Raw genomic sequence first — 72089 nt, 5'->3', positions numbered from 1 at the left:
CAGTGATGCGCTTTAAACCTTTCACCAAACGATAAATTTATATACGAAGAATTTTATTGTTATAGGAAGTGGTTCCAAAAAGCGCAAACATCAAACTAATTAGTGCATGCTTCCTAATAAATACTGGAGGAAAATACAATATTGTAATGCGTTTGGATATAGTATTTTGGTTTTTGGAAAGATAGGCGATTCCGGGTAACAATTCTGGAATCCATCTTGCCGATCAAATGCTATGCCAATGCCTAATTGGTTTTTGCAGCTTGATCGGCTTCTCTTAACGTCCGGAAATGAATCACACAATTATAGCTCAAAAGTATGAAATGGTTGGGAGTGAGTACATCTTAATCACTAGCTTGAACTGAGACGAACGCCAACGGTGAATTCACGATGGATTCAGACTCTACGTGAATCATCAACAGCGTTCCGTCGTCCGAATTCTATTACCTGGGCAGACTGTTGCGTGCCGTTTTGACACTCCGTACTTGTCGCCCCCAACTCCCTCCGAAGTGTGGAGCTGAAGGTAGCTTAAATACCCACTTAGTATGTGAATGTTTTGGCGAGATTATTGTACATGCCATCTATTTCTGCTTCTAATTTTCGGTTAGCACCCTGGAAATTCGTGCCATTTGCGATGAAAATTTTTATAGCGAAATTTTTTAATTTTAGTAAGCATCCGCAGTCGGACCAGCAATTACAAATAGAAGTTATAATGTCATATAGGTCGACATTAGACACAATTAAAAAAACGATTGCTGTAGTCTTGCAACCATGCCATCGTAACCCAAGTAGCACACTTTTGTCACTTTTGGTTGCTGCAACCTATTTATGACTGAAATTAGTTATTAATCGGTTACCACAACTAGTTTCTAACAACTGTGCTAGTAGGGAAGTTGTTCACACGTAAAATGTCCTCGATGGTTAAATTCTGAACAATGAGTGATTATATGTTTGTTTATTATAAGCAGGAGTCTTCTATAAATTTTTAAAAGATTTTTTTGGAAGGGAAGACAATTAACTATAAGCCTTTTTTCTTAAAAATCGAATAAGACACTTTGTAAGTAACTGTCACGCGATTTCAACAATTTAATGATCCAATTTACTTTCACCCTGAAGTTGAAGAAGTATTTGATCCAGCACAGCAGCAAGCTAACATCGTCTCGCGCCCGCACATATTCCTGTTGAAAACAGGTGTTTTTTGTCACTTTTGACGATTTTTACGCAACGCACCGAACAACTTATACAGTCAGTCCACAATCATGGGTCACGCACAATAGGACACCATACAAACCGTTGCTTTTCAAGAGATGGCGCTTTTCTAGTGGTAGTAAAATCAAAATTTCTCACCTATCTATGTTGACCTACATGAAAAGCAATCACTAATTATATTTTATTTGTGGGATAGTTACTCTGTTATACTTAATTTTCAACAGTGATTCAACAGTGAATCATTGATAGTTTCAAGCATACTCTCACGCATAGCGCATGATGAAACACTTGCGCCAACTTCTGTTATTTATTATCAGAAACTAGAGGCGGTGTCCTATTTAGGATCATTTTAAATTTAACTGCCGATTAATGCATGAATGTTATACTAATTGATTGACAAAATTGTTACTCATAGGTAGAACTAATAATTTGATCAATTATTAGGTGATATTTAAACGTGATATTAACACTAAACTAAAATGACCCACAATTGTGTGTGACCCATGATTGTGGACTGTCTGTACAACGTTTCATGTTTCGAGTTTCGTTTTGAAAATATGGAACTAGCAAAGCAGGCTGATTATATAAGGTCCTAAAACTAGACTAAAAAATGGGTGAAGCACTGAGAAACTGACATGACACACAGAATCCTTTAAAAATCCTTTAAAAACCATCGTTCCACACATTTTGCTTGCAAATTAGCACCCTTCGTTATGCATGTTGCGGAGTGACTTATATTTGTAGGGTTATATATTGTAGCATTTGTACAGTTTTATACTGAAAACTCGAAGCAACAGTCGAGCGCTCGGGTGTGGCATGTTGTGAAACATTCCTTTTTGACGTAGGACTACGTCTTTGTTTACTATACTGGGACTGGGTAGCACTTTGTGAAAACGAAAATAGAAGTGTAACGTTTGAATTAAAGATTTCAAATGCTAATAACTACCAAACTACTGAACGAAACTGAACAATTTATATGTCGTTGGATAGTTGACCAGCAATTTTATGGAGGGGGTGAGAGAGCAATTTTATGGAGGGCGTAAGAGAGGGGGCTCTTATACAAATGAAACACAAATAACCTTATAACTCGACAACTAATCAAGCAAATGGAACCAAATTTGGCCTGCATATGAATGTAAAATTAAGAATTTGTTTGTTTTGCACCGAAATCAAAAGAATTTCAATTTAATGAAATTATGAATTTTTCTGCATTTTCAAACAATCAATGGCATGCACCATTCTAACCCACTGGTACGTTCTAGGGATGGTTCGATCACTTTGACTCAATTTTGATTCATTTGACAGTACCGTCTCAGCCGAGAAAAATTTAACAAAGTTATATATGGGACATTAGTATAAGGTTTATACAAATTTGGAAAAAAGTTTATGTCCTGGTCTCGAAATATTGTTCAAGGGGGGGGGGGGTCAAGAAAAAAATAATAAGATCAAACCTTCAATAACTAAACAAAGGAGAAGAAACCAGTGTTTATTTTTCCAGATTAATAAAAGTTTAATACAAAAAAGTTGTACAGTATTTAAATTTTAGTTCAAACCAAAACAACTTTCAAAATTTTTTGATCCAAGTAAGTATTCTGGCAGAGATGAATCAACTAGAAAATAGTGGAGTGCTACAGGATCACCTTAGTGAGCCATAAACGTGTAACTTAGGGTGAAATTAGTCGTCATCGATTCTGCCAGTTTCAAAAGCAGTTTTTTTGTTTGAAACAAAAATTCTGTTCATGAAAATATATTTGAAGTGTTCAGATTCGCAAGAAGAATGCAGTATTTACAATTTTACGAACAAAACTCCGTTTTTGGGCTCAAAAACTGCTTCCAAAATTGGGCTTTCCGACGAAAAGTTGATGACTGCTAATTTCCCGTTAACCTTCATTTGAATATTGCTTTTTACTTGTATGTCACTCGGATTTGGATAATAGTCCAAATCTGTTTCACTTACTAGTTCAGAACTCTGTAACCACGAAATAGTATCGGAATCTAATCTTCTCGAAAAATTGGCAATTTAGGTCCCTGCAACTTTTTTACTTGAAACGCATGTGCTATGCTACCGACATTTTTTAAGAAAAAATCTCTCACACCATTCACGTTTGAAACCACTTGTTTCTTGGACAACCTTTTAGTCATATGAATATCAGCCCATTCCTCAGCTGATGCTGGTTCTCAACAATAACGTGTTTATCTTTGATATATTAAGGATGCAAACGCACCACTATCAGAAGCGATTGCCATTTTTTGGCTAATAGCATTTGTCCAGTCCGGTGCTGCACTTCGGATAAAGTGCAGTACTGCACTGGGAGTTGTTTTCCAAATATCAGGGCTTCTAACAGCCCTCTGTCGGTTCTTACCTTGAACTTTAATTGAAAAATGCCGGACATCGGCATAACAGATGTTCCTAGTCTATTTTTTTTGTGCCACAGAATCGACATATATCACCTTGCAGTTTCCCCATAAGCTTCAGATGATAGCGGTTTGGACAATGTCCTGTTATAGGATCAGACTGTTTCGACTGCCTAGCAATGAAAGTGTTATTCCAATTTAATTCCACTTTCGTACATTTCCATACTAAAACTCAATTTTTAAAGCAGAAGCAGATAAAGCTCAATAAAAAAGCAATATAACTTAACATGACTTGATTTGATGTAATGGTCGGGGCCACCATTGATCCGAATGATAATCACAACATGACAATAGTCAGAAAAGTTTCGAACAGCTCAGTGACATACTTTCTGCATGCGTTCAATGCATGGTAAAAAATGTTATCTATAAGTTTTTCGTCCCTTACTTCCAAATTTAGGCTAGGTACTTGGCCAATATGGAATAAAACGATCAATTTGGAACCCCGAAAGCACCGAAAGCTGATGTTCCGGAGTGTGTAATTTGTTGTATTTTTATTTTAATCTTATCTACTACCTATGACAGCAAAATATAATCTCACAGCAATTCGGAATATCTCCGTCAAAAGTGGTAGCAAATTTCCTCAATGCCTCAATCTAATTCGGTTCTTTTGAAGCAAGTTGAATTAAAATGGAACAAAATTCAAAGTAAATGGAGCCAAAAGTCTAATTCCAAGCACCCCAATTTTCGACGTCGGAACTTAAAGGTTAAATACGATAGTCGCCTGTGACCTATAGCAGGAATCAGAAAGCTAAGATGGTGTAGGATAGTTGATCGAGACTAACGGGATAATTACTTCAACTTTGCACGAATTGGGTAATTTAGAGATGTAAACTCGTTGAATTGTAAAAATCTGCTTACCATTAAAGAATGCAACATTATTGCAATTTATTTTTTTGCCCCTTCAAATTTCGAAAATTTTTGACTTAAACTTTTTTTCTAATTTGTATAAGCCTAATTAGTTATTATCTACAAATTTTGCTGAAAAAGTTTTTCTGTATCTTTTGTAGTTACGGTGCTACAATGCTAGTACCTCATTAGTAACTAATTGAACTAATTGTTCATTTAGTTACTAATGAGGTACTAGGATTGTAGCACTGTTAATACAAATGTAAAATGTTATTCAGAAAAAATGTAGCTAATACCTAGTTCTACAATTGTCCCATATACAACTTTGTCAAATTTTGCTCGGCTGAGACGGTACTGTCAAATGAATCAAAATTGAGTCAAAGTGATCGAACCATCCCTGGTACGTTCTGTTCAGTCCTCCCCTACGGGTAATTTGACGTAACTGATTGCGACGTTTGAATCTTACCTTTTGTTCAATGTAACGATGGCAAATAGCAACCCTATTAAATTTTGTTACGAGTTGTGTAGTGTTGTGTTGTGTTTAGTGTCAGGAAGTTTACCTGGCAAGCTAACGTTGTTCAAAAACCTAATTGCAGCTTAAAGTCGGTGTAAATATTTAGCCTCTTACGAAAACAATCACGGTGTCCGTATAATTAAATTGTTCCAGCCAGACGAATGGGTCAATATACAGAACTCATTTTCGAAGTAATAAAAGTTTTTGGCGTTTGATTCATTTCACCGACATTATTGCGTCGAATATAGAAAACGATGCACCAATGAAAGCAAAATTTCATTTTCGTCTTAACCTGCCGGGTCTAACCCTTTCTGACGCGGTCACAGTTGTACAACAACTTAATGACGTTGTCAATAATTTGTCTTCACACTGAGCCTTGTACGAAATTCAATTCTTTTGTCACAACCCTTTCCCTTTGTTAATTTCCATAGTCGGTTCATTGAAAGCAGACAATTTCTAACTCTTTCAGGTTAATAAATAGATAAAATTAGCATAAAATATTGCTTCGGTAAAACAACTCACCAAAATTGTATACAATTGAGCTTAATTCCTCGTGTCATGCTCCATAACCCTTTCATTTTCAGGTCATCTCTTCTGAAGGGTACGAAAAGACAGATGAGCCGCAGAAAGGATCAATTGTTTTACAACGGTGGGAGTGTCACACAGTGTGTTGTTCGTTCACTGAAAATTTCCTCAGATGTAAGGCATTACTATCTCTCACAAGGATGCATCACGGAACAACAGAGTAGTTAATATTTGTACGATTTATGTATACATCGTTCCAGAAGGAATTTAAGTTGTAAAATTGGAATGAAATGTTTCTGCTTCTTATTTCTAAATTTGACGACCAACATTTCAATAGGGCCCAAGTCCAACTTGTAAACAACTCGAGTGAGGGTTCTTTTCTTGTATGCTGGCCCAGCAAAAATGTACCCTCTTTCTGTTGGTTTAAAAAATGGGTTTGGGCACTATTGAAATGTTGGTCATTCTAACTAATTCTCGAGCAACGTGTCAAAAAGTCGAATGTGCAAATGAGAGATTTGCTTATCCCGCTGATGCAAATGCACTTGAATGCATCTGTTTTGTATGAAACGGTCGCTGGCTAGCTAATCCTTATAAAAAATTACCTTGAAAAGCATTTATGCCGCCGAGATAAGCATAAGAAAGGACACGCAAAGAGAATCTTTCATTTGCACATTCGACCACAAATCAACATCATTTGTTAAATTGAAAGTGACCCAATTCTTTCAAGAGCTGAGCAAATGCGTATCAACTTGTACAATGTGTTTAATGAATTTTATTAAAAATTTAATTAAAAAAACAAATGAAAAAAATCACCAAATGAAAACGAAATCAAAAACAAACGATTACATTCAATTTTTTTTACACAGGGGATATGTGGTGCGATACGTGAGCTTTCGTCAGTCAGCTTCAATGACCTTTCCTCTCAAAAATTCGAAGGCTGCGATTTCAACGTATTAAATGACCTTGTCCAATGATTTTAGTACATCAGCGCCAACTTGCTTTGCTGTAGCTCCATCATGAGCTGACATTAGTCCTGCCTTGTTTTTGACGAATTTGCCAACAGAAGTTTTGCCAACTTCATATTTATCTGTTCATGGGATATTCCTCCACTTCGCTATTTGAAGTTTCGTGTGCAGAGCCGTAGGGTGACATTCTTTGATTGTTTGCATACAACTAGAAGGCTGGGTATACCACTCAAATGGGTTGAAGAGCTCGTTGGTAGGTATCATCTAAAAGCTATGAAAATTTTTAGAAAAAAAAAGAATCTGACTGTAGACATCTTTCCCCTAACGAACAGAGTCAGTTAAATTATTTTTCTATCTACAGTAGCGGGGTGTACTGCAGGTTGAGAGTTGGTAGTTTTGTTTTTGGTCCATAAAACTTAATTTCAATGTTTTAATTATGAACGTTATACATCATTGGAAAGCTATTAGTATTGTTTATAGAGAACAAATGGCAAAATAGTTGATCTTAGTGAAAACATGACCTCAAAATTCGCGTGTTGCAGGTTAAGAAATTTTTCGTCTTTACAATAATGAAAGCAAAATTCAGTTTATTTGTACATACCGATACAGTAGAATTTCGAATTTGGCAACAAAAGCGTGTCGCCTATGTTGCCAAAATTGAGACCCTTTTTAGATATGAAAAAAAATTAATATAAATGCTTTAGAAATTGACTAAATATCTTATATCAACGATTGTAATCATTTTATGTTTAAAAAGTCCGCTAAGAGCTATCCGTCCGATGCAAATAAGTTATTGACACCCTGCGATAAGACGTAGTCCTACGGCAATAAAAACATTATTGTTCGAAACCACATTACTTTTTTTCACGAGCATACTGAGGGCATCATTTCTTAATCATTTAAAGCATGTATGCAAAAACTGATTGATATTTAAGCATATTTTTGGAAGTAAAATATCTTGTGTTGCCAAAAACGAATTCTTTTGTTGCCAAAATCGAGGCATGCCAAAATCGAAATCCAACTCTAGTTCATTTTGAAAGCCGAGCATAAATTTAAATACATTTCTTTCGATAACAATGAACAAGACAAGACGGTGATGACGGTAGTGACGTTAATGTTTATTTAACCATCAACCCAGTATAAAGCATAAAATATGGACAAAACATATCACAAACAATTTTAACTTATCTATATAGTAGTTTTTAATTTAATTTTTCGAGGACAAAAACTCTGAAAATGATTTGCAATGGCCTTATAAAAATGGATAAAAAGTAGTCATAAAATTTCGACTTGCAAAATTTTGGATTTCATAACTTGTAACACAGCCAACCCTTTTTCACATAACAATTTTTGATATCATCACAGTATTATACATGTATATGTTAATTAATAGTCGTTAATATTAGAGAGCACTTCCAAACCTATCAAATACATAAACAAACCCTAACCAGGTTGGAGAAAAACACAAAACATTGGCTCAAAAATGTTTCCAATAAATTTTTCTACCATATTTTTATGACTACTCGGTTCATAAAGAAAATATGCATCTAGTTTTTTTCGAAATCAACTTAATATAAGCGAAGGTATAGGTTTGCTGTTTAGAGTGAGATTTGATTCTTTTTAAAATAATTTAATCTTCTTCCCTGTTTTTCAACTTTACAACTTTATTTACTTAAACCAATGTTAAATAAGAATGTGTTTTTAGAGGCTGTTTTGATGTTCTAGAATGGTATAGCTTTTAAATATAAATATAGTGTTAAAACATTTGTGATTTCATTGTATAGAATAATAAGTACGACGTACATCCGCATTACGTACTACCGCTGCGTACTGGTTGTGTTCGATTGGTGCTGTAATATTTATGAAAATTTCGAAACAACATCAATATATGTTCCTTCCGCATATAGGAAACAACTGAATCCATTTCCTAGTGACCAGCCTGGGTTGATCTTACATCGTTTGCATACAAATACTTCAGCAATTCTGGACTGAGACAGATGCCAGGAAGTTAGGTTCTCAACTGCTTGAACAAAAACACACCTTCTGCCCGAAATTTGCCCCAATAGGACTGACGAATCAGAACAGAGCCCTGTTTCAAGTTTATGGAATACTACACAAAGAAATCGAATAAGAAGCAGCACAAGGAAGATCTCGTCAGCCAATCGGCAAGCTGTTGTCGGGATCAGAGATCCAGAGTAGTCAACGGTTGCGGCTGCCGTTGAGGAAAAACGACTTCCATACTCCTACTGCGTTGCACCGAAAAAGACCGGTAGCATTAGACGAACAAACTCGAAGAAAAAAAAACTCAATCTATTCGATAGCGGTAACGATTGTGTGAGTGAAAAGGAAACGGGAAGATGCGTCTCCGGTAGTGCTTGAGTTCTCTGTCTCTCGTATGCAAGTCAGCATACAAGCTGTTGGACTGCTAGCATTTCGGCTTACTTGGGTGACCACCGTTGGCGCTACGATCGATTCGAGCATGAGCCGAGCGCTGAGCTTGATTTAAGCTTCCGCACGAACATGAAATCAGCCAGAACCACGAAGTCAGTCGATCGAGCAACATCTCTCGTTTGCTATTAACTCTCTTTGCAATATCATCTCGCTGTAAAGACACAGTCGTTTGTTTTCCGTGAATGCGAATTGATTTTGCTGTTGTATTTCTCCGTTCATACGATCGTCGCGTGTTTTGTGAGAAACCATTGAGAGCGCAAGAACAAATTGTGCTCTTCGAATTGACTGCAATATTAACAAACTAGTGATCGCGCAGAAAAGCCAACATTCGTTCAACAGCAGCCGTAGACATCGGCACGTTTCCAGCTCAAATAGTCTGAGAAATATTTACTAAGTTATACCGTGTTTGCGTGTGATAAGTGAAAATGCAGATCTTAGATCCAACTGGTTACTATTGAAGAACTTATCAACGAACATTCTGAAATAACGGGGTGTCTACAGAGAACCTCACAATCAGATAAGAAACAAGTGCTGTTATACGGTATATTTCAAAAGTTTGCTCTTAGTTAATCAAAATGGAGAAAAAACTAGATCCAACTGGACATTATTAGAGTAGTTCATTTAGAACATTTAAGACACTGCCATAACGTGATTCTACACTATCGGAACTGTAAACGGAACCCAATACTCTTCAAAAATGGCTTTCAAATTAGATCCCACCGGGAACTACTGAAAGATTCACGTGCATTCAAAGCACTTATACTGCCGCTTATAGTTCTCTATGAGAATATATCGTGATCACATTTGCTGAATTTGTCGAGGAGCTTAGAAGAGATATAACCCGGATTGATTGAAAGGCGTGTCCTATTACTTCCGAAGAAATGGCTCAGGAAATTCTGGATCCCACTGGGTATTATTAACATTTTAACTGATCTGAACTGTTATTGGACAGCAGCTTTCACATTACTCGCATTACCTAAGTTATAGCTGTATCGAAGAAAAGACATCTGCGCCACAATGCCGCCCCAAAAAACTACGATTCAGACCATGAAAAACGGTAACTGCAAGTTGGACCCCACCGGAATGTATAAGAAACCTTCACATCAGCAAGTTAAGTGCCATTATTTAGATCCAACCGGACTGTACTGAGGATACTGAGCTTATATCGAGCTAATCCACGAGCCGGGAGTTGCTTGCGGTAAAAACAAATCTGGAATGTGATCTAGTTTTCGACGTTCGCCGCATAGCTGGAGCAGAAAAACGGTTTAGCTCCGAATGATTAGTATGAGAGTTCGTGGCCGCGAGGAAACGTCTAGCCGCAGGCGCAGAAAAAAGTTTCCGGCTCCGGGTACTCGTCAACAACGATGGCATCGATTAAACGGGATGTTTTAGACCGGCTCTACTGTTGTAGTCAATGGAATACGTCCGTTTCTAAGGATGGCCGAGAACGTAATTTAAATACTGTGTAAGAATTCTCATCCCCGTTCTGTTTCAATCACATATTTTGCATTTTCAACAAACTATAATTTTTTCCTTGTTGCTTTGGGAGAAAAAAAGCTGTATATTTTTGATGTTTCAAAATTCTCTGTATGCCTTATATTAAGTTTTCATAAACATTATTTAAAACTGACTATTATGTGCTTCGTGGATATTTGTATTTTTTTTTTAATTTTTTGTCGTTACATTACTCGACTACAGTTAAATGATAATTCTACTTCAACGAAAACCGCAACTGCCTTTTAGTTTATAGAGAGGTAAATCTTTCTACACTTCTTAGTGAATTTACAAAGATACACGAAATTGAATATTTAGCCCTTAAAATAAGTGTTTTAAATCGAGATAATCTATTTTACTTACGTAAAGATCGCAGCTATAGTGAACACATTAGTATCAATCGTAGTAGATGACGTTTATTAAATTTTATAATCCATTTATCCGTCGAATTGATCACCACATAAATTCAATCGAAACTCATACATGAAAAGACTAAAAGGTTTAATCACTCAGCGCAGAAATTGTATCATAAAAAGAATTCGATTTATTACTATTATTATTATTATATTATTATTATTGTTGAGCATATTATTGAAAAATTGAAATGAAATCGAAAAACTGAAACAATGTTTGCATTCGTTTAACCGAAAAAGATTCCCTGGGATAATTTCTCAATAAATTAAATTCTAAATTGTACGGAAAGTGGTTGTTTAAATTTTACAGTTATTTGTAGAACAAAGTAAAAAAATCGTAGCGTTCAGAGTCAATTGAGTCAGTTTGGTGAAAGGAGAAAAACCAAACACATGAAAATTTTGCATCGATCGTCGTCATCACCACCGTCATTATCATCGTCATTATTAAGTCATAGCGAATAAGTGACAACTTTTCTCTTCCTCTTTCTGTCTCTTTTCGTTCGCTAGAGCTTAAGAATGTAACACCATTCGTTTGCGCAGCTTTTTACTTCTTTCGCTTGTATACACACAATTTTGCTCGCTCTCTCGCTCTCGTCAGTTCCGAAGCTTCGATCGTATGTCTTCGTCGTCTCTTTACGGCGGCATTTCGCGTTTTCGGCCGCTTCGAGACTCTCTGTTTGTGTATTTGATTTATGGTTGCATTCACATAATGAGGAAGTTATTAAAGAAAGGTAAGTGGAAATATGTATACATTAGGTACCCTCTCTCGCCTCTGGTGCTCTGATCGGTTTCTTTTTATCACTGCAAGTGCTGCACGGTTTTATTCCACACGCTGAAGAGTTCGAACTGTAACATGACTTCTTTATCTAGTAAATAGTAGCAACGCGTGGGAAGCAAAGTTTGTTGAACTCTCTCATAGGAACGGCGCTCGAGGTAGTCTTGTTCGGTGCAAAATGCATAACAAACTCAGATACGGAAGCAACAAAGTGCAAGACAAATTCCGCCGGTGTGTTACGTCATTGTTCAGACTTCAGAGCGAGCGCGTCAAGCTCGCTGGTCGCAGTCGGTCGTGTGTTCGATCGTATTTTTTATTGCTCTTTGCTTTCAAATATAACTCCCATTTGCATTGGTACTCACGGCATAAAGCTGCTGCGTCATACGATCACACGAGACGTAACGCTGCTGTGGAAGGAAAGATCGTAAGTTACCGTATCGAAGACCCGTCAGCATGACAGTTGTTTCCTACTACTTAGCATGTGGTGTGTCAATCGTTTTCCGCGATCACAATTAGGCAAGAATGGCGGAAATGCAAGTTAGATGTTTGCACATGTGTGTGGGTAGATGATAGAAGATAAAATATAGATAAATAAATAAAATATCGAAACGTAGAGGTGCCCATAAACTGGTTGATAAGCTTTTGTTTCCGGTATTGCATTTATGAACTTAATTTTTAAGTTTACTACATATGATTACTTCCACGAAGTTTATCATAAATTTGGAAAATTCTCAAATGCAGGAAACTGTTGGGAAAATTCCTCAAGGTTTATCATCTAGTCTAGCGATAGAGCAGATGAGCACGATCTGAAGCGTCAACAGAGCAACAGCGCTTGCGACTGGACGGCACTCGCATGGACTGCGGTTTAACGATCTCTACTCAAATATTCTGCAGTGTCAGTAGGGATGATCCAAAATAAATTAATGGAGCTCAAATACGAAGTATCAAATGGTACAGAGTATGGTCGAATACGGAGTGTGCGATATATCTTATAATTATCAAAGCAAATCCAAATCAGGAAGCATGCAAATCTAGCAGTAGTCGACTCTGAAACAAATAAACAATTGCGAAAATAAAACATTGGACTTAGTTGTATTATTCCGATAAATCGCGCATCCCCATAGTCGCGTATCAAATATTTAGAACCGCGACACCATGTTCTACTTTATAGCTGCTAGAACGTGCTTGATTTACCCTATAAAGTGGAAGATTTTGCGCTGCCGTCGCCTGCCTGGTGCCGTGATCGGTTGCAGCGCTTCATGGTGCGCGATCCGGTTATCTATTCCGTCGTTACCACCACGCACTGCCGCTGCCGATTTTCGTCATCGGGTCGAGCGCCCATTGTAATGTGGAGTCGCGTCAAAAGTTCAAGATCGAGGATACAATCGTATTTTTACCCACACGCTGTTCCGATGTCGATCATCGACCGCCGACCGCACACATGTGAATGAACGATGTCGAAGTTGACACGCAATGGCTGGTTGCATGAATGTATGTGTAAGTATTTTTCGCGATTGGCTAACCAACAGACGATGCGATCGTTGTCTGGCGCTGCCACGGGTGAGTCAGGTTTTTGGCTTTTAAATGCGATGTTGTTTTAATTAGTCTTATCTTTTGCGTTAGCGAGAATAGGCGAAAATTATCTAGTACGACAACAGCTTCATTCTATTCCGTTTCGTATAACTTTAACGCGATTGGTTTTGCACGGAAAAATTCTGCTACGTGGATCGAGCTGATAGTTCATTACCTTTCCGTGGTGTCAATGAAACAGTCGAACTTTTGGCAGACTATTCGATATATCTGAGATTGTTATACATTGTTGAATCTAATAGATTTTGAGAGATGAACTTAATAAAATGCTGAAATAAAAAACTAAATCACGTAATATTTAGGTAAGACTTCCAAATGACTCTGACCAATGCGATACTGCCGTCAGTATGGATTTGTTTTGTGATTAAACAAATAATTGGAAAAAATACATACATATTCAATATCATGTGAAACGAATACGAAATCAAATGATTAATTTTTATGCAAAATATATATTGTATTACTGGGATCACTTAGAATCTAGATGACTAAAGAATTTGGTTTTTGTTTTGTTTCATATAGCAATATATTAAAAATCAATTGATGATTGAAAATACATTGAGAAGGTCACATAAGATTTTACTGCATGATATCATCAATTAAAAAAAATTGATAGCTTTTTTTTTCTTGTGAGTACATATAAAACTGAACGTGAGTATGTATGTATGTATGTATGTATGTATGTTTTTTTTACGAGTTGGAGAATCTGCTGAGCGCCTTAGAAGATACGGTACTATCAGACACCTGAGAAGACAACTCAGGGTGTGGGGTTTAGGTATCCCGACGCCCCTAATGGGGCGTGAGGATCCCGACCCACTAAAACCCTACTCGAGTCTCCAACCTCAATCCCCCCCCTGGCACCACCTTATCGGTATTACTTCAGGGAGGGACTATTGTGCTTAACGCACTCGCTCAGATTACTACTGGACTAGGGTAATTAGGCTGTTTATTCGCCGTTGATCGGCTCTCCAGCGGTTTTGTAGCTCAAGTACAATCTGGGTAGCAGCCGCATTGACCGCTCCCCAGACGTCCGAGCTGGAACACATCCTTTGGACTAAGTTATCCGGGGTAGTGTCCTGTCCGCTCACTGCCATCATGTTGATTCTCGCGCCCGCGAAACGAGGGCATATGAAGAAAGCATGTTCTGCAGTTTCCTCAACATCCACGCATTCGGGACTCGCGGGGGACTCCGCATGCCCAAACTTGTGCAGATACTGTCTGAAACAACCATGCCCTGACAGAATCTGTGTCAGGTGGAAGTTGACTTCGCCGTGGCGCCTGTTGACCCACCCGGATAGTTCCGGGATAAGTCGATGCATCCACCGACCTTTTGTGGAATCAGACCATGCCCGCTGCCATGTGGTCATCGAGGCCGATCTTGCGGTACTCCGTATGCCTCTAGTTCCACGTTGGTTGAAGCACTCTACGTCTTCGCTGATAATGATGCCAATAGGCATCATACCCGCTAAGACGCAGATTGCGTCATGTGAAACTGTGCGATACGCACTCGCCACTCTCAAGCACATGAGATGATAGGTGCTTTCCAGCTTGGCTAGATAGCTTCTGATACCAAACGCCGATGACCACACCGGTCCGCCATACCCAAGTATAGACTGGACCACGTTGGCTAATAGCCGTCGCTTGCTGCCATATACCGCAGAGCTATTAGACATCATACGAGACAATGCCGAAATAGCTGTGGAAGCCTTCTTGCAGGCATAGTCGACGTGGCTCCCGAACTTGAGCTTGTCGTCGACCATAACTCCCAGAAGTTTTAAGGACCGCGCTGACGAAATAGCTGATATTTGCTTGCTGTACCGACTTGCGGTTGTTCACTACGATAGCCTCCATTTTATGATGCGCTAGCTCCAGTTTCCTGGATCGCATCCAATCTTCAACAATGCTTATAGAATGGGCAGCCGTCAGCTCAACTTCTCTGATAGATTCACCGTAGACTTCCAAGGTGATATCGTCCGCAAAGCCGACAATCGCAACTCCTACCAGGAACTTTAGCTTCAACACCTCGTCACAAATGACGTTTCACAACACCGGGCCCAGTATGGAACCTTGCGGAACCCCTGCGGTGATTGGCACGCTCTTCTGACCCTCGTCCGTGTTGTAGCATAGCACACGATTCTGGAAATAATTTTCCAGAATCCTATACAGCGACACCGGCACTTGGAAATTCTGAAACGAATTGGCTATGAAGTACCAACTAGTGCTATTGAACGCATTTCTCACGTCGAGCGTGATAATTGCGCAATAGCGGATACCTGTCCTCTTGCGCTGGATTGCCACATAGACTGTTTTAGTGACAGACAGGATGGCATCTAACGTAGATTTGCCTTTTCGGAAGCCGGATTGGTTCCTTGACAGACCGTTTGTACTCTCAGTGTACTGTACGAGTTTGTTAAGGATAATCCTCTCCAGCACCTTGCCGGCAGTATCGAGCAGACAGATCGGCCTATATGACGAGAGGACTCCCAGAGGTGTTCACGGCATCGGCAATAGGACCAGGTTCTGTCGCTTCCATCTGTCCGGGAAGTGGCCATCTTCCAGGCAACTATTCATTACTGCTCAAAACAATTCGGAAGCCTCCAAAATAACAGATTTAATGGCCAAACTCGGAATTGCTTCTGGTCCCTGTGCCTTGCTCACCTTTAAGGATTTAGCGATCTCAATGAGTTCCTCGTTCGTAACCGTCACTTCCTTCCCGACCTCTAAGCCGCCGTCGCCCACGTTACTTTGGATGTTCGGCTGGGAGGCCGACCATCCAACGCTATGGTCTGAGATACTGGAACGTCGGCCGTGGGACGACTCAGCGGCCTGGGGTCAGGGCCTTGGCTCGTGGCGCGGAAAGAGGCCCTCGATGATCCGCTCCAGCATCTCTGGCGGTTGCTCAGAGGGCGCCATCACTCCCTTGGTCTTTGCCATTACGACCCTGTAGGCATCACCTCACGGGTTCGCATTGGCACTAGCACATAACCTTTCAAAGCAGGCTCGTTTACTAGCTTTTATCCCACTCTTAAGCGCTGCGCGCGCAGCAGCAAGAGCTACTCGACATTCAGCCCTACCTTCATCCGAACGAGCTCTTTGCATAATTCTCCTCGCACGAAAGCACGCTCCGCGGAGTTCCGCCATTTCATCTGTCCACCAGTAAGCCAGTGACCTGCCATACCTATGTCGACCTTTCCTAGGCATGGTAGCGTCACATGCTCGCGACAGTACCTCAACCAAATGATCAGCGTTCGGATCGGGCATACCACGATCACCGCACTCTCTTAGGATTGCTTCCACAAATACTTCGGGATCGAAGTATGATGTCTTCCATCCACGGGTGATTGGAGTGTCGGCTCTACTCGCCGCCTGCCGCCTCGTTATCTGACCGACACCATAGCGGACCGCCTGATGGTCACTGTTAGTGTAGCCATTGTCTACCCTCCAGTCTCCTATCAGACCAGGACTGCCGAATGTCATGTCGATGATAGACTCCGCACCGTTCCTACTGAAGGTACTGGTGGTGCCGACGTTGACCAGATCTACGTTGAGCTTTGCCAGAGCTTCAAGCAGAATCCGGCCCCTATGGTTCGTGCGACGACTTCCCTACTCTACCGTCCAAGCGTCAAAGTCGGCCGCCACAACCAACAGCCTTAGACCAGTCAGCACAACTGGTACTGGGTCTACCATCCGCGTAAACTGCTCGATAGACCAATTCGGCGGAGCATAACAGCTGTAGTAGAACACTCCACCCACTTTGGCAACCACAAATCCCTCGTCTGCAGTTGACACAACATCTTGAACCAGGAACCTGCTTGTCGTCCATATAGCCGCCGTCCCGGAGCTATCCGACACCCAGTTACCGTTTCCGGCAGGGATGCGGTATGGGTCTGAGATGATTGCAATTTCCGTCAACGACTCAGTAACTGCTTGGTACAACAGCTGCTGGGCCGCGTGGCAGTGGTTCAAGTTCAGTTGCGTTACCTGCACTACGCCCGTGTTTTAGTCGCCGGCGCACCTGCCGGGCACTTCGGGCCTCCTGTTGTGTGCTTAGCGTCCCGTTGGCCGGTACATATCAGGTACTTGGGTGGCGCAGTACAGTCCCTCGCTATATGGCCCGTACCGCCACATCTCCTACACAAGTGGCTTCGGTCTGGCCCCTTACAGCTCCAGGACCTGTGCCCTCTCTCAAAGCATCGGAAGCAGGCCTCCGGCTGCTGTAACACGCTCAGTGGACATACCATCCCACCTTCAGCTTAGCCACTTTCAGGGCTGCATTTCCGTCTTCCAGTGGAAGTCTTATAGTTGCTACCTGGGTTCCCGCCGGTCCCTTATGCAGACGAATTGCCTCGGTAGTCACCACCACGTTACACTGCTCCTTGAGAGCTCGTGCCAGTTCGCCCGCTTGGGTGATCTCGTCCAGGTTTTTAAGCTGGAGAGTCATCTCGGGCGTTAGTGCGCGGATATGCGCGCTATTGCCAAGGACCTTTTCTGCCAGCACTTTGTAAGCAGAACCCTTTTCAGTGGCATTCTTTTTGTGTTCAAGGATCATGTCGCCTGTGCGAGAGCGGCGGACACGCCGCACATCCGCGCCAAGACCCTTCAACTGATCATGCCCTCTCATGGCCTTTAAAACTTCCGAATATTTCGGCCCCTCAGTTTTGAGGATAAGGGCATCACCTTTGCTCCTCTTTTTGCTGGTCACTTTCGGTGGAGCTCAATCCTCCTCTTTCTTCCTGGCCTTCTTCTTTTTGACCAACTCCCACTGGCGGTCGGACGCTAACAGCGTCTTGTTACCCTCAGTGGGTTCTTCGGTTTGTTTACGACCCTCTGCTATCAGGCGCTTCTTCGGGCCCGTGGGGGTTTCTTCCCCTGGGGACTGCCTTGCGCGTTTGGCGGATGCCTTGTTGTCGTTAGACTGCTCCGTAGTCGCGAGGGCCACGGAATGGTCAGCCATTGACGGGCAGGCATCCGTTTGTGCAGACCTTGATACAAGCGTCTTCTCGGTCTCTTTCTCTGCCACTTTTACTCGCGCTTCGAGTTCGCTGTGCTCCTTCGTCGCAGCACGCATGGTGCTCCGAAGCATGAGCAGACTTTGTTTCAGGTCCTTCGCTAAGGTGCGCTTCGCTGCGACCTGCCACGAACTCGATAATGGGATCGAGTTGATGAGACGCCGCTACCACTCTTGGTAGCATGTCTCTCTTGCCTGCCACTGCTTTTATTAACGACGGGCCGTTCATTGCTGCGTCCGGCGTAGATGCAGTTGGAGCGACAGGTGTGCCGTTTCCGTTTCCACTTACGCTGGCGCTTCTACTGGTATCCATCGGCGGAGACCTCTGGATACCACTTCTTGCGAACGGATTATTAGCATGTCTGTATTTCCTTTTGAGACAGACGTTTGCATATTATATTATAGCAGCTATCTCAGCCTGGAAAACTGTTGGCCAATCTCCCATTGCTATAGATATTCTAGTTCTAGGGGCCGTACACTCCAGCACCCGTTTTGACTCCCACATTTGACCCGTCGGTCAAATCATGTATTCAGTCTTAATGTATTCATATAATACCTTTTCCATAATTTTCAACAATACTGATGATAAACTGATTAGTTTGAAGGCTTTTGGATGTGATTTGTCACGTTTTCCTGGTTTTGGTATAAATACAACTTTTACCAATCTCCATGTAGACGGAATATGATTTAGTATCAGACTTGCCTTAAAAATCTCGATTAGAGATGAAACTAGCGCTGATTCTCCATTTTGAATCTGCGCTGGGAAAATCCCATCTGCACGTGCCGATTTATAAGGTTGAAAGGATCTCACTGCGTTCTCCATCCTGGCCCTAGTGAAAGCCATCCCTGCGACTCTGGTTGCAATCTCTTTTGTTCTCTCAGATCTCGAAGAGTTTCTTTGAGAACATCCTATGTCACAATCAGAGTCCGAGCTGGCAGCAGCATGAACTGAGGAAGATCCCGGAAAGTGAGTCTCCATCATCAAGTCTAGTACTTCAGTCGGAGATCTTGTGAACGAACCGTCATCTTTCTTGAGTGTACCGAGTCCGTTCGAATGATCCTTAGCAAGAGTCTTGTTAAGTCTTGCCACAATTGGATTCAATTACTTTCAATGCTTTCATAATTGTGTACCCAAGATTTTCTTTTTGATCGTCTTAGTTCTTTACTATATTCGGTTGGAGCTCACCTATATTGAGTCCAGTCCGAAGTAATCTTTGCTCTATTGAATAGTTTTCGCGCCATTTTGCGAAGCCGTTCGAGCCTTCAGTTCCACCAGGGAACATTCCTAGTTGAAGTAACCCTTTTAAGTGGACAATTACTGTTACAAGCAGAGACTATCGTTTGATTTAAGACCTTTGAGGCCGACTCAAGTTGTTGAACCGACCTACTTCTTGTAGTGAGATTTTTCGATTCGAGCTCAAGTGCATACTGATCCCAGTTGGTTTTCCTCGGATCTCGATATGCGACCTGTGACACTAGGCCACCCGCCCATTCGAAAATAATGTACCTGTGATCAGACAGCGATGCTTCGTCCGACACGTGCCAGTTCTGTATTTTCTTCGAAATTACTAGACTGCACAGGGTCAGGTCCAAGACTTCCTCCCTGATAGCATTTATGAATGTTGGTTCATTGCCTCTATTAGCAATATCGATATTGTTTGACGAGAGAAATTCTAAAAGGCACTCACCTCGATTGTTGATGTCAGTACTTCCCCACAGAGTGTGATGAGCGTTGGCATCACAGCCGATGATAAAGTCTTTGTTGACTTCCCTGCAGTATTTTACAAACGTCGCAACCTCTTGAGTGGGAGCCTCAGGACAATCACCAAGAAAATAGGCCGGCGCTATGATAATGTCTCGTTTAATGAACTCTGTAATGGGAAAACAATTAATGTTTGCATTAACCAGGACAGCAGCTCTCGGAGAGTCATGCTTGTCATCATAGTATAACTTACATGTTCTTGTTTGAATACCTTGTATTCTTCCTTTGTAGACCCAGGGCTCTTGAATCAAGGCCAGGTCCACAGCATCTTTGATAATCCTCCTGGAAAGTATGCCCGATGCAGCTTTCGCATGATGGAGGTTTATCTGCAGAACCCTAGTGTTCTGCATTTTTGTGAATTTTCCGCTCATTAGCATTTGGGAGAGACGGATTCCCTGGAGTTTTAGACCTCATGGTGGCAGTTTTCTTACTGCCAGTACCCGAACCCGAACTTTGAATCGAGGGGGGGCTGGCTTCGAGTGGTTTCGCTTTTTCCACGGATCTTACAGGAGTTTCCTGGGCCACTTGTGGAGACCACTGTTTTGGTTCCACTCGGCCCTGGCACCGCCATACTGCCAAGATCCATGGGTATGGGAGACTCACCTCGATGAGTCTTCTCTTTACCAGATTCACTGTTGGGAGCCATTTGAGCGTTCTGTGGAACCTCCTGTTTGGTTCCACTAGCTTCATGGATCCCCTGGTTGTCAGGATTCATGGAGTTTTGAGACTCAGCGCCAGCGGACCCTTGTTTCACTTTGACTTCGCTAGTACTGGCCTCAGAGATTTTTACCTCATGAGGCTGACTTGTGATTTGACGTTGCCTCGGAGTTGTTTTCCTCAGCTGGGTTTCGCCGAACCGAAAATTTATGATAAAGTTCCTATTCACGAGTTGACGCATAGAAGCTTCATCAATTGTTAGCGACCAATCCGCATGTTTCCCATTCGGATTAGTTCGCCGCAGAATTCGGCATTCGCCATTCGCCATCGGTCACTAGATTCTCATTCTGACTCTCTGTGAGTCTTCTGATTCTCTCGTTATCGAATGACGCGCTTTGTGGGAAGAAAGCATGATAGATTTCTGAACGCGGAATGTTCTTTGCATCTAGAGCAACGAGTCTTGATCCTTCCCATAGTGATAAACCAGGAACCACTTTCTTTAACCACTCCGAAGTTTCCTGGTCTTTTCAAGAAAGAACCAGGTACTCGGACTTGTACGAGCAGTTAAAGAATTTAGGTTTAACCTGCTCGTTACGTTGTTGCTCTATGGCTATTAGTAGAGCATCTTGTATTTTTTTTTTTTTTTTTTTTTCCTGTATGGACTCATCACTGCGACCAGTAAGTTAGATCTATTGTGATATCGCCCGGGTGTTTGTTGTATAACCCGCACTGCATTTATTTTAGCTATAGTCGCTATTGAGTGAGCGATATGCTTATTGAATTTCTTTTTTTTATGCGTGCTTGTGTGTAATTGGGTACCCTTCTTTCAATGCTTTACTCTACTTTATCCACCTCGTTCCACATGACAGCGCACAGTCCCCAATTATAGTCATCCCTGGCGTAGCAAACCAGTGCATTTTTACTACAAGGGTCTCATTTTTGCACTGTCAATAGGCCATATCGGGATAATATAGAACTCAGCATGAAGGAAGGGCGATGAGGGGCCTGAGAATAAACCCATGCTAAAGTCACTTTGACATCGAATGGCCTGATTCTACTAAGATTCGAACCCATGACCATTCGCTTGTCAAAGCAGACTCGGTAACCTTGCGGCTACAGAGCCCCCCTAGCATCTTGTATCGAATCCAGTTGTGATGTACTCAGTTCAGTGCTGGGATAGTCCTCAGAGAGGATCCCAACTCTGATCTGACCTGCGGCCTCCCTGTAGGAGACCAGTAGAGGAGTCCGAGGGAAGCTTGGGGGCTTCTCTCGGAGACCTTTCTCTTGTTCCTCCCCTTCGAGCGGGATGGGTGGTTTGCTTTCGCACGACCTGTCCCACTTGCTCTCTAGGGTATAGAATTCGCTTCTGTTTTTTGGGGATCGGCTTTTCTCCGCGGCTAGGCAGCTCCGATCCTCGTTGCCTTTTACCTGACACAGAAGCAGATTGTGTTAACACTTGCTCCCGTGCCTCCTTTGCAGGAAGCCCAGAGGCAAGCAAACTCTTTAACTTCTTTTTCTGAGCTTTAGTCAGGTTCGGTTTCCACGGAATGTCGCTCTCAGCTGGACCTTCCACTTTAGGTCCAGATCTGATTATGACGGTTATTCCGTCGCTTTCGCCGTCCGTCGACTCACAACGAGTCGGCGTGTTGAGAATAGACGAGGAACAAGACGGAACCTCTGCAGACGCATCGTTCAATTCCTGATCCTCCCCTATGCTCATCTCCTCTTCCTTCGTTTCCGGCAGAGAGAGGCTGCCGGAGCCCTGTGTTTTATTTATATTAAGACTCTCCATATGAATCCCACGAGTAGCTCGGTAAAAGATGGTCCGCTGCATCAGTGACCGGCTTAATGCAGTAAGGGCAAAAATACTGTGGAGCATGCCCTGGTACTCCACAGGCTCCGTTAGCGGCTCAGTATTTCTAGAAACCCCTCTACCATTCATCTCTCGGCACAGGTCGCATGACACCTTGGATTAGGGGTTTATCCATTTAGATTTTTACGTGATAGCCATGGATAACAACTATTAAAACCATCCTTCTAAGGGCCTTTGGACCCTCTGCTCAGGTTCTTAGTATTTCCAGGTTCATTGTACATGTTCCTACCAAGATCCGTCATTTGCAGGCGAAGAATTGGTACTCCGCCTTCGTATGAGTGCCCCCTTCTCTGTTCGCATACGACCCTAGTTTCCACCGGTTGTCCGATTTCCACTAAGGACCGTATCCCGGATGGTACCACGAGGAGGTAGAGATAGGAGTTGCCGACTAAGAGGCTGTGGAACTTCGTGGAAGTTCTGGAGCGCATTATACGACCATTTACCATTTACCATTCCTTGACATAAGACATCCCCAAAACGAGGGAAAGTTGAAATCAATAAAAGGGGTTGCGTCTCTCTTGCATTTAGACCAATAATTTTTTTTGCAAAAATGCTACACAAAATATGTTTTGACGTAGGACTACGTCTTTATTTATTATACTGGGCAGCAAAGGTTTCAAACACGACGATTTCGATATCTTTTGTTATTTTGATTACAAAAACAAGTTTCCAAGCCATCCCGTCCTGGTTATTTATTTTTACTAAACCTAGACGAAATTAACGTCCTGAAGGTTAAGCGTATCGAGCAAGTACACAGCCACCTCTCCTTTTCGACCAATTATATCGATTGGTTACTGCTCCCTTAACATAGTACTATTTCAATTCCAAAAAATCGATTTTTTTTATTAATGAACTCGAAAGATTAACATTTTCAGCATATGTGGTTGAAGTCGTTTGGGTGAATTTCGAAAATTGACAAAGTTATTTCGATTTCGATTTGTACCGGGCATGTCTGGAACGATTGCACAGCAAATAAAAACTTCAATGCCGTTTTTCTCGAAACCAAAGTCTTCAAAGTCGGCACCATTAATTTCTCAAGAACGGCCCGAGCAATTCTCGTGCTTCTTTTTTTGTTTCAAAGCTAACAAAATTATCGGTGTGTTTGACTCATCCTTTTTTCGATATTGAAATTTATGTAATTTTTGGAAATGTTTAAAGTCAATTTTTTCGACTGAAAACCTGACGTTTATGTTGGAATGTCCGCCATTTTGTTATGCGTTCGAATTAAAAAAAAAAGGATGGATCAAACACGAGATAATTTAATATACGTTCATGTTGTGTTGGAATTTTTCATTTCGGATAAGCCCTCGAGCGCCAATCCATGGTACCGCAATTCATGATATTTTTGAATGACGTTTTTCAAGGAGCCGTAGGGGAGGGAGGAAGAGGTTTCCATATAAAAACAAAATTGTTAATAATTGTCTAAAGTGCAATGTTTAGAATGCAAAACACTCGAATCGAATCGTCTAGCGCGTTATCGAGAAAAAAAATATTTGAAATGAGGCAAAATATATGATGCAAAAGGTACTATGCCCCCTTAAACGTAATCGAAACTGAACTCTGGTACGAAACTGTATAGGTTACCGAATATTAGAGTATAACTACCAGTAGTAGACACTGGAAAGACTTCATCATAAATTTTCGGTTCGGCGAAACCCGGCTGAAAAAAACAACTCCGAGGCAACGTCAAATCACAAGTCAGCCTATGGAGGCACAAATCTCTGAGGCCAGTACTAGCGAAGTCAAAGTGAATCAAGGTCCGCTGGCGCTGAGTCTCAAAACTCCAAGAATCCTAACAACCAGGGGATCCATGGAGCTACTGGAACCAAACAGGAGGCTCCACAGAATGCTCAAATGGCTCCCAACAGTGATTCTGGTAAAGAGAAGACTCATCGAGGTGAGTCTCCCATGCCCATGGATCTTGACAGTATGGCGGTGCCAGGGCCGACTGGAACCAAAACAGTGGTCTCCACAAGTGGCCCAGGAAACTCCTGTAAGATCCGTGGAAAAAGCGAAACCACTCGAAGCCAGCCCCCCCCCCTCGATTCAAACCGAGTTCGGGTACTGGCAGTAAGAAAACTGCCACCATGAGGTCTAAACCACCAGGGAATCCGTCTCTCCCAAATGCTAGTGAACGGAAAATTCAAAAAAATGCAGAACACTAAGGTTCTGCAGATAAACCTCCATCATGCGAAAGCTGCATCGGGCGTACTTTCCAGGAGGTTTATCAAAGATGCTGCGGACCTGGCCTTGATTCAAGAGCCCTGGGTCTACAAAGGAAGAATACAAGGTATTCAAACAAGAACATGTAAGTTATACTATGATGACAAGCATGACTCTCCGAGAGCTGTTGTCCTGGTTAATGCAAATATTAATTGTTTTCCCATTACAGAGTTCATTAAACGAGACATCGTCGCGATCAGAGTTGAGGTACCAACCGCCAGGGGAAAATCCGATATTATCATAGCATCGGCCTATTTTCCTGGTGATTGTCCTGAGGCTCCCACTCAAGAGGTTGCGGCGTTTGTAAAATATTGCAGAGAAGTCAACAAAGACTTTATCATCGGCTGTGATGCCAACGCTCATCACACTCTGTGGGGAAGTACTGACATCAACAATCGAGGTGAGTGCCTTTTAGAATTTCTCTCGTCAAACAATATCGATATTGCTAATAGAGGCAATGAACCAACATTCATTAATGCTATCAGGGAGGAAGTCTTGGACCTGACCCTGTGCAGTCCAGTAATTTCAGAGAAAATACAGAACTGGCACGTGTCGGATGAAGCATCGCTGTCTGATCATAGGCACATTATTTTTGAATGGGCGGGTGGCCTAGTGTCACAGGTCGCATATCGAGATCCTAGGAAAACCAACTGGGATCAGTATGCGCTTGAGCTCGAAACGAAAAACCTCACTACAAGAATTAGGTCGGTTCAACAACTTGAGTCGGCCTCAAAGGTCTTAAACCAAACGATAGTCTCTGCTTATAACAGTAATTGTCCACTTAAAAGGGTTACTTCAACTAGGAATGTTCCCTGGTGGAACTGAAGGCTCGAACGGCTTCGCAAAATGGCGCGAAAACTGTTCAATAGAGCAAAGATTACTTCGGACTGGACTCAATATAGGAGAGCTCTAACCGAATATAGCAAAGAACTAAGACGATCAAAAAGGAAATCTTGGGTACACAATTGTGAAAGCATTGAAAGTACTCCAATTGTGGCAAGACTTAACAAGACTCTTGCTAAGGATCATTCGAACGGACTCGGTACTCTCAAGATAGATGACGGTTCGCTCACAAAATCTCCGACTGAAGTACTAGACTTAATGATGGGGACTCACTTTCCGGGATCTTCCTCAGCTCATGCTGCTGCCAGCTCGGACTCTGATTGTGACATAGGATGTTCTCAAAGAAACTCTTCGGGATCTGAGAGAACAAAAGAGATTGCAACCAGAGTCGCAGGGATGGCTTTCACTAGGGCTAGGATGGAAAACGCAGTGAGATCCTTTCAACCTTTTAAATCGGCAGGTGCAGATGGGATTTTCCCAGCGCAGATTCAAAATGGAGAATCAGCGCTAATTCCATCTCTAATCGAGATTTTTAAGGCAAGTCTGATACTAAATCATATTCCGTCTACATGGAGATTGGTAAAAGTTGTATTTATACCAAAACCAGGAAAACGTGACAAATCACATCCAAAAGCCTTCAGACCAATTAGTTTATCATCAATATTGTTGAAAATTATGGAGAAGGTATTATATGAATACATTAAGTCTGAATACATGATCAGATATCCATTATCGAAACACCAGTTTGCTTACCAAGCTGGGAAATCTACAATCACAGCACTACACACGCTCGTGACAAAAATTGAAAAGTCTCTTTCAACGAAAGAAACAGCATTAGGCGCGTTTCTCGACATCGAAGGGGCGTTTGATAATGCTTCTCATTTATCAATGGTAAATGCGATGAAGAAAAGACAGTTTGATAACTGTATAGTCGAATGGATCCACAGTATGCTCACACATAGGCAAATCACCTCGGAGCTAGGAGGGCTCTCAACAACGGTGACTGCAACCAAAGGTTGCCCACAAGGAGGGGTTCTTTCACCCCTTCTTTGGTCATTAGTAGTTGATGATCTTCTGAGAAGCTTAGAGGCAAAAGGTTTCGAAGTTGTGGGCTTTGCTGATGATTTAGTCATCATGGTTCGTGGAAAATTCGACGACGTGATATCGGATAGAATGCAAAGGGCCTTAAACCTTACACTATCTTGGTGTAGTAAAGAAGGCCTGGGCATTAATCTTTCAAAAACAACCATTGTTCCTTTCACTAGGAAGAGAAAACTGGAGTTACAGTCTCTGCACCTTGGGAAAGAAGAAATTAAATGCAGCGTCTCAGTTAAATATCTGGGAGTAATCCTAGACGCTAAATTATCTTGGAACGCACACTTAGATTCAATAATCAGCAAGGCAAACACTGCCCTATGGGTATGTTCAAAAATGGTGGGAAAAACATGGGGCCTCAAACCAAAAATGGTGTTGTGGGTCTACACCGCCATTGTGAGACCTAGGATAGCTTATGCTTCGTTGGTATGGTGGCCAAAAACTTCAGAAGCCACGGCTATTAAAAAGTTAAACAAACTTCAACGATTAGCATGTATGGCCATAACCGGAGCAATGAAAAGCACACCTTCGAAGGCTCTAGAAGCTATTCTCCACCTGCTACCTCTGAATCAACACGTTCAGTTAGAGGCTAAGAAAAGCGCCCTAACACTTAAACGATGGAAAACAATACTCGACGGGGATAAAATCGGACACTTGAGTATCCTGAAACTTCTACCTGTTGGCCCAGTTGCGGAAATGAACAGTGATTGGATGGAAGCTAGAACCAACTACGACATCCCATACACGGTGAACGAACCATCACGTTCGGTCTGGGACGAGGGGGGACCTAGCGCCCGCAGTGGTTCAATCAAGTTCTATACCGACGGATCAAAGGTGGGAGTCAAAACGGGTGCTGGAGTGTACGGCCCCAGAACTAGAATATCTATAGCAATGGGAGATTGGCCAACAGTTTTCCAGGCTGAGATAGCAGCTATAATAGAATGTGCAAACGTCTGTCTCAAAAGGAAATACAGACATGCCAATATCTGCATTTTCTCTGACAGTCAAGCGGCACTAAAAGCGCTTAAAGCTTTTAAGTGTTTCTCAAAACTTGTCTGGGATTGCATTTGTCTCTTACGGCAACTGAGCCAGGTAAACTCGGTAAACCTGTACTGGGTCCCTGGTCATTGCGGAATAGACGGAAATGAAGTCGCAGACGAACTAGCCAAATGTGGTTCTAACTCTCCATTCACAGGTCCGGATCCATTCTGCGGTATCTCGGACTGTGTGATGAAAAGTGGGTTGAAACAATGGGAGAGCCGAATGATTATGGCCAATTGGATGGCTGTACAGTCGCTCAAACAATCAAAGAAATTTATAATGCCTAGTATTAAGGTTACTCAGAAGCTGCTGAGTCTCAATAAGAGAGACCTCAGCACGTTTACCGGTCTGGTGACAGGACATTGCCCGAGTAAATATCATCTTCGGAATCTCGGTTTCGTGCAAGATGATATTTGTCGCCTGTGCAATACCGAGAGCGAAACCTCGGAACACTTACTCTGCAATTGTGGAGCACTAATAGGACGCAGACTGCAGTATCTCAAAAAGGCCCTACTAGAGCCTAGGGAGATCTGGTTTGCGTCGCCGATCAGGACTATAAGGTTTATAAACCAAGTCATCCCTGATTGGCACCTGTCTCGCTCCAGCTTCCAGCCTACCACTTCTTCAATAAGTGATAGGTAAGCCTGAAGCGTACAGCAAAAGAGACAATGGGGCATACCACAATAGTTCAAAATAATGGACGCAGTGGTGAGAGTACCCAACAGAAGAAGAGAAGAGACACTGGATATGAAATGGTGTAGGCAAACGAGAAAGCGTCTAACATAGCTTTCGCCAGCCCAAGTTCCTCCCTAGCGCCTCCACGCGACGATACCCGGTAATACTCTACTGAGTAGCTAAGCTAGGAGGTGCGATGCTGCGTGGTTCCCGGATACCTGATCTTAAAGCTGAGATTATGGGCAGACGTTTGAGCCGCACAGCCTAGTTATCGGGTAAACCTAATATGTTAATTTTATTATTTGTTTCGTTTTAGCTCATCAAGCACCTATACAGTAGAAATTTGTCCTTAATAAGTTTAAATAATGCACATGGATATCAGATGGAAAAATTAATTTAATTTTTGGATATTAGACGCACTGATGAAAAGTCAAATGACGCGATAAGTAAGAAAATATAATAAGAAAATATAAATCAGCAATTTGGTAAGATCGTTTCAAGTCGAATTTTTTTGCATGCCACTATATACGGGTCGACTCTTTTGGTAATAACATGCCAAACGAGTTGAAAGTCCGAATGTAATAGTATAATCCATATGATTCTAGTACAGTAATGACCCGATTTTGTCACCCCCATGATGAATTTAGGGGTGACAAAAACGGGACAGTGACAAAATCGGGTATTTTTTCAATTTTATATTTTTTTGCAGATAATTTAGAACGAACTACATATATATCATTCTGATCACTTTTAGGACCTTTCGCACTTCCTTCTACCTCTCTGTGGACATTTGTCACCTGTGCTGTGAGGTCCCACAGGTATGAAAACACGCGTTTATTAATTGCGCCGAAATGGTTGATTATACTGGTTGACTATGTTCAGAGAAATGTCACAGCGTAAAAAGCTCTTTCTTATGGTATGAACGATTCTTTGATTAACCCCCCTAAAAGTAAGATAGAAAATTTATTTTTCTAGTAGTAAGAGGTAGAGCAAAACAATGTTCTACAAAACTTTTGAGAAGATTATTATAAAGAACTTTGCCAAAGAAAGTGACCTTCTAGCTATTATAGTTGTGGAGATAAGAAACAACTTTGGTAGAAACTCCTCGAAAATCAACACAGTTCTTTTCACAGTGTTTTAACACATTTGACATGTTTGAAAATGATTTTCAAACTAAGCTTTTGATAAATCAAAAGCGTGACAAAATCGGGTAAAAAACGTGACAAAATCGGGGGTGACAAAATCGGGTCAAAAACGTGACAAAATCGGGGGTGACAAAATCGGGGAGTGACAAAATCGGGTTACCACTGTATTACCTTCTGGCGGGGCTTGCTGACTAGAAAATGATTCCGGAATGCGCTGCAAGTACTCAGTCATTCTTCATGGGTCTTTGGATAGTCAGTAGAGCTAAAACCATCTAGAGTAGGGCGGGGCATAAGTGCGATGTTTGAAGTTGTCATCAATTTTCGCGAGATATAAAGAAGAACAACAACAAAATATATTTTATAGTGATGCAGCTACTCAATGTCTTTACATTCAACTATAAATCATCTGGAATAATAGTGTTATTGAAAATAAATTCTTCATTCTTTTGATCAAGTGCCGATTCGCACTTTTACCCCACTAGCGGGGCAAAAGTTTGATTACCGCGGGGCAAAAGTCCAATCCATGAAATTAGCACAACAGTAGTTAGCAAAACCATATTATCGTCAATCTGCGGTATGTTTCGGTCAGGAATATTCTCAATTTACACCTTTCCTATTTTGCGCTGGTGTATTGCAGCCTCCGACAGATCGAAACTTTCCCTAACGTTTGTTTTTTGTTTCATCAGCAGAAAAACATTGTTTTCCATCGACCAACATCTGTAGAGCACAGTTTTCTGCAGATCTTCCATTTCTAGTATCTGTAATATAGTGCCAAAAGCTCTATATAAGCTATACATTTTTGCCTCGTCCGTGAATCGCCACATTTATGGTTGTTTTACGCACAAACAGAAATTTCATTTCGTTTCAAACTGATATGTATGATTGAAATGAAAATATTTACATCGAAAACTCAATTTGACAATACTTTACTTTTAATTCAAAACTATTATTTTCTTGATTCAAAGCGTGTAGGGCGCTATATCTCTGCATATTAGCGTTGGTAAGAGGAAATGCTTATCAACTTAGGGACTATATTGACTCGTCTCATTATCCCTGATTTCCCTGATCGCGGATAAGTTCAAGTTGTTACGTGGTTTTTGAACCGTAAATCTCGCATGTGCGTAGTATTTTTCGATATAAATTAAATTATGGTTGTATATGAGCACCATTGGCATTATATTGAATTTGTTAAAAAGGTATTTTTTATATCTTAATTTTCGTAGTTACTGGCTTTACAAGAAAATTTTCGAATATCCAGGTTAGTCTCATATGACTGATGCTTACATACTTACATTATCCATCTAGCTCCGCCCATCTACTAACAACAATTCCTTTCCCGAAATACTTGTGAAGATGCAGAGGATTCCCTGGTCTTTAGTAGCAACAAGTAGCAACAAGTCTTTAGTAGTACAAGTAACTTCCAGAGTTTCCCTGGTGGTAACAGTGAGACTCCCATCCTCTTTTTTCAATTGCCCTAGACCATTGCAATGGTCCTTGGACATCGCTTTCTGCAGACGCGTAGCCTCTGGCAGAGTTTGAATGCTTTCGCAAAATTTGACTCGTGATTTCCTTTTGGCTTTGCGTAGCTCAGCGTTGTATTTGGTGAGGGAAGCTCTGTAGTCTTCCCAGTTAGACGTGATTTTGGCCCTGTTGAACAGACGCCTTGCCTTCCCACGGAGATTGCTAAGCGTCTCATTCCACCAGGGCACATCACGGCAAACTGTTCGCGTGTTTACGGGACAGTTTGTGTTATACGCGTCTGTGATCCTACATTGCAGGTCACTAGCGGCGATATCCAGCTCAACTGGAGTTCGTATATTATTGTGACAGGAATTACGTGAGGCAATCAGATGATCCCTAAAGGAACTCCAATTAGTTTTCCTCGGATTCCTGAATTGTTCACTCTTTAGAGGATTAGCCTCGATGTCGAAAATGATATGTCTGTGGTCTGATAAACTTGGTTCATCAGAGACATGCCAATTTTTGACTTTCTCAGCTATAGAGGCGCTACATAGAGTAAGGTCTAGGACCTCTTGTCTGATAGCGTTTATAAAGGTGGGGTCATTCCCTACATTGATTACATTGACATCGTTAGAAGTAAGATATTCAAGTAGGTACTCACCCCTGTTGTTTGTGTCCGAGCTGCCCCATATCGTGTGGTGCGCATTTGCGTCGCAGCCTATCACGTACGGCTTGTTGACTGCTCTGCAGTACCGCACAAGTTCAGCAACCTCGGGCGGTGGTATTTCGTCCTTGTCCCCTGGAAAGTAGGCGGACGCAACGACTATCTCCTGCTTCCCTCTAGTTGTCGGTACTACCACCGTAATGGCAACGACGTCGCGTTGGATGAATTCTGTAATTGGAGAAAATGTTATTCTCTTATTTAACAGAATGGCAGTCCTAGGCTTGGACTGTGTATTACAATAGATCAACTTACCATTAGCGCCGGATAGACCGAGGATCGTGGTATCGTTGATCCATGGCTCCTGGATCAGAGCAGCACTCAACTGCTCTTTGGTGAACCTCCGGCATAGGACACTAGACGCGCCCTTGGCATGGTGGAGGTTCACCTGGATGCAGCGAAAGCTGCTCATTTGGAGGCATGATTGCCGTTTTCAGCTTGATCCAGTACTGGATCGAGCCTTGGCGAACGGGTACCAGCAGCGTTTTCGCTGAGTTGAGCGGCTGGGTCGCTCACACCGGCAGGCTTCGGTTGCCGCAGGCGACAGGCCACAGATGTCCGACCCGCACTTAACGGCGGATTGAGCCTCTGAGGTCTGCTATCGACTGGTGATTGCTGCGTACGCCTCTTGCGAGGTTTTCGCGGCGCTCGCCTAGTCTTCGCAGGATTGCATTGTTTAGGTGGCGGCGGGGCACTTCCAGTGGGAAGTTCCGCACTTTCCACCCTCAACGTTGCAGGATTGCATTGTCTTGGTGGTGGCGGGGCGCTCCCAGAAGGGAGTTCCGCTCGTACCTTCCTCGACTTTGCAGCAGAGACTGTTGCGCCTGTGTTGATCAGACCTCTGCCAACCTGTCGCATGCGTGCTTTGCCAAACATAAAATTTAGCGTAAAGCGCTGCTCAGTGATCTGACTTGCCGACTTTTGGTCAACCTCCATTAACAGTTCCACGGTATTTCCACGCACAATGCGACGGCGTATCTGCCACGCTTGCGTTGAAAAGCCGTCGTTCTGATTCTGGAGGAATCTCAGGATTTTCTCGTCCGTGGTACCGACACTGTCCTGGAAGTACCCTATGAAGGTGTGAGCCTTCGGCAGGTCCTTCGTGTCGTAGGCCCGTAGTTGTGCTCCTTCCCACGGGACGAGAGTAGATGCCGTTTGCTCCAGCCATTTGACCGTGTTCTGGTCAGAGCAAGCCAGTATCAAGTAGCCGTTCTTGAACTGGCAGCTCCTGAACTTGGGTCTAATGGCTGGAGTCTCCTGGTCAGCTATTTGATCCAGAAGAACGGCGCGGACAGTCTGGAGCTGATCCGTAGTGAGCAGGGAAATGAGATAATCAGCCGTAGTTATGGCTACACTGAAAGCATCCACCATTTTCCTGTAGGTGCACCCCGAGGATGGTTTTGGTGCCGAAGGACCCGCGCAGGCTCGACTGCGTGGTCTCTTTTTAGTGGGACCTTTGCTGCTGATGTTCGGCGACGCCGTATCAGCGGATCGTTGCCTTTTGGTAACGACAAGGTCCCGCTGGCTAGGCTGGCCGGCCGGCAGAAGGGCAAGTTCCTCCGCTTCGTCCTTTGAGTAGCCCTTGCTCCGATACCACTTCTGCCGTCGCCGTTGCGCATTGGAGAGACGCTTGGCTACAACTCCGGAAGTCCCAGGTTGCCCCTTGACTTCAGGTAGCGTCACCGACGATAATCCAACCAACTTTACAGTAGCAGGGCAAACAGGCTAAGCAGGTGGAAGTCTTTCAATACCTTGGTAACCAGTCAACGCCAGATGGTGGTACCAAGGCTGATATAGCTATACGGATCAGAAAGGCTAGAAGCAGATCTGCGAAACATATAGCGCTCACACCAAATCACTCTACATGCGAAAACTCGAATTTTCGAGTTGTGCGTTAAATCCATATTACTGTTTACCTGCGTATATGTGGTACGTCACAGCGGACTAAGTCTATGGTAGTGAACACTGACAATCCCACAAACTTCACAGTAGCGGGACAACAAGTTGAACATCTACCTGTTCAATATTTTGGTAGTCAGACAACGCCCGATGGTGATTCCAAGACTGATATAGCCACACGGATCAGGAAGGCCCGGGGGTGCCTTTACAGGCCTGAGAAACATTTGGCGCACAAACCAGATCACTCTACATACGAAAACCCGAATTTTCAATTCAAACATTAAATCCGTACTGCTGTATGCACTGCGAAACGTGGCGCGTCTCAATATTTATTATTCGCTGCCTACAATATATCATTCGTGCCTGCTGGTCTGACAAATGGATATCTAAGGGGGAACTACATCGTCGATGCCATCAACGGCCGATTTCATTAGAAATTCGAGAACTTAGGTGGAAGTGAATCGGATAGACCTTGAGCAATGGAGCGAACGAGATCTGCAGAGAAGCACTCGATTGTAATCCGCAAGGACAACAAAGAAGAAGCATCAGCATCAGCACGTTCCTCACAATCATATGGAAGATTTGTGCCTTTTGAAGAAGCATACCCAGAGGTTCAAGGAGACGCAGTTTATCCATCGACATCCGGGCTGTTGACGAGAACCTGTCCTGACGACAGGTGAAATCCATGGCGGTTAACCATCGGTAGTAGAGATCTGTACCAAGTTCTCTCCGGTATCCTGTTTCATAGACTGAGGCCATTGCAGGAAACCTTTGTTGGCTAATACCAGTACGGTTTTTGAGAGGGAGGCTCCAAGACGGACCAAATGTTCATCTTGCGACAAATCCTCAATAAATTCCGAGAATTCAACCCACCATTTGTTTATAAACTTTTCAAGGCGGCGTACGATTCAGTTAAACGGAAAGAGCAGAGGCGGATTATGTTTGAACATGGTTATCCAACAAAACTGACTAAGCTTATACGTGATACCCTTAATGGATCAATATCAAGCGTCGGAACAGCGGGCGAGACATCGGACTCGTTTGTGACGTTAGATGATTTGAAACAGGGTCACGGGCTTTAGGATTTGCTGTTCAACATTGCATTGGAAGGTGCTATTCTAAGGACAGGCGTGCAGAGAAGTGGTACCATCATCATGACATCTCACATGCGCATAGGGTTCGCGGATGACATCGATATCATCGGTGTTAACCGTAGAGCTATGGAAGATGCATACATACATCTTAAAGAGGATGCAGCGAGGCTAGGGTTTGTCATAAACTCTGCCAAAACGAAGTATATGGTGGCTGGTATAAAGTGTTCTTGGGGTATTGGAACTAGAGGTGGGCAAAATGGCTATTTTGTGTGAGCGGCTCTGCACCGTTCATTTGCTGTTGCGAACCTTTTCAATTGAGCGGATTCGAGTTCACGGTTCATTTGTTCGCCAGGTTGACAGTTCGGTAAATTACGCTTCACGAATCAGCTTCGGGTGCGTTTAAAGAACCGCAGTTCTTTTTCAACAGCCGTTCGTTTGAAAGCTCTTGTGAACCAGTTTATTTAAACGGTTCGTGAGCCGTTCGCCCATCACTTCCAACTAGTGGTGTTGATAGATGGTGATACTTTTGACATATGACAACGATGTGAGCAATGTTTTAAAAACGCGGATAGTGAATGCCAACAGGGGCTTCTATGGATGACGTAGCCAGCTGAGGTCCCATAGCTTGCTACCCCGTACGATACTCGCGCTCTATAAGATGCTAATTCTCCTGGTACTCTATGAGTACTCTAAGGCCACGAAGCCTGGACGTCGAAAGAGAGCGACCGACGAGCTCTTGGTGTCTTTCTTTGATTTTAGGTCACCGCAAAATCACTATCTTCAGGTTTAGATGAAAATTTTCGGTGAATTATTTCACCGAAAATTTTCAACTAAACCTGAAGATAGAGCTCTTGGTGTTTCTGAGCGTAAGAACCTGCAATTAATTCCTGGTGGCATATTGGAAGATGGAGTGTTGCGTAGGGGCAATAGCCACGAAATTTACCAAGTATACAAAGATGCAGATATTGTGACGCAAATAGAATATGGCAGGCTACAGTGGTCTGGCCACGTAGCAAGGATGCCGGATGAGAGACGAGCGAAAATAATATTCAGCAGAGAACCCGACAGAGGCTGTCGACTTCGAGGTAAACCCCATACTCGTTGGATGAGCGCTGTTGACGAGGATGCGAGAACAGCGGGTGTTAGGGGCGACTGGAGAGTGTTAGCTGAAGACGAAGAAGCGTGAAGAGGACACCTGAATTCAGCCCAGATTTGATAAGCGGATTGTCGGCGAAAAAATAAGCAAATATGAAAAAAATTTTTATTGCCAAATAACTTTAAGTAGGGTCTTTTTCTAATTCTCGTCGTAATAAGGAAAGCCATTCTAATTTTCATCATTTGCTGGATGGATTTAGTGAATACTCCAAAAGTTCTTGTACTGATTTGACTAAAACACACTTACCTTCCGATCCGTGAACTTTGAAATCACTGAAAAGCGACTATTAAAGCATAATATTGAAATTACGCAACTGACTTTATTGCTAAAATTCGTCGTACCGTTTTAAAATCCGTCCAACAAAATTTTTCATCGTCCAAACTAAAAATCACAACAATGTTTACGAAGCTAACGCGCATGTATTTGTGTAGGACGGCATGACAAATGTTATTCTACAAAATTTCTGCAGGTCAGGCAAGTTTTTCTGGCTGTAGAATAACGACAATGCCTTGCGTGAGTTATTTTCATTTATGAATGACGGAAATTAGCACGATTAGTCGACATTGTCTTCTTCGTCGCACGAAAAAACGTAGGAAATTTGGCTGGTAGGACTTCTTTAATGATAAAAAGCATTTAAATAGATCTCAGCTCACTTTGATTGATTGCGTATGATAGACAACTAACTAAAATATTAGGGAATACCTAGTTTTGCATTGTGTGTCATAAAAATGCTGATATTTTTAATAATTTGTGTTGGATAGGACGGGAATAGGCAATTACGACGATGTAGCAACATACCCTACTCACGAACATGCATTTATCGAAACTGAATCAAATTGTTTATAAAGCGTTGTTTTGGTTTATGTGTTATAAATTGGTGAAAATAGGGAGATATATTGCAAACTTTTAACAATTTTAGCTGATTTTCAGTTCATTACGAGATCGATGAAGTTAACGTTTAAGGATCAGGACATAGCCAATAATCAAAACACAAGAAAAACACTAAAACGAAACCATTCTCGATACCATTGACCTAATAGATCGACTGTTACAATTTAACAATGACGAAAAATTTTCAAATTATCTGTAAGCATAATACATAAATATCGTAATATTTGTATAAAAATTGTGTATAAATGATATTCTTTCTGAACGGTTAAGTTAAAACTGTACACAAAAATATGCCTAATTATATAATGACTGATAATAAGTTACATATATAACTAGAAAGCTAATGCTTAGTAAATGACACCAATTTTTGAGATTCTAATTTATAACAATATTGATACAATTTTAAATGGACCTTACTCAACACAGAAAGCTTTGAAGGAGAAGAAAATCGCGAATGTCGAGATGCATTCATTGGCCTTACTCAATTAGATTTCCCATTTTGCCAACGCCTTCGGTCAACGAACATTTGAGCACATTCTCTTGAAGCTAGTGTAGAACGCAAGAAAAAGTGGTGAGGTAAGACATGAAGTGTGGTTCCGAAAGGAGAAATTAAGCTGCGCGTCGTGTTAGAAGTCCTCCTATGCCTCCCACTTTTGGGTGTTTCTTATTTTCATTTTGAAAAGACAAGAAACCGTTCCTAAAACTTTCACGAGCGTTCACAATAGTGAACGTAACTTGCACAACAGAAAGATTTGCAGCTCCTGGTAGATAAGTTTAAAGAATTTATATTCGGGTGCAGTTCCCCACACAGCCAGACCAATGGTAGCAGTAGGTTTTGCGATTATCGACGAGTTTTTGTTTAACAGAGCAGCGCGTGTAAACCGAAAATAGACAAAAAGAGTTCATTCGAGTTTATGCTTTGAAGCTTGATGGTCCTACAGGAAATTGGAAACAACTAATGGCAGTCTGATTTGAGAATATTTCTCATTTTAATTTTTCATTTCGAATAACGTGAGCAGAATATATTTATCTTTGCTATGAATATGTGCCGCTTTTTTTAGCTTCGAACAATTGTATCTTTTATTTACAATATCTGTAACAAAAACTAATTGTAAGGTAAGAGACTATTGCAACCATTACGACCCTGCTGACTCTGGCATACTCTTCCAACCAAGATTCTAACCTGCGATGCACTGTGGGCTGGCGAGGGGTAATGAGTGGAACTGACCAAAATAACTATACTTTGCACAGTTCGATGAAAAGGATTTTATTTCGAAATTCAAGCATCACTCAAGGATGTCAGGAATCAAATTGCACCATTATCAAATGTCTTTAACTTTTTATCCTTTGGGTATTTTGTGTTGAAATTTTGAGTAAAATTAGTTCAACGTGTATTGTTTACATTTTGTATATAACACTAGCAGCTGTGCAATTGTTGCGAAGATGGAGTCGGAAGAACAGCAGCGAAGTACACTCAAGTCTTTTTTTACACGGTTTGTTTTTTTCGATTACTCAAGGACGGAGCAACTTAGGGACCATTTACAAAATACGTAACGAATGTCGGGCCACTCCCAAATGTATTAATAAATAAATGAATGGTCCTTAAGTTGCCCCGTTCTTAATATTCGAAAAAACAAACCGTGTAAAAAAAGTAATTGAGTGTAAACAAATTTCACACATGTACCTACCTCGAAAATCTAAATCTCTCTCCGGATCTCATGCCCGCAGTAGGAAGCCAAGAATGGTGCTATCTATGATAAGTCGTGTTATTAATCGGTACAAGGAGCATTTGACTTTCGATCGAGCGATCAAAATGGTATAGGGTATACAATCACAAACGGGCAGTTTAAAATTTCAAATGGAATCCTGATAGGGTTGCGGTTGCGGCTTCAGTTTATCGGTCTGTTTATATTTTGTGCCTAGCCTCTGTTCTCCGTATCCTAGGGGGAAACCCATCACTAATTCTTACCAATATACACTACGCTGCACATTTGTTTCGGGGTGATAAATTGGTTCTTCACTTCAGGAACAGGTTACACGAAAAAAGAGTAAGCCCAATAATTAGATGAATGCCGAATATACCATGCAATGCCCTATAGTTCACCTAGAGATGCGGTGAATAAATTTAATGCAAATCTTTCGCGAAAGATGCAAAGAAACGTGAAGGCGCATAATGTCCAAAAGGGGCTGGATCGCGATGAATGGTAGAATATAGCGGGGAAATCACGTGCACGGAAGCTCTACACCGAGTTGTTAATCCCAAGTAACAATTTGAGTTTTATTACAATCTTATGATGACATTTAAGACCAAAATTGGCCATGAAAACCGCCATAAGAGTACAATAAAACTCACAATGTTGCTTGGGATGAAACCTTATTGCTTCGTTATGAATGATGAGACCTACATAAATGCATACTTCTGGCAACTCCCGGGGCTACAGTTCTAAACTGTTCACCATATCGGAATTGGTTGTACGATTCTGGAAAAAATTGTGTCACGTAGTTTTCACTTTTTTGCTTATATCGTTTAAACGCAACGTCGGACCACGAAACAATTCAATTGTCATATAGGTACTAGGCAATAATAGCTTAGCCATCTCCAAGAAACAGAAGGATAGAGCCTAATAGGGTACGTGGGGGTATTTTCGGCCTATTAAGCGGTAGCCTGAACAATATTCATGAATTACGTTGAAACTATATTTATTCGAGACAAGATTTTCATACCAACTAGTTCGATAACATTTACTGAATATCCGGGAGCATTTGGTTATTAATAAAACACTTTTAACTTTGATTTAAGGTCGCAAGAAAGGTTGAGGTTACTGCGATTTATTTCGTCATACGACACTATTGTGGTGGCTGTGTTATAACAGTTATAAAGCAATCCCCCAAATAGCACAATAGGTGGTACTGCGTGTGTACCCCCGTAATTTCTTAGTTGCGTAATTAACAAAAAAGCTGATTTTTGCCATATTGTTGGGGCTTATCAAAGGCTTATCACCTACCATAAATCAGCTATATGTATTTGAAAAAACCTGTGAAATTACGATGAGCAAACAGTACCTCCTAAAGGCCTATTCGGTCGATTGCTGTACTTCAACAGCAGGACAAAAGGAAGTCAGATGATATTTGTGTCGGTGTTTTTCAAATGTTGCCTATATACCGGCAATATAATCGATCATTGAACATAGCTGGTTTTGCAGTGAAAACAGCTTGCTTCTGATGCCAGTGTACATTAAATCGTCCATATACAATACACTAGCTATCTTCAATGATCTGATCTAGGCTGGTGAACGGCTGGGTAATGCGCAGCCTAGTGGAGAGGCCTGCTCTCAGATCGACCACGTTCTGGTTGATGGCCGGCACCTTTCTGATGTCGCAGATGTGCGATCCTTCCGGGGACCAAACGTCGACTCGGAGCACTATCTCGTAAAAAGCCAGATCCGCGGGAGGCTCCGTAGCCACAAGGTTATCGAGTCTGCTTTGACAAGCGAGTGGTCGTGGGTTAGAATCTTAGTAGAATCAAGCCATTCCTTGTCAAGTGACTTTAGCATGGGTTCATTCTCAGGCCCCTCATTTGCCCTTCCTTCGTGCTGAATTCTATATTTACCCTCTGAAGCCTCTTGACAGTGAAATGTGTGTACTGTGTAGTGTACTGGTCAGAGGTACGAATAAGTCCTCGCCAGGGACGGCTATAATATGGGACAGTACTGGCAGCGAGGAATAAGCGAGTAAAGTAGATCAAGCTTTGAAGGAAGGGTAAACCCCAATACACACAAGCACGCATAAAAATTTAATAAGCATATCGCTCATTCAATAGCTATTATAGCAAAAAGAAATGCAGTGCAGGTCATACAGCAAACACCCGGGCGATATCACAATAGATCAACTATACTGGTCCACACATGGAAAAAAGCAAGATCCGCGCCCGGTTTTCCAACGTATTAAAATCGAAACCAAGGAGTTTGCTCCAGAGTGCATCTAGAGAGCAGATCGGTGAATAACTTGGAGAAAACCTGTACGAACAGTGGAGGCACATCCACGATGCGATCAGTACTACAGCGCGCGAAGTGTTGGGTACTACTGCTGCAGCCACTTCCAGTGAGTTGTTTCAAGCAGTGCCAACGAGTGACTGATAAGAAGAATCGAGTCAGAAGTCACATATTGACTGCAACTGCATACCGCGATGCTAGAGCTGTCGAAAAGAGACTTCACCGTCGTAAGAAACGTCAGCACTGGGATCGCGATCTTGTTGAAGAATTGCTTCAAGTCGTGCCTCTTGAAGCCTACCCACCTTTAATTTCAACCAAATTTGGTATAATTGCTCATTCCGACCCCACATTCATTTTCCCAAAGTTTTGCAGTGACGCTACTCCATTTTTCTCATATTTTCGAAAATACTCATTTTTCACTGCATGTCACTGCAAGGGGAACTGTTCAATTCATACAAAACTTTGAGAAATTAAATGTGGGGTCGGAATAGGAAATTATACCAAATTTGGTTGAAATCGGAGATGGTCGATTACAACGGATATGATCTCTTGAGAGGGGATGACCCCTAAATAACCTTGAAAATTGAATTTTTCAAAAAAACCCGAGATAGAACATTTTAAGACCTTCTCTAAATTAATTGTTTTGATTACTACTAACATCCTGTGAAGAGAAATCTGAGGTGCATGTAAGTTAAATAATAAGTACCTTCGGACATAGGTATCGTGCCCCGCCGATCTTTTAAAAGTTGGGAGCGAACGGCTGTATTGTGCAATCCATCAGGTTATACTAAATGTATGGATTGAGGAGGAACTACCTACGGACAAATTGAAAGGTCTCATATGCCCTATTTACACAAAGGGCCATCGACTCGAATGCAGCAAATATTGAGACATTACTCTCCTCAATTCTGCATACAAAATTCTCTTCCGCATCCTGTTTCTTATTCTATTTCAGTTAAACGAAATGTGCTGTGGGCTGTGGCGGATTATGCTTGAACATGGATTTCGAGCAAAACTGATTAGGCTGATACGTGCTACCCTTGATGGTTCAAAATGAAGCGTCAGGATAGCGGATGAGACATTGAACTCGTTTGTGACGTTAGATGGTTTAAAGCAAGGTAATGGGCTATCGACTTTACTGTCCAGCATTGCATTGGTAGGTGCTTTTCGAAGGGCAGGCGTGCAGAGAAGCGGTACCAGCATCACGAAATCTCATTAATATACTCCTAGGGTTCGCGGACGACAACGATATCATTCATGACCGTAGAGCTGTGGAAGAAGCGTATACGAATCTTAAAGAGGAAGCTGCGAGGATAGGGCTTATCATAAATTCTACCAAAACAAAGTATATGGTGGCTGATAGAGAGCGTCGTCGTGGTAGCCCTACGGGTGTTGCAATTGAGGTGGTGATAGATGGAGAAACTTTTGTAGTGGTCGACGAATTTGTTTACCTTGGTACGTTAGTGACAAGTGACAACGATGTGAGCCGTGAAAAAATATCAAGGCGGGCATCGGCTGTCAACAGTAGAGTTCGTAGAGAATACGAAGCCCTGTGCTATCGATGACAAAAACTAGATTTTTACCATCTAACAGATTTTGCAAAAATGTCAGAAGTAGGTACAACGTTCCCACGCATCACATCTTTATTAATTTCAAAGCAGCATACAGTCAATCGAGACCAGCTATGGCAGATAATGAACGACCCCGGTTTTCCGGATAAACCGACGCGACTGATCAGAGTTACATGAGTTCAAGTGATATGTTTCGTATGCATCTCGGGGACACTCTGGAGTCCCTTCGAGACGCGCTGAGAGTTGAGACGAGGTGACGGCTTATCCTGCACGCTGTTCTACTTCACTCTTGAGGGGGTGATCCGACGAGTGGGCATTGAAACGAAAGGCATGGTTTTTATTAAGGGTGGCAAACTTCTAGGCTTTGCAGATTACTTTTTTTACATGTGTGGACTCATCACTGCGACCAATATCGTTGATGTAATTTGATATCGCTCGGATGTTTGCTGTGTGACCCACACTGCATTTATTTTTGCTATAATTTATAGTTTGAAAATTCGCTTTTAACTTTTTTCAAAAATTCCCGGTACTGCAGCTTCCAGCATTCCCCGGTCTCCTACGGTTTCTTCGCGAATTCTTCTTCCATCACCAAACCGGAACACCCTTGCATAGCATCGTTCTATTCATCATCTCAGTTCACAGATGCCTTCTCTTCTCTGTTATCAATCGTGCTATTCGCAAATTGCTTGGAGATTTCTTCTGCTTGTTAATAAATGTTTCACTCGAAAGACTTGAACATTGACGTTGGAATATTCCAATGTCTTTGCTGGCAGATATTTTAATGGCAAGAATGCTCAAAAGGCGCAAAGATCTTCGTATTCTGATCTTGTTTTCTAAATTCGTTTTTTGAGTGTTTCATGGCTTCAAATACCAAATTGTGGAATATCAAATCGTTCAAAAATAATTTGAAACGCGACGTCTGGCCCATATAATGTAACGTTTATTTAGCAATGATGCTCTCGTGTCCCTTAAACTACTTCAAGAGCTTCACTTATTTCACCCACAGTTACAGCCTCTCCATTGCTAGTAGTCGAACACTCTTTAAAAACTCGGCAAAATTTGCCGAAATTTGGACAGCCGAGCGTTCGGTGAAAATTTCGGTGGTGCATATCGACGTTTACGGATTTTTTCTGACGTTTGGTATTATCAAAAATTTTACCGAACGCTCGACTGTCCAAATCTTCGGTGCTTTTCTTTAGTGTGAAGAATCTCTTCAGCAGTAACACCAAGTTGTTTTTATATGAGTTGTACAATCTTCTATCAAATTCAGTTCTTCTTCGTTAGCGGAGCAGACATATTTTCGAATCAAAGTTTTAAAGGAGTTGAAAAAATTAAAGGGATTTTGTACAAGACACGACCGCATGTTCAACGTAGGACTACGTAAAGTTATTGTGAAGGTGCATTTAGAATGGGCAGTTTGGCTACATTTGAAATGCGATATGTTGCTAGTTTTTGCTCGATGTTGCTTCTGTCGCCATAGTTACTTGGAAACATTAACGACAGTTAGGAACAACTTGCATGCCACTAGTTGCCAATCTAGACGCACCTTAATAAAAACACTTACGAGAAAATTGATTGCTAGTGGAAATCATATAACTATTCATTGATGGTTATGATGGTTCTGAAAAGAACCATTTTAAAAGTTTAATATTGACTGGAACGATTGGATTGGCTACTTTGTGCTGCAGAGAAAAAGCATAGTGCTATCAGATACAGTAGGATTTCGAATGTGTATGAAAAAATTGTATGTGAGTGCATTAGAAATTGACTAAACGTTATTAATGAACGATTGCAACCTTTTTATGTTTACAAAATCCGCCAAGAGCTATCCGTGCGGTGCAAGTAAGTTTTTGGTGACCTGCGCTAAGACGTAGTCCTACGGCAATAAAAATATTATTGTTCGAAACATTCTATAACCGCAAACTTTTTTTCATGAACACTCTTTGGGCAATATTTTTTCGTAATTTAAAGTATGTATGCGGAAACTGACTGACATTTAAGCATATTTTTGGAAGTAATATATTTTCTGTTGCCAAAAACGGATACTTTTGTTGCCAAAATCGAGGCATGCCAAAATCGAACCATGCCAAATTCGAAATCTTACTTACTTACTCATGTGTCCATGTCCGCCGGTCCGGCAGAACAAAGGGATGAAATCAGAGATCTCCACTGCTGACGGTTACCCGCCATGTCTTTTACCCGTCGCCAGGACTGGTTCTCGTCTACAGCCCATTTGTCGTTGGTCAAGCTGCGTCGCCATGAGCCTCTCGGTCCGCCTCTGCTACGCTGTCTTTGTGAATTCCAGTCGAGTGCTTCTCTGCAAACCTTGTTCGCTCCTTTCCTCAAGGTGTGTCCGATCCACTTCCACCTACGTTCATGAATTTCTGTGGCTATCGGCCGTTGATGACACCGACGATAGAGTTCCTCATTGGATATCCAGTTATCAGGCCACCAGGCACGAATGATGTATCGCAGGTACCGGTTAATGAATATCTGCAGTTTTTGCGTTGTCTCCGCTGAAACGCACCACGTTTCGCAGGCATACCGCAGCATGGATTTAACGTTTGAATTAAAGATACGGGTTTTCGTACGTAGAGTGATCTGGTTTGAGCGCCAAATGTTTCGCAGACTTGCAAAGGCAACCCTGGCCTTCCTGATCCGTGTGGCTATATCAGTCTTGGTACCACCATCGGCTGGCTACCAAGATATTAAAAGGCGTCTACCTGCTCAACTTGTTGTCCAGCTACTGTGAAGTTGGTGGAATTGTCAGTGTTCATTACATTCGACTTAGTTTTCACTACATTGACTGTGAGACCTGCTGCCTGGGAGCTCTCGGAGAGGTCATCTAACTTGCTCTGCATATCGTTTCGGTGTTGTGCGAGCAAGACAATGTCGTCGGCTAGATCGAGGTCATTTAGCTGCTCCATCGTTAGAGGATTCCAAGCCAATCCTCGATTTGGACTACTGTCAATTACTCCAACTAATATCTCATCCATAACGATGAGAAACAGAAGCGGTGATAAAATGCAGCCATGTCTCACGCCAGCACTAACCCTTATGGGGTCGGACAAGACGCCGTCGTGCAAAACCTTGCACGAGAACGCCTCGTACTGAGCCTCGATGAGATGGACTAGCTTATCTGGAACTCCTCTACGCCTAATTGCGCCCCAGATGTTTTCGTGGTTGAGCCGGTCGAACGCCATTTCGAAGTCAACGAACACCAGCAGAAGAGAGTCCTGGAGTTCGTTGATCTGCTCCAATACAATGCGGAGCGTAACGCTTGTGATATGGTCTACACATGATCGGCCAGCGCGATATCCAGCTTGCTGCCGCCGGAGAGTAGCGTCGATCTTCTCCTGGATCCGGTTCAGGATTACCTTACAGAGGACTTTGAGAGTGATACAGAGCAACGTGATACCACGCCAATTACCGCATTTAGTTAGGACTCCTTTTAAGGACTTTGACCGATACGCCCTGCATCCAGTCCACCGGAAAAGTTGCGGTTTCCCGTATATTGCAGAAAAGCTGATGGGTCAAAGATGGGTCAGCTTTGAGCATTTCGGCTAAAATACAGTCTCTCCCTGGCGCTCTATTGGATTTCATACTCTTGATGGCTGCTACAATTTCATCCGGCGATGGGGCCTCCGAGTTCACGCGATTGATTCGACGAACTGTAGGCGTCATACGCTGCTGGTTTTGTTGATCTCTGACATTTGAAACTCGGAAGAGTTGTTCAAAATGTTCAGTCCATCGCTTAAGCTGTTCTGTACAGTCAATCAGTAGCTGACCAGCTCTGTCCTTTAGCGGCATCTTTGCATTCATCCTGGCACCACTAAGCCGGCGGGAAATATCGTACAACAAACGGATATCACCATTAACGGCGGCGGTTTCTCCTTGTTCGGGTAGGGAGTTAGTCCAGGCTCTCTTGTCCCGCCTACAAGCACGTTTAACAGCCCTCTCCAGTACGGCGTATCGTTTACGGGCATCTGTCTTAGTCGATCTGGTCCGCGCTCGCTCAATGCCGGCTTTCGCTTCTCTCCGCTCGTCGATCTTCCTCCAAGTTTCATCCGAAATCCACTCCCTCTGCCCGCTGCGCGTTTTGCCGATGGTTTAATCACTGGTCGTGATGAAGGCGTTCTTGATGCCGGTCCATTGCTCTTCGATGGTTCCACCAGGTGGCAGCTCCGAGGCTCGAGATTCAAGTTGTTCGACAAAGGCCTTTTTCACCTCCGGATCCTCCATTTGGCGGACGTCGTAGCGACACCAACTTTTTCCTTCCGTCGTTGGACACGTGCGACGCGCAAACTATTTCAGCGATAACAAGATGATGGTCGGATGCGATATCAGCGCTGCGTTGGTTGCGTACATCAAGAAGGCTTCTTCGCCATTTCCGGCTGATGCAGATGTGGTCGATTTGGTTTTCTGCTCGGCCGTCGCGGGAAACCCGCGGGACTTTATGTACTGGTCTATGGGAGAAGAGTGATCCACCAATGACCATGTTATTATTACCACAGAATTTTGTAAACAGCTCCCCGTTTTAGCTCATCTCTCATAGGCCATGGCGTCCCATGACGCGTTCAAGGTGCGTGTTGTTTGAGCCAATCTTCGTGTTGACGTCGCCCAGGTGGATTTGGATGGGCCCCTTCGGGATTTTCTCAACCACGCTGTTCAGCTGGCTGTAAAAACTCTCTTTCTCCTGCAGGTCGGCAGCATCTGTTGGCGCATAGCACCGGATTGCTGTAAGGTTCCTAACCCGTGTTCTGAATCTGGCAACGATCATTCGCTCATTTATCGATTCCCACTTCATCAGGACCGCATGTGCCCCTGGGCTCAGTAGGAATCCAACTCCTATTTCCCGAGTGGCATTTTCACCTCGTAAGCCAGAGGAGAGCAAGACCTGCCCGGATGATGTTGTGTTCGCCAGTACCCGGCCAGCGGACCTCGCTCAGTCCCAGGATTTCAAGCTTCAGGCGGCTAGCTTCCCTTGCAAGTTGAGCCAGCGTGCCCTGCTGGGCAAGGGTCAGTATATTCCATGTTCCGATTCGTGTCCGTATTTTCATGGCAAAGGTCGTTGCCAATAATCCAGAGAGATTTCTTCTTTCATTTTCGGTAACTTTTTTGTGTTCCGGTTCAGTAGGCTGTTAACCTAAGGTCTTTATCCTGCTGATAGGGCTGCCATCTTAATGTGGGAGCCACTGTGCTCCCTTTCCTGGTAGCATACGACAACCGAAGTTGCATACCCCAGCCGGTACCTCGTGGAGGTAGGAATAGGAGGTAATGAACAGAGTTTATGCACATGTTTACCCTTTGCCAGCCAAATCGAAATCCCACTGTATAAAATTACTAGCTGTAACCCGCGCACGTCGTCTCGCGTCTAATTGAGAGCAAATCGGAGATGCGCTATGTAACGCCAACGCTAAATAACTCAATGAGGTGCAACTACGTTACTTTTGCTCGCCTTGAATACAATCTGGTATGATTGGTTTGAGTCTTTGCTTAATGTTGGCAATTGTTACCACGAAAATATATGGCGCCCCTCGTTTTGGCTACAGACAAGGCTCTTATGTAATTTTTACATCATTCTGAAAGCTACTATCCAGTGTCTCCACTACGTAAAAGACGTTTGATCAAAATTTTTATCTTAATATTTGAAAAAAGTAACCATAACTGCGTATTACAATGGTTAACTATGGCGACAACTGAACGAATACTGTAGAGAATTTGGAAAAATTGTTCAACTTTACGTGGGGATTCCAAGAGTTACTTGCAAAATACAATCTTATAAGAAAAACTATACAAAAGGCACATGTTTTGTGATTCAAATGGTATGCGAGCCATAAAAATATATTATGAATTGGCTGAGCTATAAGCGCTCAAAATCTATCACTTTTTCGTGTCGCGGTCATCTTTTCTTTTCTAGCATGCCACTCCATTAAAGTAAGACGTAGTCCTACGTTAAAAAATAAGGATATTCGAAAATACCGGAAATACGGGTTTTTTGCCTTGCCAAAACCGGTATTACGGTATCCAAAAATTGGCTTACCTTATTGGCTGGCCCAAACATTGGTATTACCGGTTTCGGTACTACCGATACTACCGGTTAGACAGCCCTAGGCAAGACGTAGCTCTACATCAAAAGCAGCTTTGATGTTTAATGGAGGCAATGCCTCGATTAGATTAGTTATCAGTCTTCGTAGCTAGGGTCATCCGTTATATATGCGTTCAGTTTGGTCAAAAAATTAATTCTGGCTAGTAGTTTAGTTTTTGTTTTTTATTGATTAGAAAGATTTTAAATTCATTCATGTCTAGCGTAGTTTAGTGCTTTGGTGTATATAGCTACAAATCATTACTTTTGACAAAAGACAAACATATAAATAATGAAAATTCATATTATGTTGCGCAATGAATTTGCGTTGCGTTTAAATAGCCGCTTCGTTCACTCTACAGCATGCTGAAACTATCCAACTCAATATCTAATCATTTGGTTTAATCACCAAGGTGCAATGTTTCACTTTGTCATGCTTTTGGGCCATTTCCTCGCGCAATACATGTACTGCATCCACACCCATTTGGTGGTATCAAACACGGAAGGTATACTGTGTTTGAGTGGTAAAGGGAAGCAAAGATCGCGGAATCATTACTGTTGCATCACCGCCGCATAGCTCCGATGTGTATAACAACAAAACGCAACACAGCGCACATGGACATGGACTTACACCGCGCTCGATCATTCGTTGGAATCCCGCTCTCCGGCCATATCGACTGCCGGTCTGGCCAAGTCAACAACGCGTAAATAACATCAACGCACACACAACGCGCATCAACCAGAAGCGCGCAGCAGAAAGAGAGTGCCCAGCCTGCATGCCGGGATGCCGGTGCAATGCACCGATAATTGTCATTTTTATTTTCGTTTTTATTAGCTCGCACTCCAAGCCACTGCGCGTTGCCCACACTCCAAGACTCTTACGCAGCACCAAACGACTGCACATGATCAGGTTGATTTTTCTGTTTTGGTTTTGTTTTTCCGCACCGCAGTGCACACACGACGACGATGCACTTATTAGCTTCCAACACTGACGAACGGAGCATATTACGCATCATTCACAGCCACAGGAGTAGTGAGGCCCGGAGTTTGGCTGGAATTGCCCTCCTCATCCTTCCGTCAACGGGTATGAATCTTTCTCGACCATTGAACTTTGCTGAAGCAACGCAATAATGTGTGCAAATTTTTTGGCTGCACTTTTCGGTGGTGCACGGCACATATGTATTTGCATTTCGGTGGACTGCCGTAATAAAAGTATCGTTGCTCGAGAGACGTAGCGTAATGAAATGATTTTTCGGTGCCGTGTAGTCAATTTGGCATGTAAAATATTAAATCTCCCAGAACTCGTCATCGTTTATTTCATGGTACTTCATCAGTGATGATTAAAGAACAAAATACAATTTGACGATGTCATGAAGATACACTGTTAAATGTATGCAAGTGTAAATAGATTCCAAAGAGCTAATAATTGGTTAAAGCTACTCCAAATGGCCTTTAGAAAATGATTCAATTATCGGTAGCAAGCAGCAATTTTCAATTTTTCACTCAAAGTTTCAATTCAAGTTTAGAGGCAATTTGAGTAGTTTTAACCAAGTTTTAGCTAAATTCAATCTAATTACAAATGAACTCATTTAAGAGTGTAGGTCATTAAACGGAAAGTGCGTTATTTACACTACAGCTGATACATGTAATTAGTAGTGCATCGAGAGGTGGAGGAATTTGCTCTTTTACATCAACATTGCCTTTAAATTGAAAAACTAACATTACGTTCGAGCAATATATATATATGTATACACGAACGAAATTTGGTAACAAAATGACTGTTTTATTACTACTTATTATCCGTTGCAAACACTACCAAAATTATTGGTCTTCAACAGTAGCCACAAGCTGGCAAAGGGTAAATCATCGATCATCGAACTGCGGATGAGGATCGTCACCCGGACACGAATCGCATGTGGAAAAGAAATGTTGCTAGAACGAATTCAACGGCGTCCATAGTGACGGGTCGGCCGACGATTTGATGATAGCGGTCGGGGAGTCGACTAAATTCTTCCAATCGGTCGTTCATCGAAAAGTGCGAGTGGCAAAGGCTCGCCGCCTCTTTCCTCACATTCGCTGGTTCATTGCACCGAAGCATATACACTTCGCATAATTACTTCTCCACACACACTGCCTAGAAGCCTACTCCAGCGTCCAACCAGCCTACATAAGTAGGTAAAACACATGAATAAGCTCTGCAATCTGGACTGGATAGACGATGTTGTGATATGCGAATAGGATCACTATGCGCCGTCAGATTGCTGCCATCCACTCTACTTCAGCAACCGATGGTTTGTATATACTTCAGTGAGAATCCTGCAAATAAACCCTTTTGTTACGGCAGCGTGTTTGAGGTACAGGAACGGAGTGGTGACGCACCAGTGATGGTCAACTTGGTGGGAAAGAACCCGATTACGACGTAAGGGAGACTTACTGCACTGTCGATCGAACCTACAAGCACATGCGCCCTGGGTCCATCAGCGAAGTGTTGTGCGGCAAGATTAATCGCTTTTTGCGCCACATGTTGCATAATAGTGGACCAGAATAGACATACCACTTCCTGCATCGATCAATTTTCAACGCTTCCTGCACGATCGCTACACTGAATTGGATCACATTTGAAAGGCTTCCAATCTTTTTCTGCAAAATTTGAGCTTACTAGCTTTTTTTTAATATCCCAAAGAGTTTACTGTTCGGCAGGGGTCGAAGATAATGAAAAACTCTCTGTTTATTTGTACGAATTTGATGATGCGTTATAAGTGGCAAAAAACGATGACCATCATTTGATGGGAGAATTTAAAGCAAATAGCTAAATTTGCTATTCGCTAAGATACTGTGAAACTGCTGAAATTTAAAATAAAATTCCAATAAAATATCATATTCACAGTACTAACCAACAAAAATTTGTCTCGTAATGCAAAACATTTTTTTTAATAAATTTGAAATTGATGAAAATAAATCTTCAGAATATGTTTAGCAGGCAATACTAACATTTAACTACGCTACGCTAGTTTTATCACAGGGCAGAATTCCACAGGAGCCTGTTTGAAGTTCTCGACAAGAGCGGCGTCTTAGTCGCTACTGTTGTAAGTATTGGCCTTCCACAACTCCTTTAGCTATCATTAGCAACCATATGATTGCATCCATTAAACATATGATTCGCCCATCCGTCTCGCTAAGCGCGCCACACTTCATTTCTTCCTTTCGCGAGCAAATCGCGCTCAGCAGTGCTACACACGCATACGCATGAAATTGCGCTACTGCGGGATGTGGGATGCCGCATTGATTAGCGTGGTACAATGATCGGCTGGAGTGTACCCCAGCACAGACCAGGATAGTGCTGCATTTCCGTCGTCATTACTGTCATCATCGTATCATTTCTGGCCAAGCCGGTTGCGCTCTCTGGGAAGTCTGAGCGTTCGTCGGCTTGCTGTCGTTGACGATGCCATCGCATCGTCTGTCGGTACATCCTTTCAGAACCGGACAACTGTCAAGAGCTATAACCGGTTGCTTCTTGCAAAGTGATAATGATGTAATTTTGAAAACAAGCTTAGGCGCCTAGTAGGGTGGTCGTTTTATAGTTTTTCATGTTTCTGCCTTTCATATACAAAAGATATACAAACACTGAGCAGCCCAATTTTCCAAACGAGGCGCAGAAGACCGAATGTATCTCTTTATTCAACTCTTTTCGCTGAAAAAACGTAACTATTCTAAGTATTTTATGAGTATTATACTGTATATACGTTCAAATGTAGGTATGTATTCAAGTTTATTCGCAGAAAGGAATAAAACTGATCAAACTGCCAGCAAACAATCGCGTAAGACGATTCCATTGAATTGGTTCATTGAAAACTTGCCTCTTATCCACGTCATACTTTGATTCTGCCGGTACCACCCCAGCGACGTTGGTTTTAGATTCCCGACTGCCTTTGGGTGTGTGTACATTTTTTTGGTATGAAGGGAATCTGCAAAGAGGATATTGTGGAGCTTTTACCTTTCAGTTTAAGCATCCTTGTGCTCCGTACCTTTGCTCTACCGAGATTACGTCTAAATATAACGTTGGAAAAAGGTCATGCCACTACGCTAATCATTGTAGTTTGTTTAACCGAGTTCACTTCTGAAGTTTGTAGTACTGATGTTTCTAGAAATGGTGACCAATTGTAGGATTCTTTTTGTATTCAAGAAGGGTACAGGGTTCAAAAATGCTATTGCGACAGTCATGGAGATTGTCTTTTGTAGTTGGCCCCGATGGATGTACACAGTTTACAAATAACTCATACCACTTGAAGGAGTTGAGCTAGATTATTGTAAGACTGTGCCTCAATCAGGTACAACATGGTTAATAAAAACAATCACCTTCTTGGGATTGAGCTTCCATACAGAGTATGGAGTTAACAGGTAGCTTCCGAAGAAGCTGTAACGTATGCATTAAAAAATGAACTTTTTTCGGATGGTGATAAAAAAAACTAAGACAGGTAATTGAGTTTGATAAATTTCCCATGGAAGGTAATTATATTAGCTTACTTGCAAAAAAATTCTACGCCCTTGCGAGCGGCCTTCCGGCAGTTAACCGGAACATTCTCCATGGCGGACAAAAACATGCGTGTTGGCATGTTTTTGACTTCTATCTTCGTTTTATTTATCAATTCCTCCTCAGTTTTCGCGATAAAATTGTTGGAATAGATGTTACACTTCAGGTTTGCCCAGAAATTCTCGAAGGGAGCGCAGCTGGGGGACGTTGGGCGGCGGGTTCGCCGACTTCGAAATTCAGCCGCTCCATCTCCTCCAACGATTGCTCCGAGTAGTGGGCTGACGCCAGATCCGACGCAACTTCCGGCAGGCACTTCATACTATAAATTTCCCCGTTCACTGCCAGTCCAGAGCGAAAGAAGAGCGGCTTTGATATCATCTACTCGCTGATTGTCAGCCACAGCAGCACCTTCTTGGGGAACTTGGTGTGTGAAATGAACGTCACCTCGGTGCTCACTTCCTTTGTGGGGAAAGTAAAATACGAAGTGTCCTGCCAGTCGTTGCCATCCAGGGTGGGTTAGGTCTCGTCGTCCATCACCACGTCGCGATTCGCCGGGAAAATCATCTTGACCATCTTATTCAGCCGCAGCCGCTGCGTCATTGCTTGCAGCTCCGAGACCAGTGGACGGGACTTCCGCTTCCTAACATGTATCTCCATGTTCTCCAAGTACTTTTTCACTGTTTGGCCGGTTGCACCGACCTCCCGGTCAAGCGCACGCAGCGATATAGCCACATTTCTCTCGGTCTCTTCAGCATCCTTTGGAGCTTCTTGTTGCTCAGGGTCGTCGGCCGTCCGGAACCAGGCTTTCTTTCGATGCTCTGATTGGTGTCCAATAATGCCAAGATGCTGTAGATGCCGGAACGGGCGTATCGGCGTCAGCTTCACTGTTTTCGTCATCACGCTTAGAGCTGTAGATAAGTATAGTAGTTTTTAAACTACTGCAGGGTCTGGGTACATAAACTGCTGGCTTGTCTACAGCCCAGCGCTTGATACCAATTGGTCAGTATTTCTTGCTTTTGCCAGTCAGTAATTTTGTCAGTAATTCGCTTTTTATGCAGGTGCCCAGAAACTGGACACTGCGGAATCGGGACCAGGGAAGTATCGAGTAGATACTTGTCTCGCTAGGCTGTCAGCAAACTCATTGCCCTCGATTCCGCAGTGTCCAGGTACCCAGAATAATAAAACTTTGTTCTGGCAGGAGACTTCCCTTAAAGTGGCGCTGCACGCCCAAACTAATTTAAATGCACATTTAGTGGACTTGAAAACCAGTAGTGCAGCCTGGCTATCCGCAGAGATACCGATTATTGTATGTCTATAGTTTCGTTTTAGACATATCCTGGTGCAAATGTATATTGCATATAACGGGTGGCAACTAAAATTTTAGAATTTTTTTCTCAAGCTGTCAAAAAAGACAACGATAGCTGAAGAAGATCATCTTTACTGAAATTAAAGATACATTGGCCATTATTGAAAAAATAGTGAACATTTGAAAACGGTCCGTAATCGGCTGTTCGGTGAAGCTTCCGTTGGATGTCGGAACATGAGCGTTGTACGGCCGTCATGCCAACTCTCCGAATGCTTCTCTTGATTCTACCAATCAACTGTTTGCAATTCGTGGCTCTCCAGCTATTTTTGTACACCAAGGAACTCAAAATCCCGAAGAAATCTTCAATTGGGCGACACTGAGGCAGATTTGTTGGGTTGTGGTTTTTGGCAACAAATGGGCTCGAATGGGTATTCAGGAACATTTGTGTTTTTTAGCGTAATGCGATAATGCTTGATCCAGCCAAAACACATATTGTCCATCTGCATGATGTTTTTGTAGAAACGGGATCAAAATTTTCTTCAAATATTCGTTCTGGTACACATCTTGATTGATAACCAAACCAGAGGGCTTAAACCATGGCTTCGAAATACCTCTCTCAGAAATGGCAATGTACAGCATCACTTTCTTTTCAATCCTATTTTTAAACTTGTATTTTATGTTCGGAGATGCAGTAGAACTATCCATGGAATAGTATCGACCATTTCCGGGAATATGTGTCTTCGAAAGAGGGAAGTAACTTTCGTCGTCCAAAACAACGCATTTTCCGGAATAATTTTTTATCGACCAGCGGCATTGAGGTTTCAGCGGTTTTAGCGTTGAAATCTGTCCCTCAGTGTATACTTTCAGCACTTTATTTCGACTCTTTTTTTAATATTTTGCAGATCTTCAGGTAGGACAAGCTGAACTTTTTTGCGGCATCCTGTTGGCTCACGGAATCCTTGTTGTTGAAGGCACGAGAAAGAGAACAAAGTCCTTCTGTTTCCATAATTATGGCTGGTCTTCCTCTACTTTGCCTGCGAGTAGTTGTTGGGGATCTTAGGTAAATCTGGTAAATAGTCGCAGCAGCAACATTTTCGCTTTTAAAATCTTGTACGTTAACTTTTTGCCGAGATTTTGGACGACACTTTGAGTAAAACTTGGCAAGCAGAAGCAAAACAAAAAATACTGTCAGAAAGAGGAGACAGAGAGCTAACACATACACACTCTCATTTCGCTCTGAGCGAAACAACAATTTTGTGCATAGACGCCTCGAAAAAATTCCAAAAAATTATAGTTGCCACCCGTTACTTCATCTTACAAAATGGCTGGCCTTTGCCCAGTGAAAGAACATCTTTTTTTTCGGGTCCAATCCAGACACCAGGACCTGTGCAGGCCCCAATTTTTGATCCATCTGTAAAAAAATAGATGGTACCGAATGGAAGTACAGGCCCTCCCATGTTCCATACAGTGCGATCTGTATCAATTACGCTTAAAATATATTCCGTCCACTGCTGTCTTTTAGATCTTAATTTTTACTTTTGTCTAGCATTTCAGTCTACGGTGGAAATTAAAACAATTTTTTAATTAATTTTTTTTTTGAAACGACGGTTCTACAATTGATGAAGATACGGTAGGGGAAAGTAACCTAAATTAAATAAAAAGAAGAAACTTTGCCAATTTAATTCTACTATGTATACTACTAAGACGCTCCAAAAACTTCAGTCAGGGGAAAGTAATGAAAATTTTGGGAATGGAGGGGAAAGCGTGGAAAGGAAGGGGGGAGTAATTGGTAGCTACGCTTAACAAGTTGTCGTTGTGACTCCTACAATTTGTCCAATGCTGGAAGGTGCATGGGTCGAACCAAGCTATAATCAGATATTATAACCGGATTTGAACCCACAATACCCGCCAGGGCATGAGGCTCGCTGGTACCCATGTAGCTTTGAACCATAGAGGCGCTGGACAGAAGGAGACTGCGCAACCCCCCTTATTAATGTAGCGACGTATCTAGTTTGGGTTATTTTTAGACACACAAATTGTGCCTCTTCCTCCTTCTACTGTAGAAACCACCGACCGAGAAGTTTTAATTTAACTTGTTTTTACTTTCAGGACGACGACACTATGCAGGCCCTTACAAATTGCAAGGTACGTGCTAGCCGCCGTTCTCCGCGCCCAAATTTTTATTACTTTCCCCTACCATCCCTCCATCAATTGTAGATCCATCGTTTCAAAAAAACATTAATATTAATGCCTGACCGCATTTCAAGGTCAAAGACTAAAAAACACGAGTTTGGTCAGTTTTTTAATTCTTTTAATTATATACTAGCGCCAAACTTAGTAGGTGAAGAATAGAGTAATAAGACAATCCCCATCGGTCTTCATCAGAGAATCGGTCTTTACTGACATTTGCAACTCAACACTAAAAAGGTTAGCGCCTTTGCTCTGTGCATGGAACTCTTGCGTCTTCCAGGTACAACTAATTATGAAGCTACCTATTAGGCCATATGAATAAAAGAGTTTGTTTTACTTCTTCCGTAAGGTTTACATGGGAAAAGCTAACTGTTTTATTCATACGGGCTATGAACTCAATACTCAGTATCGAATCTCATTCCCAAGAAGGTCATTGGTTTTATTGACCATATTGCACCTAATTATGACACAGTCTTACAACAATCTAGTTCAACTAGACTTCAATGAAAATGGATTTATCACATTTCCAGTTCATTCAATGTTTTATTTTTAACGTAAACATTTACTCCTCCCATAATGAAATACTCGATCCTTGCGGATGCGAATCCGCGTTATCTTTTTAATCGTATTCAATTTCAGTGCAGTGCAATGCATAGTTGATAAGCTAAGCTAGCTAATAAAAAAACATATTAACTATTGCCATGCTACTACAAATTTGAATTGAGCTAGTTTTGTTCTTCCCCCTATAATTTTATTTTCCGAAAAATTTCAATGCATCGTGTTTTCTGTAGGGACAAATTATTTCAATTGCTTCCGTGTATGCAAATAACCAGAGTACGCAAGTGTCGTTATCGAACTTGCAAATAAAGTGAAAGGTTGGCTTCCTGGGAGAAAGCAATCATTCCTTTCGTTGCGATCGTGACATTTTCATTTGCGTTTTCGATCAACTCCATACATATGTTTTGGATACCCATTGTATACTGGAGCTGGTACGGACAGTAGCAACAGTAACAATAACAACTAAAAACATTTACTGGGAGGCCATTGATATCGATAGAACGCTCGACCTGGTAGCAGCATCAGCATCATCATCAACAGCACGTCTACGGTGAAGGCAAGACAGGCAGGAAGGTCTGTGAGCAGCCGCAGTAGCGGCGATGATGACGGCGGTGGATGTGGCGGCAGCGGCATGAGTTGGGTACGCGGTCGTTCGTTGAACCCTCCAGGGTAGATTTAGCACGTTCATGCCTCGGCTCGTTCATCGCGGTGTCTGTCCATATGAGCGAAGTATACTTATCAGACGCTAGCGAGGAATTTCCTCTCGGAGCTTATTTTGGTTGTTCGCGAGAGTCAACGCGATGATCTGAGATTATTATGCTCTCGTCGGAGCATCTCTCGCTCAGTACCTATAGTGTTATATGCCAAAATCATAGTACGATGTAATACGTAAGCTTCTCTCAGCATGTTCTGGCTCTTCGATTTCAGCCTTATCAGACATTAGTGTGTGATAATTTTCCAAGAGGTACTGTTCTCGTATATATCAATCAGGATTATGCTATGACACCTGATTATGCAATTTCGAAGCGCCGTTTCGCGCTGTAGACCACAGGTCAATGCTATGGTTTAAAACTTGATTTATGCATGGCTATAATGATGGGTCGCAATTTTCCAGTTCCGTGCTTCAAAGAAGAATACATATGGAGAAGCAACAAGAAACAAAAGTGTGGATGGTTGAAAGAGGAAAGTGCTCCCAAACAAGACGTGATAAGTGGTCATTTGCACTATCAGCAACGCATAGTGGGACTCGCAAAGGTACAACTGCGAAGCGTAGTGGCGTTTTGCCTTCCTCACCGAGGAAAAGCAGCAATTTCATTCCAATAATGTAACATCACTACTCTATGTTATTTCACCTTTTCTAGATTACTGTGGAATATTTTTTCGTATGTGCTGTAACAAGACACTTGACTTAGGCTGCGAACCATTTCACGAAATTTTTAACTTTTGACGTAGGACTACGTCTTACGGCAAGTTTTGAGATAGGGTGTCATTCCAAAAAATCGAAAAATGCGAGCGTCACGAAAAATGAAAGATTTTGAGCGCTAATAGCTCAGCGGTTTTCCGATCGATTTTCAATATTCTTACATCAATCGATCGGAAAATCTTCTAAGAATTGATCCATTGAAGAAAAGTATGGATTCTTGATGTTGAACTATTGAAAAATTGAAAATAATGAACTTATGGTTTACCAGAATTCTCGCTTCGTGATTGGTTGGAAGATTCTTTACGATGATCTAAGCCTATACCAATTTGATATCTGTGCTTGGGAAGTAAGCCAAAACAAGTGACAGTTTCCTCATTTTAACAAGATTTCTTAACACCGCGGTTGAACCTAGACCATTTTGATGTCCTTGCTTGGGAAGTACGCCAGAAAGAGTGACAAAGCCCCCTCGTGCCAACAGATTTCTTACGAACGCAAATAAACCTAGTCCAATTTGATGTCTGTGTTAGGGAAGTGTGCCAGAAAAAATGACAAAAGTTTGTCGTACCAACAGATCGCAGATTCTTTACTGCGAGACGATTAAACCTCGGCGAATTTGATATCTGTGTTGGAAAAATGTGCTACAGCTGTAGTGTTCGGTTATAACACGACTCTGTATGAATACGCATACTTGCCGATGCCGTTTCATTAGAAATGTAGTGAAAAGATGTGCTGTTGATAAAATAGGATTGAATTGGTAAAATCCCTTCAACGTGGGGAACCATGGGCAATAAAAACAATCTTTAATTTCAGTAAGGTAGCAGGAAAGCAATAGTTTGTGTTCTTGATTTTGTTAAATTGTTTTCAAATGCACAATTTTTTGAGAATTGAACGTATGAAATGTTACTACTTTGATAAATGTTACATACAACGCATGTAGCATGTATATATGTTGCATATAGCATGTATGCATGAAGAATCGAACGACTACAAGCATGAATACATGCCACTATCACTACAAAGAGACTTACGTAGTCCTGCGTCACCTGTATATGCGTCGTGTCTTGTACACAACCCCTCTGATTTTTTAGTTAAAATTTGACAGTTTGATAGTTATATCACCTCTGTCGAAAATAACCCTGCTCTGAAGTATTTCTTTTTATCGAATTAATTTAATTTAGCTAATTTAATTCGCTATGACAGAAACACATCTTCATCCTCACCTTTTATGCTCTCCTTAACCCTCAATTGTCGACCAAAATTTGAAAAGGGGGGATAAGCCAACTGTCAAACAGAACGAGTGAGAATTATTTTTTGCTGGAGCAGCATAGGAAAATGAACTCTCACTCGTTCTGTTTGACAGTCGGCTTATCCGCCCTTTTCTAATGTTGGTCGACAATTGATCAGCCGGGTACACCTGTTCCCATGCCGAGATTTTCGAGTTCCAGTTTCGGACTGTTCCTTTTGAAATATTGTCAGGCTCCAGATACTTGGTATTCTGATATTCTGAACTGATTTTAACCACTCGAGGAGAAATAACTATCGAACTGTCAACTTTTAACTAAAAAGTTAAATATTTCGCGAAATGGTTCACAGTCTTAGTAATATTGGATTATACTTAGTGTCATTTTTAAATAGATCACTGAATTCAAAAGTTATAATTTAAAATAAGCTTTATTTGATGAGCTAAAACACTTGTTTTTCTGAACTACCGCCTAACATATCTAGAAATTAGCAAACGAGTAATTTTTCCATTAAATTCTACTGTTGTGAGATTCACAAACTTTCACTTCATAAACACTTCACTAAGGTAGATGTACCAGTAATAGCGGGTATACCAGAAATTCGATATTGAGGATGATCTCTCGGCGGGATCCCAAAATAATGAAATGTTTCTAATTTCCATCATTACTGATACACCCACTATTACTGGTACATCTACCCTATATCTTTATTTTCGCAATGTTTCTTAGTGATTAGAAGAAAAAAATTCAGCAAAGCGCTGATTATGGTTATTTTTTCTGCGATCTGGGATTGTAGTGAAACCTGAACTACTGAAATGATCCTGTGAAGCACAGTGTTTGATCTGGGATCATTGTTTGACTTTCTGCTAAGACGATTGGTAATAATAATAATAATGTAAATAAAAGTGAGCGTGAGTATGTTTGTATGTTTGTATGTTCCACCATAACTCCAGAACGCCTTGACCGATCTCCACCAAACTTGGCACACATGTTCCTTGATATAAGAGAATCAGCACTAGGGGGTTGACATTAGAGGGTGGGGGGTTCATAACAGGTTGGCGAGCCCTTAATTCCGAAATGCCTTGACCGTTCTTCATCAAATTTGGCACACATGTTTCTTGAAATAAGAGAATCAGCACTGGGGGTCAGCAAAAAGGGGGGAGCTTCCCTAATAGGTGGGGGAGGGTCACTAATAGGGGGAGGCCGAGGGCATAACTCTGAAACGCCTTAACCGTTCTTCATCAAACTTGGCACACATGTTCCTTGACCTAAGAGAATCAGTACTGGTGGGTCAACAAAAAGGGGGGAGGGTACCTAATAGGGGGAGGCCATAACTCCGAAACGGCTTGACCGTTCTTCATCAAACTTCGCACATGTGTTCCTCGACATAAGAGAATCAGAACTGAAGGGGTTGACAACAGGGGGACCGAAATGTTTAGACGGTTCTCCCATAAGTGATGATAGGACAAAAGGAGGAGCTGATGACCGGAGGTTGCTGCCGCGAAGGGGGGAGTAACCCCCATATGACTGTAACAATTTATCCGTACAATAGAAAAAATCAGAATATGAAACACTAAACTGCAATGCTCGCAGCTGTAGATTTGTCAAGTGTAATTATGCGCCGAATCAAAGTGACCTGTATAAAAAGTGTTCGATCATTAGTGCTAATTGCTGTTGGCTGACTCTGTTTGAGTCACAGGGGCAATCATTCAAACAGCGTGGAGTTCATCTGAGAACACCATTTTTTCCCATGGTAAACTTTATGTGGCATGCTCCAGAGTGGGCTCAGCTAATAATTTGTGCATACTTGCTCCTGGTAGTTACATTAAAAACATTGTTTACAAACAAGTTTTGTCTTGAAGTGAGATGAAAGGAATGACAGGTGTGTTGTATCCATGGAAGAAACACTGTTGCATCTTCTACTTTTTTTTTTATTAGGATAGCATTTCCTATGGGTGGGGTGGCCATTGTTAAAAAAATATAGGGTTATAGTGTTTTATAGGGATTTCCGCAAAGAAAACAGATGTGCAGGTGGCCGGGTAGACAAAAGAGTGGGAGCTGACAAATGGGGACGAACGTCCGAAAGAGGAACAAGCGTTGTATTTTTGCATTATAAGCATTTCGGTTACAATAACCGATGTACAAGTGACTGAGACAAAGGCTCCCCGAGTAAGATCGGGTACGCAGCTAGTACTTAAAATAAAAATAATAATTTAATAATAATATAAAACATGGGCGCAGCGGCGGGGGGGGAGAGGGTTTGGGTGTTAACCCCCCCCCCCCCCCCCCCCACCCCACCAGAAGAAAAATTGTTCTACACTTTCAAACTTGAAATTTCGCGGCCTCAGCTTAGAGCAGGGCCCGACCAAAGTTAGTCAAGAAAGGTTTTCTGATGTTCAAATTTGTTTATCACCCCCGCTGGGTACCCTTGACGATCACCGAATTTTTCAAAGTGAAAACTATTGAATGTGATAAACAACGTCGATGGTTGCTAACCAAACGCTCCGCGCACTTCTGTTCGACGAACTGTGCAAACTAGATCACCTATTTTAACTCACCTTGGGCAGCCACGTAGCCAGAGGTGGGGGCCAGGAGCCCTATCTTGGCTCCTAATACATTATGTGCATATCTTACTGCTTATAAATATAATACAGTACAATACAATTAATGTATTGTAGTTCTAAACGAAAAAATATGCATATAAAATAGCTAAAATCAAAATTGGGCCCCCGGGCCCCCTACTTGGCTGACCTTGGGCCGACAACATCACTTTCAATTGCAAATTGTCACTCGACAATGAAGCAATGAAGCTTCGGTTTCAACTGAAGCAACACCGCTTCGCTTCAAAGCTGGCTTTAATCTGCGTCAGTAAAAAAGGTTTCACGTCAGCATGGCGATCGGTTTTAAAGTTTAATGTTCACTTTCCTGTCAAACATTCAGTAGAACGTCAGTAACTTTTACGTCAGTAACAGTACAACGTCAGTAACTTGTCGTAACTTGAAACAGTCACCAGCTTCAGCTGGCGCTTGCTTGAAACATTCTGTTCAACAAAGGGGGCATCCAGAAAGTACGTCACGCTTATAGGGGGGAGGGGGGGTTGATCTAATCGTGACGATTTGTGACGTAGGGGGGAGGGGGGGGGGTATGAAGTTATGTGACGTCACATGAAAAAAAATCAAATGGAAAATTTATTCGGGAAATTATAATTTAGCCTTCATTTTAAAATACAACTATTGAAGGCTTCTATAAAATTAACGTACTGATGGATTTTAAAACAAATAGTTAAATTTTTTGAATGAACACTTTTTTTAACATATATATGTGAACAGGACTCATTTATTCTATGTAGTATGAACTCTCCATTAAGGCTTTACAGAATATGCAGTACACCGCTGAAGAGCTGCTTGAGTACCGTCCTGCCTAAAAGATTTTTGCAACCGCAAATAGCAGTCACACAAACTCCTGAAGGGTTACGGGATGCTACCAGAGACCCATGACAATGTTTTCCCTTAATATTCGTGCTGAACTCAATCGATGAACAAAAACTCATACGGAAGTTCCACGGCTGCTTTTAAAGTTTTTCGGTATAATTTATACTGCCCCTCACTCAAAAGCTCTCTGAACGATAGAGTTTAAGCCACTTGCGGATTAAATTTCGCATCTAAGGTAGTCTGAAGTTTTTGGAGCGTCTTAGTAGAATACGAAACCTAAAATTAAAAAAGAAGAAAACTTAACCAATTTAATTCTACTATGTCTAAGTTTTCTTCTTTTTAAATTTTAGATCTAAGGTAGTGTTGAATGACTACACGATTGAAGAAATACAAAAAAAATCCGTCAGGAAAGTTCTTCTAAGGCGTGTTGCTGCAAGACGTCAGCAGGAAGCCCTGATTCTTTCAACTAGATCAGACGAATTTGAGTGGATGAATGTAAAGGGCGTGGATATGCGCGAAACATTAATCGATGACACATCAGCGACTTCTGAAGCGTATCCGATTGCAGCAATTGAAGATCATCTTCAAAATCCGCGAATCGATGACTTATAAGCTCGAAAATTTTCCATTTTTTATTTGCTGAAATTCATTTGATAGCTTTAAATAAAAAGGGTAGAATGAATATTTAATTTTTTTGTTGTGAAGGGGGGGGGGATTGTCGTGACGTGACGTACTTTCTCAGAGGGGGGTCACGAATGTGTGACGAAATGTGACAAGGGGGGGAGGGGGGGTAGATTTTGGTCAAAATTTGCGTGACGTACTAAATGGATGTCGCCAAATGAGACCAGTCTCTTCATGTATGATGCGAAGGTAATAGAAAGTCAGCGTCTTTTATTTGTTTCGACTATGCCGGGTCCTGGTTTAGAACACAAGAAAATTTGCGGGGCTGGTTGTGCTGTTTTAAGCTTCATTCAACTCAATCTTGGGTTATTCGTCGCCCATTTCCCAGGTGTTTCTGAAGCTGTAGTCCACAAGGATGCGTATGACCGCAGTGCGCATTGTCAAATCCCTTAAAAATATCAGTCCAGAAGGAGGTTTATACATTGTCAGCTTCGTACGGCGGCTTATGCCTCTTGATCGTGCCGTTTTACGAAGTAGGCTTGATGTCCTGCTTGAATACGTTGCTGGATCTCCTCATTTGTGTTGCTGTCCGTGGCCAACAGCGATCCCACATACACGAGCTCATCTACCACTTCTAGTTCGTCGCTGGCAACAATTGCCGTCCGCGAAAAGCGCACGTTGCTCTCGTTTGAGCCTCTACCATACATGTATTTGGTCTTCGACGCATTTATTTTAAACCCAGTCCTCCTAGCCTAGCTTGTTTCGACCCTGGCCGCGTCTCGAAGAGGCTCGACCATATGGACTTTTACAGCCTCTCCCAACCGAGATTCGAACACACAACATACCTCGACGGCAACTGAGAGGCAAAATTTTCGCATTTGTCTGATTTTAAGATTTAAGTATTAAGAGAGCTGTGGTTGTGAGTTATCGAAACTGCAGTCAATTATTTTAATTGTTTCATTTAATAACTTGAGAATTTGAAAATGGACCATTCCTGACTTACGCTTATTCGGCTTTGAATACTGTCTCCATAATAGACCGAGTTAACTCTAGCATGACCTCCCTGCCTGAGACCACGAAAGGCGACTATCTACAACGAGCGGAGATAGGGGCCGGGATGGGGGCCCAGACACATGAAGAACAATGAAATGAAACCAAACAAAGCTGAAGATAAATCAAATACCAGTCCTGACGAGGTTGGCTAGGAGCGGAAAGCTTTTGTGGTCACCGGTTTCAACCCTGGTGGCCATAAAATCCATCATTAGCGGTATATCACAACAAGAAACCTAGGCAGAAGCTGGTCCTTCGAGAGCCAGATGTTTACTCCGAAAGTCAACAGTGGTACAATTCAAGAAGTTCTGCTTGGGAGAACCGTCATGACGGAAGTTTAACGAAAGGCGAACGAATTCTATTCATCAAGGATAGGCATTTACCAATGGGCATTAATGCCGCCATAGCTACTGCTGAAGGCGGCTGGATACACTAGAAAAAGGGCCGAGACTGCTGAGCGGGAGCAGGATAAGCTAAGAAAAAGAGTCGAGAGTGCTGAGCGGGAACAGGATGAGCTAACACAAACGACCGAGATTGCTGAGAAAGCGTTGAAGGTGGCTGCGGAGAAAGGAGCGGCAGAAAAAGAGACCCCGAAGAGGCTTCTGAATCCATACTCAGAGAAGCGGAAAACAAAGACACCGGATGAAGAAGAAGAGATAAACAAACAAAAACATAACCTGAAGATCTCAGAACCGGAGCAAAATAGCAAAAGCAACGCATGGCGTGCTCTCGGAAGCCAGAAGGAGAGGAAAGAACGGAAAGTGGAAAAAGCAAAGGGAAAAGACAACAAGATGAAGGACAAACCCAAGCGCCGTAGAAAGAGGTATAAGAGGGACGCGGTGATTTTTGCAGTTACTAACAAGGTAACGCACGCTGCAATTCTCCAGAAAGTGAGGGAAGACCCTCACGGAATTTAAGGAACTAATGAAGAGCGTGGTGAGAATCAAACACTCATAACGGAGAAATATTCTACACATCAAGAGTGGAGAGAGATCGAGGAATCAATTGCGAATAACGTTCGAACCCTAGCGCAAGAAACAGTGATCGAATGCAGAGACTTTTAACTTGATCACTACAGAGTGGGAGTTATTGAACGCGCTGAAGGTTCAATATGGTGTGGTCCCGATGACAATTCAGCTACGAAGGACACACTGTGGTATGCAGATAGCGTCCATTCGGCTCTCGACGGCTGTGGCCAACAAGCTACTACCGGAGTAGGCAGAGTAAAAGCCGGATAGTCAGTGTGTTCACTGACACTGACACTGTTCCGCGAAGAACGTAGGAAATGGATTTCATTGCATGTGTTTTGGTCATCTGGCGAGAAACTGCAAAGTTTCTGAGAGATCTGATCTGTGCTGGAAATGCGGCAAAAAGGGACACATTGCAAGAGACTTCACGAAGCAATCAAGGTGTGTATTCTGCAAAAAAGAGGATGACTACGAGTATGTTACGGAAGGCTTCAAATGCCAGTCGTACAAGATTCAGAAAGCTAAAAACGCAGCAGACCGAGATGAGCGTAGGTTGGTGATCCAAGCGGCAAGAGTTGCATTGAAGAGAAAAATTAAAATGAGCAAAACAAATTGCTACAAAGCGCAGTGCCGTGGCGTTGATTCCAATCCCTGGAGCGACGCGTACTATATTGTTATAGCAAAAATCAAAGATCCATCTATAACTGTTTGGCTTGGTCCAGAAAAGATGAAGGTTATCGTAGAAGAACACGAAGCACGACGCAGCGTAGTGGTCACTTTCTCCGTACTTAAACGAAGGGGGCAAAACCAAGAGTGTATTACATCCGGAAAGTAATGCCAAATTTAAATAGATCTCAGCTTACTTTTATTGATCGCGCAACTAACTAAAATATTAGGGAATAACCAATTTTCAGTGAAAAAAATTTTCACTGCCATGTAGGATAAACGTTTTTCGCTTACCCATTATTCTCATAATTTCTATTGGCTAGAACAGGAATAGGCAATTACGACGAAACAGCACCAGACCCTACATTCACATTTCATAGCAACGCTGAATACATATGGGTCATTCCATCTCAAACGTACACAAAAATCGGAAAAATTGGATCCGACCATAAGCGATTTCAACCAAAGTTAGCATAATTGTTCATTCCGACCCCACATCCAATTTCCTAAGATATTATGCCGATTGATCAATCCCCCTAGTAGTGGCGCTATTTCCTTTTTTACAGATTTTCAAAAAAAGTCATTTTTCGGGTTCAAATATTTCTGAAACAGTTTGATGTGAAGACATGCCAATATATTTTTTCTATGGATTTTTGGCCGCGCAATCGAATGATGTTATCAGTTTTTATCTAATTTATAAACATCAATTTTTTTGCAATTTAAAACGAAAAATGCGAATATCTCAAAACACCCCCAATTTTATTTTCAAATAAATGTGGAAAATTTTACATAAGATCACTAATATTTCAGTAGTTGGGAGACCATTTCTGAATTTCGTTCGTTTTTAAACCAATTTTCCCCATAGTGCAATGAAGTATTAATAAAGCCATTTTCAAGTTTCGAAATTACTTCGAACTTTCGAATAATCTCAGGAGTGAAATACCACATTAGTCGACATAACAATGCATTATATCGCTCAAATAACTAGGACACTTAAATAATAAAACTATAAAAATTTGTACGAATCTGTTACTTTTATTTAAATATATACAATAGAATCCAGAACATCAAAATGTATTATGCTGATTCTATGTTGAAAATGCATATTTTTCATTAAAATACATTATTAAGCCTTGAAAATGTCCGGACGTTCAGGTAGACGTGTTTAAACATACTTTCGTTAACAATTCAGTTAAAATAACGCATGCCCTAGATATTCAAAACGCCATATCTCGCAAACTACCAATATTGTTTTTTCTAGTTAAGTGATTCTTATGTAGAATTTTCTGGCGAACATTTTGAGCATATTTATTTGAAAATAAAATTGGGAGTGTTTTGAGATTATCGCATTTTTCGTTTTAAATTGCAAAAAAAATGTATGATGTTGATAAATTAGATAAAAACTGATAACATCATTCGATTGCGCGGCCAAAGATCCATAGAAAAAGTATATTGGCATGTCTTCACATCAAACTGTTTCAGAGATATTTGAACCCGCAAAATGACTTTTTTTGAAAATCTGTAAAAAAGGAAATAGCGCCACTGCTAGGGGGATTGATCAATCGGCATAATATCTTGGGAAATTGGCTGTGGGGTCGGAATGAACAATTATGCCAACTTAGGTTGAAATCGCTGATGGTCGGATCCAAACCTTGTGTACGTTTGAGATGGAATGACCCATATATGAATGCGAAATAAAACTTTTTGCTGCTTCATAAGTAACTAACACTAATTAAAACCATTCTCTGCTCAACTACTTACTTACTTACTTACTTATTTAAGTGGCTTGCCGTCTTAAGACAAAGCCTGTTGAAAGAGGTTTCTCCAATGAACTCAGTTGTGACCTACCGCTCTCCTATTCCTCAGACACCGAGTAGTCACCGTCAGATCTTGCTCCACCTGGTCTTGCTCGCTGCGCTCCTGGTTGTCTTGTTCCTACCGGATTTGTTTGATCCGTTGTAGACCGACCTTCGACGAAGCCGGCTTGATAAGTTCCCACAAATCTGTTCGCAATTGGTGATAGTCGGTGGAAAATGATTTGGGACAGCACTTTATAGGCTGTGTATATTTTACAGATCCGGCAGATAACCCCCTTCTTTCCACTCCTCCGATAGCTGTTCCGTATCCCAAATTCTAACAATTAGCCGGTGCATATAAATGACCAGCTTTTCTGGTTCCGTTTTAATAAAGTCCGCTCCGATGCCATCGTTCCCAGCTGACTTGTTTTTAAGCTACACGATGGCCTCCTTAACTTCGACTATCGTTGGAGCTAACACCTCTTTCCCGTTTGTTGCACCGTCATTCAGGTGTTCGTCGAAGTGCTGCTTCCACCTATCTGTCACCTCACGATCGTCCGTCAGAATACTGCCATTCTTATTCCGACACATTTCGACTCGCGGCACAAAGCTTTTGCGGGATGCGTTCAATTTCTGGTAGAACTTTCGCATTTCCTGAGAACGATGCAGCCGCTCTAACTCTGCATATTCCTGCTCTTCCGGGTAGCGTTTTTCTCCCGGTACATTTGGTTTTGCCGCATCTTCTTCTGTTTGTGTCTTTTCACATTCTAACGTGTTGCACTGCGCATCTTGGCCGCCCACGCAGCATTCTCCTCATCCATCAGCCTCCTACATTCATCGACAAATCAATCATTCCGCTGGTTCCAGACCACATGCCCGATGGAGCTCTCTGCTACACTGCTGATGGCTGTTTTGATCAGAGCTGACGTTACAGCGCGCGAGGCAAGCAGCGAGGCTTTTTTGTATGCCAGAAGGGAATTGGCTTAAAACGCCACTGTGACAGTCTTAAAGATCGTCTTTGGGATAGGCTACGATTGCTGTCACGGTTTACGGACTGCTCAAACCCATTGATAAAGTTGTGCTAGATAGTTGTAATCTTGTGCCCCAATTTGGTCCTACATGGCTAATAAAATCAATTATTTTTTTGGGATTTGGGTTATATACTCGGTATGGAGTGAGAAGGAAACTTCTGAAGAAGATATGCCTAGATAAAGCAAGTGCCCCGCAGTGCAGAAGCGCTGAACTTTCAAGTTCAGAGTTACAAAAGCGTCGGGTGTTGGCATCATCCAATAAACTTGTGGACTTCCTTTCGTCGCCAAAATCGTGAGCGACGTCTCTCCCAATGATGCTATGATTTCTCTGCTTGAAAACATTTCTTGAATCTAACTCATTGTAGTGTAGTCGATTTCATTTTGAAAGAGAGCCACACATGATTACACTACAGCAGTAAAAACTAAAGCGAAGGGCGTGTTATCGAAAGCGCCTTAAATATCAAGGAAAGCACAAACTACCGTCTCTTGATTTCTCGATTAACTTCACTACGCAGTGCAAGGCGGTTTCTGGAGATTTACCGTGTTGGTATGCATGTTGATTTCCATGCAATAGAGTTTTTCAAAACCTCATTGCGGATATAACTAGTTATCCGCGGTTTTTTCCATCAGATTAAGAAGCGCTGATGTCAGACTTATTGCTCTGAAAGACTTAAATATGCATGATTGTCTCTTTCTTATCTGCATTAGGTATGCCTTTAGGAATCTGCCTACCTACTGATGATTTTATTGGTACAAACGAGCTAAGTGCCCATTTGATCGAATACTCGAATCAGCGTGCAAGCAGAGTCGAGTCGTCTGGCAATTATGTAACGAGACTTTCTAAAACAGCGTGGCCTAATTTCGTCGATTTTTGCTTAACACTTTACACTTTGCTTTTAAATAAAGAAGGAAAGAAAATACTGGATGTCATGCAAATATTTCTGAACAGCCAAGTGTGCTGTATACGGCCAAGGATTGTCCACTACAATTTTGAACATTTTCGCCAGGCATAACCAACCGCGAGCCCCCCTGAAGCGCGAGGCTCTGTGAGACCGCACGGGTTTGCCGGGCTAAACGTCAGCTCTGATTTTGATGATGTTCCAACAGTCCTCGAGAGGGGCCTCGTCGTGAATACAGGATCTATATGACGCTTAACGTACTTCGGGGAAGTAAAAAAACAGGATGAATATAGATAACACCAAGACAGATAATTCGATTACCTCCATTCACATTAATCCAAAGTTGCTCTATCTCACGATCATTGATGTTTGCTGATTCAGAAGAGCTGTATCATTTAGAAGCGGCTATAAGGATATTTCTATATTTTGATTAGCTGAGCCAATGCACGGATAGAAATTTGATCTCCAAAACGAGCAAAATGACTCACGATTCCAGGTTTCTAGCTTATGATTTATGGAAATACACCATGAAAATAATCATGATATCACGAGCTTCTTGCAGTACAACACAACGCAAAATCATGAACTATTTTTCATGATTTTTTGCTGTCTGATATGGCGGTTCAATCATGATTTGACAGGAATTCACATTTCATGATTTCATGATTTCATTCATGGCATCGGAATCAAATTTCTTTCCGTGTGGGATCGCGGTCATTGCAGTAAACATTATATTCCGTTCCAATTTCCAATTTCAGCCTCGCTAACTGAAATGAAGTAGTCGTCGACTTTGGTGCGGAGTCCTCTATCATTTTGATAGTATAGATTGACACGCTTAGATTTTGGAAGAGTGTTCTCAGTAGCAGTAGGAGGGTGGCAATATTTCTCCACCGCAATGTTAGCAACTGCCGATGGAGCCAAAGTGATGGAAGACCCCTCCTCCACGCCCACACGCATCAGGGCCAGGGCAATCAATAGGTATCATCTCATTGTTAGTGGAATCGAAAATCGATTGATCACGATCAAGATTCCTTGTTCAGTGCGGTTTGTTTTGGTAGCTTGACGTCTATTACTGATTTTTCGCCACTAATTGCAACATGCATATGTATTCCATAAGGCATGCGGTACAATGAACGCATGATCATTTTGCGAAGTATGAAAGATTTGGAGGCCATAAAAATATCTTTCTTCAAAAAAATTCATAAATTACTGAGATGACCTATTTTGCTTTTTTAGTGATACTAATTCATTTTTATTTTTTCAGTAATTTTTATGAAAATTCAGGATATTTTCTAAAAGTCACTCTTAGATCATTTTTTTGCAGAATCGAGTTTATTTTTTAATAAAAAAAAGGTTTAGCTCTTTCCAGAAGTTAGTCTAGATCAATTTTGGAGAAACTAAGTATGCAAAGTTGCTTATTTACATGAACTCTTTACACACACAAAATTTCATTGCATTCTGAAAGGATACTACCAAAACCCCATAGACGAGTTGGCGTGAAATCCATCTACTTCATCAATACATCTTCCTTTGTTCGGAAGTGTAATTACAGTATTGCAGACCAGAAACGATGCTATCGGTTATCTAATTACGCTTGATGAAATTTTTTAATATATTCCTGTGAATTGATACAAAACATGGGTGCATTTTGTTCCGGCCAGTTGCATTTTTCATCGTTTACCTTAATATCAAATCACTTTTCGCGCTCCTTTTATTAAGTTTTGTTTTGCATAATGGATACAAAAACTTTTAGGTAATATTCAAGAGATGATTCGCAATATATAAGATTGGCATTGGCTTTTAAATTTATCAATGCAAAAACATGATTTTCTTAAAGGGTGCTTATTACCTCTAGCAACCCTACTGAATGTGGGGAAAAAGTTCAAGTTTGTCCTAAAATTTTTTCTATCTGAATTATTTAATAAAATTCATCATGAAATCTAGTAACCGATTTTATTGAAGAAGTCATTGAAATAAATAAAATAAAATTAA

Source organism: Sabethes cyaneus, chromosome 1, assembly GCF_943734655.1.
Source record: "Sabethes cyaneus chromosome 1, idSabCyanKW18_F2, whole genome shotgun sequence".
Lineage (NCBI taxonomy): Eukaryota > Metazoa > Arthropoda > Insecta > Diptera > Culicidae > Sabethes > Sabethes cyaneus.
This window is presented reverse-complemented; position numbering follows the sequence as displayed.